This window comes from Dermacentor silvarum, chromosome 9 (genome assembly GCF_013339745.2).
Source record: "Dermacentor silvarum isolate Dsil-2018 chromosome 9, BIME_Dsil_1.4, whole genome shotgun sequence".
Lineage (NCBI taxonomy): Eukaryota > Metazoa > Arthropoda > Arachnida > Ixodida > Ixodidae > Dermacentor > Dermacentor silvarum.
Window position 1 is genome coordinate 29612262 of NC_051162.1, and position 72089 is coordinate 29684350.

A 72089-nucleotide genomic window follows, 5' to 3' on the forward strand; every position below is an offset into this window, starting at 1 on the left:
AGGGATATGGTACCCGTGGTGTGGCAAACTTGTTGTTTCGATCTTATCTGTCTAGGTGGACGCAGTGCGTCGCTATCGAAAAAAACTGCTCTTCGTATAGGGAAATTAAATCAGGGATGCCACATGGTAGCGTTCTGGGCCCGATTTTGTTTTATATCTATGTCAATGATATTGCTGAAATAGTAAGTGATGCGTCCATTGTGCAATACGCTGACGATACGAGCCTGTTTGTCTCTGGCCATGATCTTGATGATCGGTTACTGAGATGTCGCAGTATTTGTGCAGTTTGTCGGCTTGGTCTCGTAATAACGCTCTAACAAATAATTGCTCCAAATGAAAGACCATCTTATTCAGGGCAAGAGGCAGGCAGTCTTATTTAAATCAATAATTATTCTTGGACGGCGCGCCCATTGAAACGTTGAGCAAATACAAAGTATTGGGCGTAACACTTTCAGAAGATATGAACTGGACATGTCACACGGAACTAGTTATGAAATCACTGTCATCTGCCGCAGGTGTATTATCCCGTTGCCGTCATTTTTTTCAGAGAAAGTGAGGTTGCAAATATATCATGCTTTGTTTGAATGGCATCTGAATTATTGTGCGCTTGTGTGGGCTACCACCACGAAGCATAATCTTCGTGCACTTCTTCAACTTCAGAAACGAGCACTTCGACATGTAGCCAATCTACCTTATTTCCATTCTACTGCGCAACTTTTATTGCGATAGCAATTATATGGACACTTCAACCGGATTTCTGCCGTCGGCGTCGCCGTCGCCGTGAGGTTCCCTATAGATAAAATCTTCGCCGCGCGCCGTATGCCCGAGCGGAAGCGTGCGGGGACGCGCGCTATCACGGAGAGCGAACGCACTCATCTCCCACGCGCAAGCAAGGAAGCAGGAAGCCAGCGCCGGAGGAAGCGGGGGGGTGACGCACTTCTACTCTGCCACCAACCGCGCTCGTCGCTCGTCCGCACCGTCTCTTATCTCCACACGGCTCTGACCTTTATGCGCCGTGCATTCGCCGCTCAGTTTCTGTTGAAGCGATAGACCGCACGTACCTTCGCCCGCTGCGGCGTATGCTTGCTGCCAGCGTTTTGACAGTCGTTGTCTGCAGTCATTCAGTGTGATCTATTCGTGTTTGTTTGTGCGCGCTCACACCACGCTTGTTCATTCAGTTACTAATAGTCGGGAGACATTCTCCAACGCACGCTAGACATGCAATGCTGCCCGGATCGGCAGTGCAGCGCTACAGGTGTGTCCCTTCGCACGCGCTGCCCACGGAAGCGCTTCTCATCAACACCACCGTTTCACACGCGCCTTCTCGTGGTCATCGAGTCTCTCTTCATGTCGGTCTACTTACGCCGCAGCACACCTGCTTACTTAATCAGCTCATGTTTACTACAATTCATATTGCTACCAAAGCCGCTCACCTTACTTCGTATGAGATTGCTGTGTTGCTATCGCATTCATTCCTTCGCTCTTAGGGCGAAACTGTGACATTTTTAAATAAATATAACATAATACGAGTAACTCATCTCTATCAATACCGGCTACTGCATTCTTTTTCCTTCGGCTCCAAAAATTGTAGAACCCTTCTAAACCTTCGTCACGATTTGAACGCGAAAAAAGTGACGCGCGTACCCGCAGCCAAGAAAGGTGGTTAGTACCGTACAGGCGCACAAATTATCTCCTGCAGTCACTAAGACACACCCTACCTGCATTGTTAAATAAATTAGGGAAAGAAAATGTTATCGTAAGTACCTTGACTCGAAAACAAATTAGAGCATATTTTTGTAAACTGGACTGAATACACAATAAACAAAGCAAATGTGATTTCTTTTTTACACTCTTTACTCTATGTAATATGCGTTTGCACTGTGTTTCATAATCCAATGTATCATAATGTGGTACATCCTAGACATGTTGATTGTTGTGCTTATTTTTCAAATTTGATAAACATCATTTGGGATGTATAATACAAAATGTGTCTTAGCTTTGTTGTTCACTTAGCGTAATTCATTATTCTTTTATAAAAACTATATAACTATCTGAAAAGATTATTGTTGCATTACATGTTCCATTTTTTTCTGCTACACTGTAATTGTTTATCCTAACAAATGAGTGTTTGATATGTTGTACGTATGCCGATAGGGGACTTACTGCTGCCATGTGAGGGCCTTCAGGGACATTCAAGCTGTATGTCGCAGTTTTTCGCCTGGAGGACCCCCAACAATGTTTGTTGGAAATAAAGTTATTGTCAATTCCAATAAAATTAATTATTCAGAGCTGATAAAGCGTTACACTGAACTTCGTTGCATGTCATTCAATATGTAAAGCGCCGAACGTATCAAATGCACGAAACACGAATCTCAACATCAAAGAAGCAAGAAAGCCAAAGTGAGCGACAACAACAACAAAAAAAATCAATTTTGTAATTATGCCACCAGTACATGGCGCATTAGTCATTAGACACGGACAGGAAGTTATCATTGCCAAGCGGCCGAATGTTATTAAGAAAATTATATAAATTCTGCCATACTTTCCCATAAAACAGGCGTCTGACCAATTTACAAAGAAAGCCGTCTATTGGTCCTCTAAACATGGACTTCCCCTTTCTTTGTTGTAGTACGGGCATACGTTTTTACGGAAGCACAATTTGCCACGACTAACCGGTGTGTAGCAGTGAGTGTGCTTAACTGTATGGCGCACGAGCTGCATACTACTGGCAAGAATAAAACACCCTATCGAAAAATTTCGTATTCAATTAAGCGTGCCACGTATACATTCTGACGAGCCAGGTTTCCATTCTTACATGCCACGTATACAGTCATACGTGCCACGTATCCGTTCTTACATGCCACGTATTTCATGAATATCTGCCTCGTATGAAAGTATACGTGCCCTGCATCCATTTATATCTGCATCGTACGGGACAATACGTATCACGTATAGAACCAAATGTGGCTGGTATCCATTTATTGTGCCTTAAATGTAGATTCACGTGTACCTTGCATATGCTTCTGTGCAGCCCCCAAGTGGATGACATGCAACCAACAGGCCCCAGCAGCTGCCTTAATGCAAACATATTCGTGTCTTGTAAGAGCTTTAAGGCATATCTGCATGGTACAAATTTTTCTACACACATTGTACAATTAACTCTGCAGGATCACTTGATAGCTGTTCGCAATATATTTACACAGCCAAAATTGTTCTTTAAGCCATAAAGTAAGCTTACTGGTGACGTTAAGAGGGCACAGTAAGATGTTGTGAGAAACGTAATTCCAAATTAAGTTTCTCTCCAGTAAAAAATATACAAATGTGTATTTACATTATTCTTATTCTGCACTAGTTTTTACAAGGAGACATATTCAGTCACTATGGCATTAAGTGGATGTAGGTGTTACAGATGGGTCGCTCAGGAGTGAGCCGGATCTTGTGAGCGGCTCTTTTTAAAGAGCGAGTGAGCGGTCGTTCAGTAAAAATGAGCGGCGGTTCTTTTGGAGAAAGGGAGCTGGTTCTCTCGCGTTCAGAGAGCCGTGCCGATGCGTTCCGTCAGAGCCGGGTCTTCTGCTGGGTGCGACTTCCGCGCCGTCTATTAGCGGTACGAGAAAGCAACTGCCCTCCCGCCCTTCCTCGCAAGAGTCGACATCTATTAGCGGTACGAGAAAGCAACTGCCCTCCCGCCCTTCCTCGCAAGAGTCGACATCTATTAGCGGTACGAGAAAGCAACTGCGCTCCCGCCCTTCCTCGCAAGAGTCGCCTTCACCCCCTCGCCTTTGGCTGAAGAACGAAAGAACCGCCGCTCACTCACTGAACCACCGCTCCCTCGCTCTTCAAAAGAGCGGCTCAAAAGATCCGGCTCGCTCCTGAGCGCTGAGGAGCCAGCCGATCGTTTCGCCACGGCTCCCTCGCTCTTCAAAAGATCCGGCTCGCTCCTGAGCGCTCAGGAGCCAGCCGCTTTTTTCGCCACGGCTCCCTCGCTGTTCAAAACATCCGGCTCGCTCCTGAGCGCTCAGGAGCCAGCCGCTCTTTTCGCCACGGCTACCTCGCTCTTCAAAAGATCCGGCTCGCTCCTGAGCGCTCAGGAGCCAGCCGCTTTTTTCGCCACGGCTCCCTCGCTGTTCAAAACATCCGGCTCGCTCCTGAGCGCTCAGGAGCCAGCCGCTCTTTTCGCCACGGCTCCCTCGCTGTTCAAAACATCCGGCTCGCTCCTGAGCGCTCAGGAGCCAGCCGCTCTTTTCGCCACGGCTCCCTCGCTCTTCAAAACATCCGGCTCGCTCCTGAGCGCTCAGGAGCCAGCCGCTCTTTTCGCCACGGCTCCCTCGCTCTTCAAAAGAGCCGGCTCGCTCCTGAGCGCTCAGGAGCCAGCCGCTCTTTTCGCCACGGCTCCCTCGCTGTTCAAAACATCCGGCTCGCTCCTGAGCGCTCAGGAGCCAGCCGCTCTTTTCGCCACGGCTCCCTCGCTCTTCAAAAGAGCCGGCTCGCTCCTGAGCGCTCAGGAGCCAGCCGCTCTTTTCGCCACGGCTCCCTCGCTGTTCAAAACATCCGGCTCGCTCCTGAGCGCTCAGGAGCCAGCCGCTCTTTTCGCCACGGCTCCCTCGCTCTTCAAAAGATCCGGCTCGCTCCTGAGCGCTCAGGAGCCAGCCGCTCTTTTCGCCACGGCTCCCTCGCTGTTCAAAACATCCGGCTCGCTCCTGAGCGCTCAGGAGCCAGCCGCTCTTTTCGCCACGGCTCCCTCGCTGTTCAAAACATCCGGCTCGCTCCTGAGCGCTCAGGAGCCAGCCGCTCTTTTCGCCACGGCTCCCTCGCTCTTCAAAAGAGCCGGCTCGCTCCTGAGCGCTCAGGAGCCAGCCGCTCTTTTCGCCACGGCTCCCTCGCTGTTCAAAACATCCGGCTCGCTCCTGAGCGCTCAGGAGCCAGCCGCTCTTTTCGCCACGGCTCCCTCGCTGTTCAAAACATCCGGCTCGCTCCTGAGCGCTCAGGAGCCAGCCGCTCTTTTCGCCACGGCTCCCTCGCTCTTCAAAACATCCGGCTCGCTCCTGAGCGCTCAGGAGCCAGCCGCTCTTTTCGCCACGGCTCCCTCGCTCTTCAAAAGAGCCGGCTCGCTCCTGAGCGCTCAGGAGCCAGCCGCTCTTTTCGCCACGGCTCCCTCGCTCTTCAAACATCCGGCTCGCTCCTGAGCGCTCAGGAGCCAGCCGCTCTTTTCGCCACGGCTCCCTCGCTCTTCAAAACATCCGGCTCGCTCCTGAGCGCTCAGGAGCCAGCCGCTCTTTTCGCCACGGCTCCCTCGCTGTTCAAAACATCCGGCTCGCTCCTGAGCGCTCAGGAGCCAGCCGCTCTTTTCGCCACGGCTCCCTCGCTCTTCAAAAGAGCCGGCTCGCTCCTGAGCGCTCAGGAGCCAGCCGCTCTTTTCGCCACGGCTCCCTCGCTGTTCAAAACATCCGGCTCGCTCCTGAGCGCTCAGGAGCCAGCCGCTCTTTTCGCCACGGCTCCCTCGCTCTTCAAAACATCCGGCTCGCTCCTGAGCGCTCAGGAGCCAGCCGCTCTTTTCGCCACGGCTCCCTCGCTCTTCAAAACATCCGGCTCGCTCCTGAGCGCTCAGGAGCCAGCCGCTCTTTTCGCCACGGCTCCCTCGCTCTTCAAAAGAGCCGGCTCGCTCCTGAGCGCTCAGGAGCCAGCCGCTCTTTTCGCCACGGCTCCCTCGCTCTTCAAAACATCCGGCTCGCTCCTGAGCGCTCAGGAGCCAGCCGCTCTTTTCGCCACGGCTCCCTCACTCTTCAAAACATCCGGCTCGCTCCTGAGCGCTCAGGAGCCAGCCGCTCTTTTCGCCACGGCTCCCTCGCTCTTCAAAAGAGCCGGCTCGCTCCTGAGCGCTCAGGAGCCAGCCGCTCTTTTCGCCACGGCTCCCTCGCTCTTCAAAACATCCGGCTCGCTCCTGAGCGCTCAGGAGCCAGCCGCTCTTTTCGCCACGGCTCCCTCGCTCTTCAAAAGAGCCGGCTCGCTCCTGAGCGCTCAGGAGCCAGCCGCTCTTTTCGCCACGGCTCCCTCGCTCTTCAAAACATCCGGCTCGCTCCTGAGCGCTCAGGAGCCAGCCGCTCTTTTCGCCACGGCTCCCTCGCTCTTCAAAAGAGCCGGCTCGCTCCTGAGCGCTCAGGAGCCAGCCGCTCTTTTCGCCACGGCTCCCTCGCTCTTCAAAAGATCCGGCTCGCTCCTGAGCGCTCAGGAGCCAGCCGCTCTTTTCGCCACGGCTCCCTCACTCTTCAAAACATCCGGCTCGCTCCTGAGCGCTCAGGAGCCAGCCGCTCTTTTCGCCACGGCTCCCTCGCTCTTCAAAAGAGCCGGCTCGCTCCTGAGCGCTCAGGAGCCAGCCGCTCTTTTCGCCACGGCTCCCTCGCTCTTCAAAACATCCGGCTCGCTCCTGAGCGCTCAGGAGCCAGCCGCTCTTTTCGCCACGGCTCCCTCGCTCTTCAAAAGAGCCGGCTCGCTCCTGAGCGCTCAGGAGCCAGCCGCTCTTTTCGCCACGGCTCCCTCGCTGTTCAAAACATCCGGCTCGCTCCTGAGCGCTCAGGAGCCAGCCGCTCTTTTCGCCACGGCTCCCTCGCTCTTCAAAAGAGCCGGCTCGCTCCTGAGCGCTCAGGAGCCAGCCGCTCTTTTCGCCACGGCTCCCTCGCTGTTCAAAACATCCGGCTCGCTCCTGAGCGCTCAGGAGCCAGCCGCTCTTTTCGCCACGGCTCCCTCGCTCTTCAAAAGATCCGGCTCGCTCCTGAGCGCTCATGAGCCAGCCGCTCTTTTCGCCACGGCTCCCTCGCTCTTCAAAATATCCGGCTCGCTCCTGAGCGCTCAGGAGCCAGCCGCTCTTTTCGCCACGGCTCCCTCGCTCTTCAAAAGAGCCGGCTCGCTCCTGAGCGCTCAGGAGCCAGCCGCTCTTTTCGCCACGGCTCCCTCGCTCTTCAAAACATCCGGCTCGCTCCTGAGCACTCAGGAGCCAGCCGCTCTTTTCGCCACGGCTCCCTCACTCTTCAAAACATCCGGCTCGCTCCTGAGCGCTCAGGAGCCAGCCGCTCTTTTCGCCACGGCTCCCTCGCTCTTCAAAAGAGCCGGCTCGCTCCTGAGCGCTCAGGAGCCAGCCGCTCTTTTCGCCACGGCTCCCTCGCTCTTCAAAACATCCGGCTCGCTCCTGAGCGCTCAGGAGCCAGCCGCTCTTTTCGCCACGGCTCCCTCGCTCTTCAAAAGAGCCGGCTCGCTCCTGAGCGCTCAGGAGCCAGCCGCTCTTTTCGCCACGGCTCCCTCGCTCTTCAAAACATCCGGCTCGCTCCTGAGCGCTCAGGAGCCAGCCGCTCTTTTCGCCACGGCTCCCTCGCTCTTCAAAAGAGCCGGCTCGCTCCTGAGCGCTCAGGAGCCAGCCGCTCTTTTCGCCACGGCTCCCTCGCTCTTCAAAACATCCGGCTCGCTCCTGAGCGCTCAGGAGCCAGCCGCTCTTTTCGCCACGGCTCCCTCACTCTTCAAAACATCCGGCTCGCTCCTGAGCGCTCAGGAGCCAGCCGCTCTTTTCGCCACGGCTCCCTCGCTCTTCAAAAGAGCCGGCTCGCTCCTGAGCGCTCAGGAGCCAGCCGCTCTTTTCGCCACGGCTCCCTCGCTCTTCAAAACATCCGGCTCGCTCCTGAGCGCTCAGGAGCCAGCCGCTCTTTTCGCCACGGCTCCCTCGCTCTTCAAAAGAGCCGGCTCGCTCCTGAGCGCTCAGGAGCCAGCCGCTCTTTTCGCCACGGCTCCCTCGCTGTTCAAAACATCCGGCTCGCTCCTGAGCGCTCAGGAGCCAGCCGCTCTTTTCGCCACGGCTCCCTCGCTCTTCAAAACATCCGGCTCGCTCCTGAGCGCTCATGAGCCAGCCGCTCTTTTCGCCACGGCTCCCTCGCTCTTCAAAAGAGCCGGCTCGCTCCTGAGCGCTCATGAGCCAGCCGCTCTTTTCGCCACGGCTCCCTCGCTCTTCAAAACATCCGGCTCGCTCCTGAGCGCTCATGAGCCAGCCGCTCTTTTCGCCACGGCTCCCTCGCTCTTCAAAACATCCGGCTCGCTCCTGAGCGCTCATGAGCCAGCCGCTCTTTTCGCCACGGCTCCCTCGCTCTTCAAAACATCCGGCTCGCTCCTGAGCGCTCATGAGCCAGCCGCTCTTTTCGCCACGGCTCCCTCGCTCTTCAAAACATCCGGCTCGCTCCTGAGCGCTCATGAGCCAGCCGCTCTTTTCGCCACGGCTCCCTCGCTCTTCAAAACATCCGGCTCGCTCCTGAGCGCTCATGAGCCAGCCGCTCTTTTCGCCACGGCTCCCTCGCTCTTCAAAACATCCGGCTCGCTCCTGAGCGCTCATGAGCCAGCCGCTCTTTTCGCCACGGCTCCCTCGCTCTTCAAAAGAGCCGGCTCGCTCCTGAGCGCTCAGGAGCCAGCCGCTCTTTTCGCCACGGCTCCCTCGCTGTTCAAAACATCCGGCTCGCTCCTGAGCGCTCAGGAGCCAGCCGCTCTTTTCGCCACGGCTCCCTCGCTGTTCAAAACATCCGGCTCGCTCCTGAGCGCTCAGGAGCCAGCCGCTCTTTTCGCCACGGCTCCCTCGCTCTTCAAAAGAGCCGGCTCGCTCCTGAGCGCTCAGGAGCCAGCCGCTCTTTTCGCCACGGCTCCCTCGCTCTTCAAAACATCCGGCTCGCTCCTGAGCGCTCAGGAGCCAGCCGCTCTTTTCGCCACGGCTCCCTCGCTCTTCAAAACATCCGGCTCGCTCCTGAGCGCTCAGGAGCCAGCCGCTCTTTTCGCCACGGCTCCCTCGCTCTTCAAAAGAGCCGGCTCGCTCCTGAGCGCTCAGGAGCCAGCCGCTCTTTTCGCCACGGCTCCCTCGCTGTTCAAAACATCCGGCTCGAGCCACTCTTTTCGCCTCGGCTCCCTCGCTCTTCAAAAGACCCGGCTCGCTCCTTAGCGCCGCTCTTTTGAAGACTGAGGGAGCCGTGGTTTAGTAAGTGAGCGGCGGTTCTTTCGGAGTGAGGAAGCCGGTTCTCTCTCCTTGAATGAGCCGTGCCGAACCGTTCCGTCACAGCTCGGTCTTCTCCTGGGTTTCGATGTTTTTCTATTCCTGACCGACGAATGGCGGCCGGTGTGGGCCGACTCGCGCTACTGGTACTTGCTCGCAGTGTATGGTGTGCGCAGCAGTCCCCTTGGTTTCTTGTGCGTCTTATGGTGTGGCACGGCACCCGATACCACCGAGGTGAGAAGTAAAAAAGTCTTAATTGGCAAAGGATGGTACCGTTCGTTGCCTGCTGCTGTTCGAACGATGTCGCACGACTCTCACCGATCAAACATCGTGCGCTGATCCATAAAACTTCGAAGATGGTCTTCCGTGTCTTTAAAGGGCCCCTAAACCACCTCAGATATTTTTGAACATTTCAAGTAAACGCGCATCGAGTTCAGAATGCCGTCACGATCAACGATACCGAACTCTGCAGCGCTACGGGCCGCGAGAGCGCCATAAAAAAACAACAAAAAAAACAATGCCGTTCTCCTCCCCTCGCCTTTCCGGTATCCCCAGCGGTCATCACGATTTCAGCAGGGGGAATCTGGCGATGTCAACGGCGGAAACGATGTCCATTGGTTGAACAAGAACCTACGACTTCCGGTTAGTCTGCTAGCAGGTACGCGCGCTTTCTGCTCTTCCTCGTCGTGTTGCTCGTTTGTGCGCCCTTGCGAATCGGTAACTACAGCCCGCAACGCAAGTGCCAAATCGCTCGCGTTCCAACACAGTCGTTCTTAGCGGTCTGATTAGCTGCGCGAACAGAGTGCGACAGTGTTGGCCTTTCCCGACGTGCGCGCAACACAGGGTCTATAGCGGCACGCTTTGCATAACACGGGCCGGCACCGCAGCAACAGCGGGTAGCCGAGAAGCGCTGAGTCCACGTTACCGGCACGGTAACTCCATCGCACGCCGTTTGCCATTCGCGGGCCGCCATTCGACAGCGGTTCTTGCTAGCAAACGGATAGATTTCGTTGCCGTACGTAGAGAGGATGAGACCGGAGGCTCTATTCTGGACATTCCGCCATTTTCTTAGAAGCGTGACGTACGCGCGACGCTTACAAAATGGCGCCGATAGCCCCGATTTGCTTTCGTAACGTGACGCAAATTTGACGTTTCGCCTAAGAAACTGTAATGTAGGCATTGAACATAGCGTGGCTGATAAAGCAAAACAGTTTTCCTCCCAGGAAAAATAAAGCAGCTAGCTCAAAGCGTACGATTATTCCATCAAAATCGTTTCTCGCTTCCGTCGTCTGCATGCGCTCAGGCTGTCGTCTGCTTCATTAGGTAAGATGCGTGTCCTCGGGAAACGGAATGAGTCATCGTATATTGGCGCCCACGCGCTTGCTTTCTACCTTGAGACAACATACGCGACCTGTCAGTGATGATCAGCGCACGCTCTAGGCCACGTTATCGCTATGTCGTGATCCGCAAGTGACTCAGCCCGACTCGTCTGGCTGAGAAGCGGCCGAATATCATCGATAGCGTTGCGCGCGTCACAGGTATCCGCGTGCGCGACGCAAGCGCCGGCACTGCCATCTCTTGTTCACTTCGCTGCTTACTCGCACCGCGAGAGGAATCTTCAAGACGCCGCCTTGCGTACATTTATTTTTATAAATTAAAATGTCGCCATTGTCATAGCCTTTGATGACACGAAAAGACATTAATATTGATTACAATACAAACGCAGTGGCGAAAAGGGCAAAAAGCCGCAAGAAGTTTGCTAGTTTCAACCAATATTATTTCAAATAAACGTGTTTTTAATAAAAATGATGGTTCAAAACACAAATACCAACACCACCCGAGAGCGATGCAAATGCTATGAGCACGCGTTGTGAACAAAAGATTTTCGTGGCCCCAAATGACAGGGAAAATGCGGCGATACGCATGCCTCTCGACCGCCGTTGCATATGGCCGCTCATTACCTTAATTCGCGCGGCTCTTCGCACCACAAATTATGGCGGAAAAGCTCTGCAATGGCGGCCCAGCGCAACGTCACGCAACGTCAAATTGACGTTTACGAAACAGCCCTTCCTGTGACGCTCCTCGCGGGATATTATTTCAGCCAATTAATAAGCTGACATGCCGGCTATCTTGGAACGCCACCACATATTCGCGAAATTGTAGATGCACTGCACGGGCTTCTGCACGCTACCGTCCACTTTCTTTTTAAAGCGCTAAAGTCGCAATATAGGTGCCAAGAGCCACAAAAAAGTATTAGTCGATAAAACTTGCAGCTCCACGTCACGTTTCGTCATTCTGACGAGAACTCAAAATTGCATTTTGCAAAATTTACGTTTCCCGGCACTAATTTCAAAACACGTGACCTCTGGACAGCCAATGAGACAGCCAAGATGGTGGATAATGGCGGCCGTGCAGCCGCCATGCGTGTCCAGAATAGAGCCTCGGGACTCATTTATACGGCAGATTCACCGCCGCTGATCGCTCGACGGCGCCGATATCGTCGCTAGGGCTTTTATGGTTCCTTTCAAAGCTTAAAAGGACGCGCTTTGAAATGAAATACCGACGCTCGCAAGCCGCAATATTTTCTTATCGTTGTTATCGCTCTTCGCAATACTTGTACACAAAGAAGAAAAATACGCTGATATTAGCGGCGCCGTCGGGCTGCGATGCGAGCACAGCCGAGCCCGTCGTCTCCTGGCTGCAGCTGATTGTTTCGTTGCCGGTGGCGGAGGCGCGCAGGTTCGCGCTCGTCGATTGGGGTCATTGATGGTGCAGCGGGCGGGGCGCCGGCGGAACTGCCGTCTACTTTGGACACCTCTAGCGCGGCAGACGTTCTACGGCACTGGCGGACGTCTCCCCGTCGGTATATGTGCCGCTAGCGTGGACGTGACTGGAAGTATGCAGTGTTTTGAGAACCGCGTTGGCGATGACGTATGTCATGTGACTTTTCGAGAAGCACTCGGCGAGGAGGGGAGACCAGCCGATGAGGAGAGTAGCGAAGGAAAGAGCGAAACGAGCGAGGGCCGTTTTTTCGTCATCAAACGCGTGTAACTGCGCTATTACGGCACCATTTCGAAAAATTCCCGTCGCTACATGTTCGTTGTACACTCGTGCACAACTGCAACACCAGAACTAAATTGCGACCTCTGGGTGGTTCAGGGGCCCTTTAACGACAGGAGGTGAACGTACAGTTAACGTCTTGGTCTTCACTTGTGCTAATTAGTGTAGTCATGAAAATGTCGCCCATGACATCCACTTCAGTGCATTTTCTGAGCGTGTATCATTAGCACGTCAATAAAACGAGGCCAATGATCTGTTTTATTGTAATGGAACTTCATTTCTTTTTTTTTTCTTTTTTGTCCTGGTGTATGATGGCATGATCGCCAGTATCGCGCGTGCACTCAAGAGAAAAAAAAACGAAATGTACGTGCGGCAGTCTTGTGTATCTTTCGTATCATTTTTGTACTGTACTTCAAGAAATGATTTCTACATTCATTTTGCATGGCGTTACAGCTTACTCATATTATAGTGAACGTACGTATGTGAATAAATGAATAAAGTTGAAACATAATGTACAATCATCAGGGGGCACGACACCGTTTCGGACATGGAGTGTTCACCTGTGCTCACGTTTCAGGTGTCCCTTCTTCTGGCTATGCCTGCGGCCCCGTGCGCAACAGACCCGTTTATCTGGAAGCAGCCACCGGACCGTTTCACGAATTGGATGCAACTGCCGGCCTTGGATGGTACTCACTTCCTCGGTTGGCAACCGGGATCATCAACTGGTTCGACTGACGACATTGGATACGCCGCATTTAAGCGGCCATCCGCATCGGCCGCGCAGGGGCACGACACCGTTTCGGACGTGGAGTGTTCACCTGTGCTCACGTTTCAGGTGTCCCTTCTTCTGGCTATGCCTGCGGCCCCGTGCGCAACAGACCCGTTTATCTGGAAGCAGCCACCGGACCGTTTCACGAATTGGATGCAACTGCCGGCCTTGGATGGTACTCACTTCCTCGGTTGGCAACCGGGATCATCAACTGGTTCGACTGATGACATTGGATACGCCGCATTTAAGCGACCATCCGCACCGGCCGCGCCGGGGCACGACACCGTTTCGGACATTGTTCACCTGTGCTCACGTTTCAGGTGTCCCTTCTTCTGGCTATGCCTGCGGCCCCGTGCGCAACAGACCCGTTTATCTGGAAGCAGCCACCGGACCGTTTCACGAATTGGATGCAACTGCCGGCCTTGGATGGTACTCACTTCCTCGGTTGGCAAACGGGATCATCAACTGGTTCGACTGATGACATTGGATACGCCGCATTTAAGCGACCATCCGCACCGGCCGCGCCGGGGCACGACACCGTTTCGGACATTGTTCACCTGTGCTCACGTTTCAGGTGTCCCTTCTTCTGGCTATGCCTGCGGCCCCGTGCGCAACAGACCCGTTTATCTGGAAGCAGCCACCGGACCGTTTCACGAATTGGATGCAACTGCCGGCCTTGGATGGTACTCACTTCCTCGGTTGGCAAACGGGATCATCAACTGGTTCGACTGATGACATTGGATACGCCGCATTTAAGCGGCCATCCGCATCGGCCGCGCAGGGGCACGACACCGTTTCGGACGTGGAGTGTTCACCTGTGCTCACGTTTCAGGTGTCCCTTCTTCTGGCTATGCCTGCGGCCCCGTGCGCAACAGACCCGTTTATCTGGAAGCAGCCACCGGACCGTTTCACGAATTGGATGCAACTGCCGGCCTTGGATGGTACTCACTTCCTCGGTTGGCAAACGGGATCATCAACTGGTTCGACTGATGACATTGGATACGCCGCATTTAAGCGACCATCCGCACCGGCCGCGCCGGGGCACGACACCGTTTCGGACATGGAGTGTTCACCTGTGCTCACGTTTCAGGTGTCCCTTCTTCTGGCTATGCCTGCGGCCCCGTGCGCAACAGACCCGTTTATCTGGAAGCAGCCACCGGACCGTTTCACGAATTGGATGCAACTGCCGGCCTTGGATGGTACTCACTTCCTCGGTTGGCAAACGGGATCATCAACTGGTTCGACTGATGACATTGGATACGCCGCATTTAAGCGGCCATCCGCATCGGCCGCGCAGGGGCACGACACCGTTTCGGACGTGGAGTGTTCACCTGTGCTCACGTTTCAGGTGTCCCTTCTTCTGGCTATGCCTGCGGCCCCGTGCGCAACAGACCCGTTTATCTGGAAGCAGCCACCGGACCGTTTCACGAATTGGATGCAACTGCCGGCCTTGGATGGTACTCACTTCCTCGGTTGGCAACCGGGATCATCAACTGGTTCGACTGATGACATTGGATACGCCGCATTTAAGCGACCATCCGCACCGGCCGCGCCGGGGCACGACACCGTTTCGGACATTGTTCACCTGTGCTCACGTTTCAGGTGTCCCTTCTTCTGGCTATGCCTGCGGCCCCGTGCGCAACAGACCCGTTTATCTGGAAGCAGCCACCGGACCGTTTCACGAATTGGATGCAACTGCCGGCCTTGGATGGTACTCACTTCCTCGGTTGGCAAACGGGATCATCAACTGGTTCGACTGATGACATTGGATACGCCGCATTTAAGCGACCATCCGCACCGGCCGCGCCGGGGCACGACACCGTTTCGGACATGGAGTGTTCACCTGTGCTCACGTTTCAGGTGTCCCTTCTTCTGGCTATGCCTGCGGCCCCGTGCGCAACAGACCCGTTTATCTGGAAGCAGCCACCGGACCGTTTCACGAATTGGATGCAACTGCCGGCCTTGGATGGTACTCACTTCCTCGGTTGACAACCGGGATCATCAACTTTTTCGACTGATGACATTGGATACGCCGCATTTAAGCGACCATCCGCACCGGCCGCGCCGGGGCACGACACCGTTTCGGACATGGAGTGTTCACCTGTGCTCACGTTTCAGGTGTCCCTTCTTCTGGCTATGCCTGCGGCCCCGTGCGCAACAGACACGTTTATCTGGAAGCAGCCACCGGACCGTTTCACGAATTGGATGCAACTGCCGGCCTTGGATGGTACTCACTTCCTCGGTTGGCAACCGGGATCATCAACTGGTTCCTCTGACGACATTGGATACGCCGCATTTAAGCGACCATCCGCATCGGCCGCGCCGGGGCACGACACCGTTTCGGACATGGAGTGCTCACCTATGCTCACGTTTCAGGTTGGTTACTTGAATCGCTGTTCTTGTCTGAAAAGTAGCAACCGCTGTATTATTACGGTGTCGTGCCCCAGTGAGCTACTGCCGTTACTGAAGCGTTGGAAAAACTTGTCTTCTTTATGCCTATGTCGGTTGCGCCTACTTCTACCCGTGATGTCGAATCAAACCCCGGGCCGGATGTGCTGGATAACGTTCTCGCAACTTTGCAACGTATTGAATCCGGCCAGGACGATATTCGAAATGACCTGCGAGCACTAAAGAATTGGCAGGCGTCAGTTGATGTCGAGCTGAACCAGTTGTCGAGTAGGCTCCGTGCTGTAGAAGTCGATATTGTGTCAATGAAAAGTTCCGTGACCAATACATCGCCCGAATCACTGACGATAGCTAACGGCATTTCCACACAGCTAAAGACAATAGAATCGCGCTGTGAAGACACAGAAAATAGACTTCGCCGCTGAAACTTGCTATTCTTTGGAATCACAGATGACAAAAGCGAATCATGGTCATCATCAGAATCAAAAGTCATTGACATATGTAACCAACACCTTGGTATCACTATCGATCCAACTCAAATAGACCGCGCGCATCGCCTTGGCCAATACAACGGTGAGAAGAATAGACCAGTCATTGTCAAGTTTGCATTTTTCAAGGATAAGCAGCGCGTAATAGAAAAAGGCTACAAGTTCAAGAACACTAATTTTGCTGTTCGTGAGGACTTTTCTTTGCAAACCCGTATCGCTCGACGCAAACTGATTGAATTCGCAAGAATCAAAAACGCGCAATTTAAGCTAACCCTCGATAAACTAAGAATCGATAACAATGTGTACACATACGATGCAGCATCCGCCACTGTAGTTCCCCTACCCCGATAGCAAAGAACTAGCCTGGGAACACGTGCATCTAAGAAAAAACCCAATTCACCACATGAGCCTATCGCGCCCTCACACCTATCGATATCATTAACTAACATTCGTAGCATTCTTCCTAAACGCAACGAAATTTCGTCATACTTAGATGACTGTGAATGCGACATATTGGCACTTACGGAAACTTGGCTCAGCTCTGAAATTACGGATGGTGAAGTCCTACCCGATTCTAACGATTACATTATCTATCGCAGAGATAGGGACGACAGAAGAGGTGGTGGGGTGCTGCTCGCCATAAAAAAAACATATCACGTCATTTCTTGTACCGATGTCTTCGAGTCTAGAAATTCTGTGGGTCTGCGTATCATTTCCCCATTCGAATGCACTTTATGGTATATGCTACAGACCACCCGATAGCTCCTACAATTTCATTTCCGAATTACACGATAACATTACCTCTATTCGATCCAAATATAACAAAGCTGACATGTTTCTTCTTGGTGACTAACTTTCCAGACATTGACTGGCAGAACTTGCGAGGCCAATCACGTGCATCTTGTGAGTTCGTTCAACTAACACTTGATTTTTCACTTGTGCAATTAACCGACCAACAAACTCGTATCAATAACATCTTAGATCTTGTTCTATCGTCCGCGCCCGAGAGGGTAAACACTATCACTTTTGCGGATGGGTTCAGTGACCACCGGTTATTACAATTCAGAGTTCATACACCTTCATGCTCACGTCACCTGAAAACTAAACAAGTATTTGATTACAAAAGAGCAAACGTCAGCGCTATTAACAATGGTCTGGAAAGCTTCACGTCGTCTTTCTTGGCAACTTTTTCTGACCGGACAGTGAACTAGAATTGGTGCCTGTACAAAGATAAGTTAATAGAATTAGCACATGCGCATATACCAAAGGTTTCATTTCGCGTAAACTCATCGAAACCATGGTTCAGTAAAGCTCTTCGTACTCTGAAAAATAAAAAGAAGCGTCTCTACAGGACTGCCAAACGTGTGGACACACCTGTATCTTGGAGCAAACATACGTCTTGTGATGCAGCCTACTGCAATGCCCTGCGTCAAGCTAAGCAAAAGTATTTCTCTTGCGATCTGCAATCACTGCTTCAAAACAACCCCAAAAAATTTTGGAAAACGATCTCTCCCGCTAAAGACTCCGACATTTCACAACTACTTGATGGTTCTGGCTTTCCGATTGCACGAGAGCTTTCAGCATCTATCTTTAACAATTACTTCACGACCGTATTTACAAAGGAAGACTATTCGAAAATACCAACACCCATCGAACTCGAATATCCATACATGACCCCTATCAATATAACAACCACTGGCGTCGCTGAGCTGATCAACAACCTTAAGATTTCAACTTCTTCCGGCATGGACGGTATAAACTCAAAAATCTTGAAATATACAGTAGTACACTCTAGCACCGTCCTTTCTCGCTTGTTTCAACAGTCCCTCTCAACAGGGGAAGTTCCGTATGACTGGAAGGTCGGTAAAGTTATACCTTTTTTTAAGTCTGGCGATAAGAGCACTGTTAACAATTACCGGCCAATATCACTAACAAGCGTTCCCGGTAAGCTATTAGAACACATAATTTTTTCAAACGTAGCAAATCACTTGGAAACTAATAAGTTCTTCTTTAAACATCAACATGGTTTTAGAAAAGGACTATCATGTGAAACACAACTAATCGAATTGACTACAGATATTTTCCTTAACATGGATGCCGGCCCACAGACAGATTCATTTTTTAGGATTTCGCTAAGGCTTTCGATCGCGTTGCTCATTGCCGTCTCATAGCTAAACTTTCATGCTTAAACATCGATTCCCTAACAGTATCTTGGATAAGAAATTTCTTGTCATTCCGTAAGCAGTACACCGTCGTCGATAACTATACTTCCAGTATCAGCGATGTAACATCTGGCGTACCGCAAGGAAGCGTGCTCGGACCATTATTTTTTCTTATCTATATTAACGACCTGCCATCCGAAATAACGTCATCCATTCGCTTGTTCGCAGATGATTGTGTGATCTATCGTGAAATCTGCTCAGCTTCCGATCACGTGGCTCTTCAACGAGATCTTGACCGTATTACTAACTGGTGCTCTTCTTGGCAAATGACCCTAAACACTGATAAATTCAAACTAATAACATTCACCCGCAAAAAGATATTTTCCGCTTTCGATTACTCACTGGATAAGAACCCCGTTACTCGCACCAACTCGTACAAGAACCACGGCATTCTCCTTGCACCTAACCTGTCTTGGTCTGCGCACATCGAAAAAGTAACTGCTAAAGCCTCACGTACGCTCGGTTATCTTAAACGTAACCTGCGCGATGCTCCGGCCATCAGCAGACAAATCGCCTATCGGACATTCGTAAGGCCACAACTGGAATTCGCAGCCCCTGTCTGGTCACCTCATCAAGCTTACCTAATCGCGACTCTCGAGTCAGTCCAAAACCGCGCCGCCCGCTTCATTGTCAGAGATTATCACCGCGACTCTAGCGTGACTAGCATTAAGTCATCTTTATCTCTCTCATCTTTTGCATCGCGAAGAACCATAGCATTGCTTTGTATGTTTCACAAAATTGTCCATAGCACGCGCCCGTCCACCCTGCCGCTCACACGTCTATCTTGTACATCTCGGCGTCTGCATAATCATCTCAGTTTCCAGCGTATCTTTGGCCGAACTAATGCTTTCAATTCATCCGCGTTACCACGTGCCATTCAGCATTGGAATAACCTACCAAACGAAATAGTTGACATTCTTGACCCTGATTCCTTCAAAGCACGCTTATGCATATTATTTCCATAATTCATCACAAGTAACCTTATTGCGCACCTAAGTAATTGCCTATAGCGCAGTTTTATAGTTTTTTTTTTGTATTGCGTTAACATTGTTCTTTCATCTTCACCTGCTACCAATTGTATAATTTCTTGGTACTCCTTTTTTGCTGCTTCACACAGTCATTTGGTTTCATTTATCGCGTTATTTATATTGTTAGATATTTGTTCTTTCATGTTTACCCGCTAACAATGTATAATTTCTTTGCACTCCTTTTTTCCTTTTTGCTAATTTCCTGTACCCTCCCCTCACGCAATACTCCTTCGGGAGCCTGTGAGGTAACTGAATAAACAAATAAATAACTTTTGTGTTTTTATTTTGACAAAAGTTGATTTTAAAGTACCACAAAAACGCACAAGCTACTGTAATGACGATGAAGTTCCATATTTTTTTCTGAAAAAAGTACGTCGCATTCTGCCTGTCACCGTATCATAAGCATTTTATTCCCAATATCAGAAAAGAAAGCTTCATTGCAACTAAGAATTCACGCTTTTAATATATGTAAAAATACTCTCTAAACATAGCTAAAACACCAATTTATTTATTTATTTTATTTATTTACAAATACTGCAGCCCTGGAGGGCTATTGCAGGAGTGGGTGAATACAATGTGACAAATACAAATCACAAAAAGAAGCATATATGAAAACATGGTTAAAGGGAGTTCTCAATAGCATCTCCAAATTCTTTATGTGGTAAACAACGGATAGAACCAGGCAGATCATTCCAGAGTTCAATAGTCCTAGGAAAGAAACTGTATTTAAAAGTGTTGGTGCGAGCAAGAAAGACTGATAAGTTTAATTTATTGCTGTTTCTCGTATTCAGGGGCTTTGCACGGGTCAGACATGCATAGAGACATTTTGCTTATTAGCTCCAATAAGACGGTTATTAAATTATGCATATATCGCTTCTTTTTTTCAAAACCACATAACTATATAATATGCATAACACAGGTTACACGTTTAAGTGAACCGGTGAGCCGTTCATATGAACCGGTTCATTTCAGTGAGCTGAGCCGTTCCGAGCCACTCACTGAAGTGAGCCGTTTTGCCCATCTCTAGTAGGTGTAGCAGCTGTAATGAAGCTGCTGAGTAATAAATAGATATATAAAGTTTATTAGAAAGACAATCAGAGTCTTGTCTTGCCCCGAAGGGGCACCGCTAATGGTGTGGGGGCCCCTAGTCCGGGGAGAAGTAATCAGGGCTTAGAAAAACTTCAATGATTCAATGTGGTGACCGGAAGAGTGGCAAGCTGAATATTTCAAAGATGGGAACCATTACAATAGAAACAATTACCAGAGAGCTGTGCCTGCACCTTAAGACAGAAAACGTGAGCTGAATTAAGACATCGTGTAAAATAACACAAAAGTTTCAATGACCACGAAGGTATGCATTTGCTTGCCAAATTGCTGGATACATGACAAAGCTCCTTTATAAAATGATGATACATAGTGTACATACATATATGAATGTATTTCCAAGTTGTTTCAAATACAACTAACATTTATTGATTAAATTCCCTACTATTAAACTTTTATGACAAGAACGGAAACATTCATGGTTAATATTTTCGTTGGCACACGCAGAAGGCTCTCAACACTGAGGACATGCTGTAATATTGACACATCATAGTAAGATTCACGTACTGTAACAAGTTTAGACATTTTGCTTATTAGCTCAATGTCCAGAGCTGGATTGATATATGATCTTGTAAAATTACCACTCACGCCAATTTCAAGGAATAGAAATCTGGATTATTTCAGCCCCCTTACAGGCCATTTTACTATCATGCTAGAGCATCAGAACATATTCAAAAGGACACTTATTGAAGGGGAACAAACCACAAAATTTTAGTCACAATGTAACGTCATGCAAACACGTTGTGGGTTTTATCGCAGGTGCAGGTAAATCACAAAGATAATGAAGAACCACTAAAGAAAACTGCGCGTAAGCGGCAGCGTCTATTCGCAGGAATGCTTTGCAGCACTTGGCTACGAACACATCGTACACCACCGCACATTTATGGCACTCACCACATAGAACACATGCACGCTGCAGAGACATGCGGTGGAGGAATCTTCGTGAGCCGCACGACAAACACAGGCACGGGCGACAGGAGCGCAACCCGCGCACATTCAACACACCCACACGAGAGCAAATGCGGACGGCACGGGTGTACCCTACGCAACACGAGAGATGAACCCTGGTAGAGTTTATGCTTTTCGACTAACACCGTCCCAACGCGCACTGAAACATCGCATACTGCACATGTGAAACTCTGAGAACGTGTCAGCAATTTCTGAGGCTCCAGTTGATGTTGATGACAGCAGGAATGTATTTAAAACGAAGTGATGGCGCAGGTAGCACGGCGCGGCTTCGCCGGCTTCGTGACAGCTGCACGAAGCGGAAGGAAGCCCAAATCGTTTTATTCATGCCCTAGGGACGGCTTCCGAAGGATAGTATAAACAGATCTCGCAGGCTATGCCTTTTGCTGGCTGCAGATGACACAGGCGATTCAATATTGAAAACACGTCATAGAATTTTTTATGTGCAAAACTATAGCGTAAAATGGAGATTGTTTCATGGCTGCTTTTGTCTCGCAACATCTATACGTAGTTTGGCGCAACCCGGCACAAAATGTTAGGGCAGTAGATAAGTATTCTAGGCATCACAGAGACCAGAACAACCTCACCAACCGTCGCTTCAACACCAGTAACAACCATCGCTTCAACACCAGTAACTTGGAGAGCGCTGCGCGACCGCTTCGTACCATTCAAAAGGTAAGAATCGTGCTTGCTAACTACAGGCGTGCTGTGCGTCCTTCTTGTGCGTGCACAGAGTGCCTTGCGAACACAGGGAGTGGAACTCGGTCGACAACAGTGAAACCTGTTCAGATGCTTGCTGGGCGCTGGTTCTCAGAACTTAGTTCCGCAAATTTATTGCCTCAATTCGAAATTGAAAATCTTTTTAAGCGTTTTTGTGTTCCCTATGAGGAATGTTACGCTGGGAAATAACCGTGTACATCGTGTGCGCCTGTGCGTGAGCTCCCGCTTTTCTGGTGAACTAGCCGAATAACGACTGATCTGCCTCTTACACAATTCTTACTGCAATGGCGTTTCTTCGTTTATAAATGCTTCGGCGTTGTAAATAATCTCTCCTTACGAGGTTTTCGGTTTTCGAGCTGCTTTAGGGGGGGGGGGGGGCGTAAGCACTCACAGCTTGCTACTGTACAGCTTACTTCTTAAGGCAAGGTGTGTAGACATAACTTTGACGTAACTGATTATGAAGGGGACAGTTGTTAAACTAAGTCATGAAAAAAAAATTGTGCAAACACAGGTTTCGTTGTAATGTGCTTTTGTGCGTGTTGAAGGGGCTGTTACTGAGGGGTCCCTATTATCATGACATTCATCAGTGAACTTGACCTTTTGCTCTGTTGCCACCCTGCACTAGTTCAAAGGTCGTTTAGATGCACCTAGCATGTGTTCACAATGTGACAGCTTTAATGTGGCATTGCTATAAGTTAGCACAAAACTTATTCTTTAGTGGCCAGGCCGTGAGCCACAACGGTGTCCACATCACGGATGAGCCCCTGAAATGCAGGGATCCCGTGTCTATGGCTGCAGCAGCACGGAGTGTAATCAGGATGGTCGGGTCAGGTATGTATAAAGTGTATGTGTTCGAAAAACTTGAAACTCGATATCATTTGTGTATTGGTTTATCGACATATCACTTACCATAGCTCACTAAATAGGCTAAATATTTGTTCAACTTACTGCTTATTTGTGTTCGTAGACGTTATGCACAAATTATCGTGCTCGACATAAAACCAAACCTAACATGTCCTCATGTTTAGTATTTTTCTTGCATAAATCACCTGGCTGCAAGTTACATTTCATTTTTGCTTAGCATACAGTACATATATAACTTTTTACGTTGATTTTATTGTTTTGAAATTGTTTCCTATGGTGTAGCTTTTATTTCCGCATTTGTGTGTTCATGCTACATGCTCGTGCAGTTTCTGCGCATGTGGGGCATCAAAGTGTAGTGGGCCAAATACGTCACAGGTATAAGCATGCAGCCATGCTTACCATAGTTTACATTGATATTCACAAATATTTTTGTCTTATTCCCATAATAACTGCTACTGGTAAATACATTTGATAAGCTTGACTTTCTTGGAACGATATATGAAGGCCAGAATTCACTGCGCTGCAGTTACTGCAGTAGTGAGATCTTTTCTAGTAAGCTTTCTTTTCTCTGACCCATTTTTTCGTACCTTTTTGTGTTTTTTTTCGCCGCAAGCTTTCCTTATTCATGCAAGTAGGCATTGTAGCAGTTGCATGTCTGTGTCAAGTTACATTATTTGTCACTTTACGCCACTACAGCAGAGACCACCTAGTTAGCTGGTAGATGGTTCAGTGTACTGATGCTCTATCATTAATGAAGCTCGCAATTTCACTCACACGACTCGTATATTGCTAAGCCATCTTCTTGCTCTTGCTATGGCATTTGCTGGTTATTGCAGTGTTGCTCATCAAATGAATTTCATTTCAACAGCACCACACAGAATATTGATATTGGCACTAGTGTAACATTAATAGTGCTAATCAACCAACAAGCCCTAATTCTACAGCTGTCTATAGCTATTTCTAATACATTGGTTTCCTTTGCAGCAGCCTATATTTTCACTGCTGAAGTCAAATTTATTGCTGATGTGCCTGCTTGTTTTTGTTGTGCACTCATACTTTCTACTGTGAGTGTTTTAAGCACCTTGTAGCCGTGTGACAGCTGAAGAATTGCAGCAGTGTCGAATCTGGCTTGCACCCACTATTGCTACAATATGCGCTGTATTTCCTCATATTCTGAGAACTAGCCGCGTCCGCCAGGTGTAATTTGTAGTCTCATTTTGGGTTTTCCGGGCAGTTCATGTAACTTTTCAGGACAAAGTTTACACAGGGAGGAAAGAGAGACCACGCATGTCCGCTGCTAACATCTGTTTATTTTGATGGAAGGTATAAACATAATAACACTGGATGTGTGCTCATTTGTGCACAAGTTATTTGAGAGGGAAGGCGTAAGTTGTAATACAAAGGCATAAAAGCACGATAAACGGAATTTGTGTAAAAAAAGAGAATAGGCACAGACTAAGTTCTATCCCTTGCAGTAAAGCACGTTGTGGGGCTAGTTGGTGCATAGCTTTTAAAATATGAAGCTCCAATAGTGATTGCACACTAAGAAGGAACACAGACAGAACAAGGACGCTTCCTGTCTGTGTTCCTGCCTCTGGATGTACCGACCCCGTGCCCGCAAATAATTGTTGCCGTATGAGTCTACAGGCTCCAAGATTGATAGACGTGGATTGCCACAATGCGCCTCGAATCCGCGCTTAAAGAATCGTGTTGTCATAAGGCACATGAAAGCTTTGACGAACAGATCTTGATGTTGAGGAAGGCTGGATTTCCTTGTCTGGTTTTAAGCGCAGTTTCGAAGCCGTTATTGAAAAAGGTGAAAAAAGAAAGAAAAAGAAGCTGTGAAGGAGGACAAACATTCTGAAGAAAGTTAAACCAGTGGATGATTCCCTATTCTTACAAAGTGGCGCACAATCTTAAGCGCATCGCCGTGAAATACAAATTTCCTGTTTTTTTTTTCGCGCTCCGAAAACTTGGTACTCTGTGCCACCTGATTGGTTCTGATGACTAAGAAAGTAGGGTGTTCTTATAAAACTACAAACACTTTTGTGAAGTGTGAAGAAGTGTGAACCGCATACCGTTGAAGTGTGGGAAAGAATACGTCGGCCAAACGGGCCGATGTATTAATGAACGCCTGCGGGATCATAAGCTTTCATTGAAATATTGTTATGTTTCAAATTTGCCTCTTCATTGCGAGGCCTGCGTGAATGAGAATGAACAAGTATGTGAAGCAAGGCTTCACGATACAACAATCATGTTTCAAAGTAAAGATTCTGTGGCGCGTGAATTGTTGGAGGCCAATCCAAACAAGGAAAAGGGGGGGGGGGGGGCGCCTGCGTCAGCACCCCGTCTTTGAATATCTACACAAATGCAGGCACGTTTTTAGATAAGTTCTAGTTTCGTAATTCCCTTATATATTGTCACGTAGTAGTGACACTGAACAAAATAGTCGTAACACTGTGTATGACGAAACTGGTTGTTTATTGGGCGAACCTGTGCCCACAAAAGCGAGCTATACTCAAAGCACAACGATAGCGGCGAACACAGTCGGCGATCGTCGAAATCTGATCAGCGGCGAAACGCGTCGGCTTTTATACCTGAGTCATCGAAGGTTCCAGATTAATCCCTGATGTCCGCGTGTCTTCCAGAAAGTTCTAGACAATTCGCGTCGCTCATACAATCAGATTACATGAGCGTCTGTGACCGCAGACGAAGGATAGAAGCATCGATAACGTTCGAGAAGCTTCCGATGCATGCGCGTCCTGCGCCGAGCGATAACGTTTAACACTTGTTAGCCGGTGGAATGCGGCCAGCGGTGAAAGATAAACATGTATACGTGTCAATAACCTCCCCTTAAAAAGCATCGTCCCGATGCTAGAAACACGAAAGCGAAAACAAAACCACGCGTAATAAAAAAAAACAATAACAAAGTAACAAAGTACTTAACGTCGTCAGCGGGCGCAGAAAGGCTTAAGACGCACCACATGTATGACTTCAGGTCGTGCCCGGCGCCATTGTGATTGCGAAATGCCGTCTGGCACGACCTCATAGTCCAGTGCGCCAATACGTTGGATTATCTTATATGGTTCGAAATAGTGACGCAACAGTTTCTCGCTAAGTCCTCGTCGGCGTATTGGAGTCCAGACCCAAACACGGTCGCCGGGCTGGTACTCGACGCAGCGTCGTCTAAGATTGTAGTGTAGACTGTCGGTCCTCTGCTGGTTCTTCATGCGCAGGCGGGCGAGCTGTCGACCTTCTTCGGCACGCTGCAAATAAGTGGCAACGTCGAGATTTTCTTCGTCGGAGAGATCCGGTAGCATGGCGTCAAGCGTAGTTGCCGGTTTCTTTCCGTAGACCAGGTTGAACGGTGCCATGTGCGTCGTTTCTTGCATGGCCGTGTTGTATGCGAAGGTCACGTACGGAAGGATGGCATCCCGCGTCTTGTGTTCGACGTCGACGTACATTGCCAGCATGTCGGCGAAGGTCTTATTTAGGCGCTCGGTGAGGCCATTCGTCTGCGGGTGGTAGGCGGTGGTCCGGCGATGACTTGTCTGGCTGTAGCGCAGGATGGCTTGAGTTAGTTCAGCCGTGAAGGCCGTACCTCTGTCAGTTATGAGGACTTCTGGGGCACCGTGACGCAGGAGGATGTTCTCAACGAAGAATCGGGCTACCTCGGCAGCACTGCCTGTGGGCGAGGCTTTTGTTTCGGCGTAGCGGGTGAGGTAGTCCGTAGCTACGACGATCCATTTATTCCCGGACGTCGACGTCGGAAAAGGCCCAAGTAAGTCCATCCCGATCTGCTGGAACGGTCGCCGAGGTGGCTCGATCGGCTGTAGAAGTCCGGCTGGCCTTGTAGCCGGTGTTTTGCGTCACTGACAGTCTCGGCATGTCCTTACTTAATGGGCGACGTCGGCAGAGAGGCGAGGACAGTAGTATTTTTCTTGTATCCTCGCGAGCGTGCGGGAAAAACCGAGGTGTTCAGCCGTTCGGTCGTCATGGAGAGCTTGCAGAACCTCTGGACGCAATGCTGAGGGTACCACGAGGAGGTAGTTGGCTCGGAAAGGCGAGAAGCTCTTCTTTAGAAGAATGCCGTTTTGCAAGAAAAACGACGCCAATCCTCGCCTGAACACCTTCGGCACAATGACGGTCTTGCCTCCCAGGTAGTCTACAAGGCTCCCTAGTTCCGGGTCGGCTCGCCGTTGTTCGGCGAATTCGTCGGCACTGATGGGTCCCAAGAAAGTGTCGTCATCCTGGTCGTCTTGTGGTGGCGGTTCGACGGGGGCGCGAGACAAGCAGTCGACGTCAGAGTGCTTTCGCCCGGACTCGTAAACGACGGTGATGTCGAATGCTTGAAGTCTCAGGCTCCATCATGCGAGGCGACCTGAAGGATCCTTCAAGTTAGCTAGCCAACACAAGGCGTGGTGGTCGCTCACAACTTTAAAGGGCCTGCCATAGAGGTAGGGGCGCAACTTTGATGTAGCCCAGATGATGGCGAGGCACTCCTTTTCTGTTGTGGAATAATTTGCTTCCGCCTTCGATAGTGACCGGCTAGCGTAACTTACAACCCTTTCGAGTCCGTCCGTCCTCTGAACAAGCACGGCGCCGAGTCCTATGCTGCTTGCGTCGGTGTGGACTTCGGTATCGGCGTTGTCGTCGAAATGCGCAAGTATGGGCGGCGATTGCAGGCGTCGCTTCAGTTCTTCGAATGCTTTGACTTGCGGCGTCTCCCACTTGAACTCGACGTCGGCCTTCGTGAGATACGTCAGTGGCTCAGCGATCCGTGAAATATACTTGACGAAGCGCCAGTAATAGGCGCACAGTCCAAGAAATCTACGCACTGCCTTCTTGTCAGCGGGTGGAGGAAAGTAAGAGATGGCCACAGTTTTTTGAGGATCGGGGCGCACTCCAGACTTGTTGATGAAGTGGCCCAAAAACAAGACCTCCTCATATGCGAAGCGGCACTTTTCGGGCTTTAACGTGCGTCCGGAGGTTTTGATTGCTTGAAGAACTGTTTCAAGGCGCCGCAGGTGTTCTTCGAAGCTTGAGGCAAACACAACGACGTCGTGCAAATAGACGAGGCAAGTCTGCCACTTCAAGCCTGCCAGTACTGTATCCATGACGCGTTGGAAAGTCGCAGGTGCCGAAGAAAGACCAAACGGCATGACCTTGAACTCGAACAGTCCGTCTCGTGTTAAAAAGGCAGTCTTCTCCCGGTCCTTCTCGTCGACTTCGATTTGCCAGTAGCCGGTTTTGAGGTCCATCGACGAAAAATACTTTGCGTTGTAGAGTCGATCCAAGGCGCCATCAATCCGTGGGAGGGGGTATACGTCCTTCTTCGTGATCTTGTTGAGGCGACGATAATCGACGCATAAACGTAGGGTTCCATCCTTCTTCTTCACTAACACCAAGGGGGACGCCCACGGACTCTTGGACGGCTGGATGATGTCGTAGCGTAGCATTTCGTCGACTTGTTGCCTTATGGCCACGCTTTCGCGCGCCGAAACTCGGTAGGGGCTCTGACGGAGTGGGCGGACATTTTCGTCGGTTATGATGCGGTGCTTGGCGACAGGGGTTTGTCGAACTTTTGACGACGACGAGAAGCAGTCCTTGTATTGCAGGAGCAGAAAGCGTCCCAGTTGAAGAAAAATTCGTCCTGGTCCGGGACGAATTTTTCTTCAACTGCGAGGCTTTCTTTCGAGGAACCCGGTTGGGTTTCCATTGTAGCAATTTGCTACATTTGGGTGGATGTCTCAGTTTTCCTTTAAATACATATCTCCACCTAGCGGATTTCCGCTGAACTATTACGTCATACACTTGCCTTTGCTTCGAGTTGTCGACAAATTTGACTTCGCCCTGCTATCTGCTAGCCGCCTGGTTAGCTCAGATGGTAGAGCGGCTGCCCCGGAAAGGCGGTAGTCCCGGGTTCGAGTCCCGGACCAGGACGAATTTTTCTTCAACTGCGAGGCTTTCTTTCGAGGAACCCGGTTGGGTTTCCATTGTAGCAAATTGCTACATTTGGGTGGATGTCTCAGTTCTCCTTTAAATACTTATCTCCACCTAGCGGATTTCCGCTGAACTATTACGTCATGCCTTTGTTAATGTGCTTGTATTCGGGGCTGAAGTTCGTGAGCATCGCCCTTGCTTTCCCTGCACGTAGCTCAGCTATGCCTGTAGCGACGCATATTTCACGGTCGAGCAGTAAGTGATGATCGCCCTCGATGACGCCCTCCATGTCTGCAGGCACTTCGGTACCGATGGAAATCATTACGCTGGAGCGAGGCGGAACGCTGACTTGTTCTTCAAGCACATTCAAGGCATGGTAACTTATGCTTGTATCCTGTGGTATCGCGTTGTGCGTTGAAAGCGTTATCGACTTGGCCCTTAAGTCGATGACTGCACGGTGTTGATTTAGAAAGTCCATGCCTAGGATGGCATCCCTGGAGCAGGGCTGCAGGATTACGAAGCTCGCCGGGTAAGTGCGGTTGTTTACCGTGACTCGAGCTGTGCAGATTCCAGTCGGCGTTATTAGGTGGCCTCCCGCTGTCTGGATATCGGGTCCTTGCCAGGCTGTTTTCACCTTCTTCAACTTGGCGGCGAACGGGCCACTGAAAACGGAATAGTCGGCTCCAGTGTCGATGAGAGCGGTGACGTTATAACCATCGATTAGCACGTCTAATTCGGTAGACCGTCCGTCTGGCGTTGCGGTTGAGTCGTGGCGTCGGATCACGGCTGCGTCGGCTTGTTCCGCTGCTGCTACGTCGCGGCGGCAGGTCTTCTTTCGGCGGCGAAGTGTTGTCGTCAAGGCTCTTGCCAGGCGGCGTGTTGATAATTCGTCGTGATGATTCGCGAATCTTCTTCGTCGGCGGCGGAGGATCTTGGGAGTTGCGTCGTACAGCAACCGCACCTCCATCGGTTGCTGCCTTTAGTTTCCCGGATAGGGGCTCACGGACCGGCCCCGGGCTGGGCCAGTGTATGGTCGGCGCAGCGGCCACAGGTAACGTCCTGGTGACGGCGAGCGTGAGGGTCGTCGTGGTTGCCACTTGGCTCCGGCGAGGTAGTCAGCGATGTGGCGTGGTCGCTCGCCAAGCTGTGGACGTGGCGCGTTCACGGCGAACCCTCGTAGGCCCATCTCGCGGTATGGGCATCGGCGGTAGACATGGCCGGCTTCCCCGCAGTGATAGCAGAGCGGGCGGTGGTCGGGGGTGCGCCAAATGTCCGTGTTCCTCTGGTAGCTGCGCTGGGTGACGGGCGGGCGTGCTGGCGGAGGCGGCGGTGGACGACGGAACTGCGGCGTTACGGGGCCCTGGCACGAGCGCGGAGGGGGGCCTTGACGACGGGCGACGGCGGCATAGGTCAGCGCTTCCGGCTGGGGTTGCGGCGATTGTGGCTGCACATCGGGAACTCCAAGTGAGCGCTGAACTTCGTCTTTGACGACGTCGGCGATAGATGCCACGTGAGGCTGCGACCTGGGAAAGAGCTTATGCAGCTCCTCGCGAACGACCGCTCTGATGGTCTCGCGCAGGTCGTCGGGGCGTAGCGCTTGAGCATCGGCGTAGTTGGTCAGGGAATGGCGGTTGTATTGCCTGACGCGCATTTCAAGCGTCTTCTCGATCGTTGTAGCCTCGGAAAGAAATTCGGCGACAGTCTTGGGCGGGTTGCCCATCAATCCGGCGAATAGTTGCTCTTTGACACCCCGCATCAAGAACCGAACTTTCTTTTCTTCAGACATGTCGGGGTCGGCGTGGCGGAAGAGGCGAGACATCCCCTCCGTGAAGATCGCGATGCTCTCCTTAGGCAATTGCACTCTGGTTTCTAAGAGAACCTCTGCCCTTTCCTTTCGTACGACGCTCGTGAAGGTCCTCACGAAGTTCTCACGAAAAAGGTCCCACGTAACCAGGTGGTCTCTCTGTTCTCAAACATGGTCCGAGCAGCGTCATCCAATGAAAAATAAACATGGCGCAGCTTGTCGTCGTCGCTCCATTTGTTGAACGTCGCGGTCCTCTCATATGTCCCCAGCCAGGTTTCAGGTCTTCAGCCGATGATCCACGAAAGGTCGGTGGCTCCCGAGGTTCTTGCAGCAGGATGGGGGACGCTGGTGCTGCCATTCTGGTCGATGACTTGGCCTTGATTGCAGTGGTCTTTTCGGGAAGAAGATCCGCACAGCTCCGGCAGAAGTTCCTTACTTGCCTACTGCCTAGCTCGCCTGGCCGCTTGGCGACGTTGGTCTCTGTCCTCCGTTTTCGGGCTTGGGTCGCGGCTTTGTAGGGGGCGTTCGGTGCATGAACGAGCTTAGCAGCTCACCAAATGTCACGTACGCATTCTCGGGCCTGTGCGACGAAAGTTCTGTACGCACAAACGGATCAAACGTGTTAGGGACAAGAACTTCGTTGTGATGGCATGCTGCTGCGCCTTAAGTTGCCGCAACCGACAAGGCGAGGGCAAAAGGCTTTTTTTGTTTACCATCCGGCGTGCGCAAACGCTTGCTGCACATTTGATATTTGCGCCGTCTCGCATCGTCGCGTTGCTACTTCCAAAACGGCATTATTAAGACCAGTTACTGACTGACGAAGCAAAATCGCGCCTCAAAAACGTCTCCGCAGGGCGCGATCGAAGTTTTCCTCGGATTTCCTCTGGTAGCGCGTTAGCTGTCGTCTGCCACGGCAGGCCCGACGCAGGCGACGCCACTGTCGATATCTCGCCTCGATCGCGCTGGTCGCGCCGAGCGCGATAGTGGAACGGAGGAGGAGAGAAGTGGATGGCGCTACTTTTATAAATATAGGGGCTTTAGCATGAACGAGCTAGCAGCTCCACCAGATGTCAGGTAGTAGTGACACTGAACAAAATAGTCGTAAGACTGTGTATGAGGAAACTGGTTGTTTATTGGGCGAACCTGTGCCCACAAAAGCAAGCTACACTCAAAGCACAACGATAGCGGCGAACACAGTCGGCGATCGTCTAAATCTGATCAGCGGCGAAACGCGTCGGCTTTTATACCTGAGTCATCGAAGGTTCCAGATTATTCCCTGATGCCCGCGTGTCTTTCAGAAAGCTCTAGACAATTCGCGTCGCTCATACAATCAGATTACATGAGCGTCTGTAACCACAGACGAAGGATAGAAGCATCGATAACGTTCGAGAAGCTTCCGATGCAGGCGCGTCCTGCGCCGAGCGATAACGTTTAGCACTTGTTAGCCGGTGGAATGCGGCCACCGGTGAAAGATAAACATGTATACGTGTCAATATCTTCAGTGTTCTAGCGCGTGCACATTCACATAATGAGTGTTCCTCTTTTTTCGCCGCTCTCCCTATGGCTATATAATCACGCACCTTTGACTTCAATAAATAGTTGCAAATAAAAAAAAACCGCATATCCACGGGGTGAATGATGATGAGTGGGCGAAGCTCCGGAGGGAATCATCGGTAAACCGTGAATCTTCCGTGTAATTCGCCCAATCTCGCCGCACTAAATCGAACGATTGACTTCCACCAATGACACGCGCCATATGTGACGTCATTCCTATTTTATAACAGCGCCCTTTATTATAATTGCACCATCTCCCGCTTAAGGGGACGCTAGCACAAACGCGTTAGAAACGTGCAGTACTCTCTAGTAAGGGGGAGAGGCCACAGCGTCTTACGCAGCCGTTTACACATGCCGGAACGTGCACCGCGTTTGCCGACGCCATCACATGACTGCTGAGAGAGTATAACCCCCGTGTTCATAAACGCTCCTCGACTTGAACTTGACTTGCCACCGCCTTCAACGCGTTTCGAACGCGCTGCCCAAGGCGGTGGCAAGTCAAGTTCAAGTCGAGGAGCGTTTATGAATACGGGTGTAAGGCGGAGAGGCCACAGCGTCTTACACCAGCTTCTTACACGGGCCGTAACGCGCAGTCTTTCGTTAATGTTGGGTATGTATTGTCATCGTGGTGCGTGTGTCCATGTGCGCTTCGTGGCGTAGTGGCTAGCGCCGCGCGTTGAGAAGCGAGGGGTCCCTGGTTCGATTCCGCGCTACGGACACAACTTTCGGAATTTCTTTTAAAGTAGACTTGGCTACCTACTACTACGACGACGACTACTACGACTACTACTACTACATACTACAGAGGAGGGACAGACCCCCACACCCTAAGGAGCTTCGCCCCTAAAAAGCACCCAACACAGTCCTGTCAGTGTTCCTTCTTAGTGTGCCTTTACTTTTGGCGATTCATCTTTTGAATTCTATCCCTTGTCATCGAGAAAAGGTGCTTTTATCCTTTATATTGATTGATTGTGGGGTTTTATGTGCCAAAACCAGGTCTGATTATGAGGCACGCCGTAGTGGAGGGCTCCGGATTAATTTTGACCACCTGGGGTTCTTTAACGTGCACTACAACGCAAGCACACGGGCGTTTTTGCATTTCGCCTCCATCGAAATGCGGCCGCCGCGGCCGGGATTCGATCCCGCGATCTCGTGCTCAGTTTATCCATTATATGGACACTCCAAAGCGGATTTCTGCCGTCGGCATCGCCGTCGCCGTGAGGTTCCGCATGACGTCAACGGCGATGAAATCGTCGCCGCGCTCCGAACGCTGTATGTGTGAGAGAAAGGGCGCGAGGGACGCGCGATTTCACGGGGAGCGAACGCACGTCGGAGAGCAAACGCGCGTTCCGTGCCGTGCTCCCTAAAGGGCTCCAGAATTAAGCGTCTCTTTTCTCCTTTACAGTCACCAAATATAGAGGGCAAACGCGACTTTTCCGACGCACGAGAGGCCGTGGGGGGACGGGAGGGAGGGAGCGGAGGCAACGTTTAGCTGCCGCACCAAATGCGTGTTCATATAAAAAAGTTCTCGCAGTTTCACCTGAAAGGCGAAGCATCAATTGCGATAGCAAATTTGTTGAGAGCTATACGGAGTAATGATAGTAGGCTTTATCAGCTGTATAAACTTGGACATGCAGCAGCACCGGCAGCACGCAGAACTGTTGTCGACGCCGTCGGCGTTTTGCCCGCGTTCGCACAAGATGCGTGCGGCGTTGGTGAGTGTTGCCGGAGCCTCTGATATAAATTGGCACTTGGTGCCGCAGCTAAACGTCGCCTCCCTTCCCTCCCCCTCCCCCCCCCCCACGGCCTTTCGTGCGTCAGAAGAAGGCGCGTTTGCTCTACATATATGGTGATTGTAAGAGGAAAGAGACGCCTACTTCTGCAGCCCTTAAGCGAGCACGGCGCAGAACGCGCGTTTGTTCTCCGCCGTGCGTTCACTCCCCGTGAAAGCGCGCGTCCCTCGCGCCCTTTCACTCGCACATACAGCGTTCGGCGGCGCGCGCCGACGATTTCATCTCCATTGACGTCATACGGAACCTCACGGCGACGGCGACGCCGACGGCAGAAATCTGCTTTGGAGTGTCCATATAATTGCTATCGCAATAAAACCTTGCGAGGCGAGAAGGTGGGTAATATTTCCGATGCAGCTCGAGGACTGTCATTCTGATCTCGTCGAAAACCTCTGAGCAGCTCCCAGAGGCACCGGCAACAGTCACCAATATCGCGCGCGTTCTGTGCGAACGTGGGCAAAACGCCGATGGCGTCGACAACAGTTCTGCCCGTTGCTAGTGCTGCTGCATGTCAAAGCTCATACAGCTGATAAAACTACTATCCTTATTCCGTATAGCTCTCTACTAATTTGCTATCGCAATTGATGCTTCGCCTTTCGGGTGAAACCGCGACACCTTTTTTTCATGCATTGATAATAGGGGCTGGCTCACGCATGTCTTATTTATGTGGTGTGCCTCACTGATAAATTTTCTCTAGTCAATTTTTCACTATCGATCAAAACAGATGAACAATCTTAATCTGGCCTGAAGCCCTATCGCGGCAATGCACGGCCAAATCGAACTAGCATACTGGTCTTTTGAGTGAAATGTGGTAATTTATTTGGCACGTATTTAGCTGCCGGCCAGTCTGTCAGTTGTACATTTGACCACATGTGAAAGGACTGCAGTACACTGCCTCTGAAACACACTAGACAAATTATATGGTATCTTTAACCAAACAAACCTCGCTTGCCTACTCGCCTTTCTCTATTCACTTGTGGACTGTCGTGCATATCCTTCCTACTTTATTTTCGCTGAATATACGTGTGTAGAGCAGTCCACAAGCGGATTGAGAAAGGCAACCAGACAAGGGAGGCTTGATACCAGATTCATCGTGTGTTCGTCAAGGGTAGCGTTGTCTATTTCTTTGATCATGTGTATATTTGGTCGAACATACATGGGGCAGGATCGCTGGTGCCTCAACACGCCCTCAAGAGAGCACCATAATTCACTCAAGGGACAAGTATGCTTATCTCACTTGACGATGCATTGACACGGCTGATGATGCGTGCCACATTTACGTTTTTCATCTGTTTTGTTCACCTACGGCAACCAATTGACCAACAATATCACTGAGGAATACGACATAAAAAATGGGACAACTTGTGTCAACTAGCACTCATTATGATTGCATTAAAAGGGGGAATACTGTCTAAATGGCATGAAATAGCAATCACTCCATGCTTATTTACTCTATTGTTTTATGCAACTACTGTTTATCATGCTTTTGTCCATTTGTATGGCAACTTGTGCACTCTTTCTGAAAGGAATATTGCGCTGTACAAGTGCACATGCAGTGCAAGTATTTTTAAAATCCTTTCATCAAAATTAATCCTGAGTTCATAGCTTTTTTGTTCTGTGGTGTCCATCGTGGCCCTTGTTGTCTCGCACTCAATGATTAAACATGAGCCCACACCAAGTTTTTCAGTTACTTGTAAGTCAGTGTTGATAAACTGAAAATGTTGTTTTGAGCCAGAACATTGCTGTTTATATCACTTCTGATCAGTATAGTACTACTCCTCTGGCTTCTAATAATCATGTTAATACGTAATACGTAATAATCATGGTAATACTATCAACTCAACAAAATATTCTTGAGTTGATAGCTTTTGTGTTCTGAGGTGTCCCTCTTGGATCTTGTTGTATCGCACTCAATCATTAAACATTAGCCCGCACTAAGTTTCTCATTTACTTGTCAGACAGTGTTGATAAACTGAAAATGTTGTTTTGAGCCAGAACATTGCTATTTATATCACTTCTGATCAGTATAGTACTACTCCTCTGGCTTCTAATAATCATGTTAATACGTAATACGTAATAATCATGGTAATACTATCAACTCAACAAAATATTCTTGAGTTGATAGCTTTTGTGTTCTGAGGTGTCCCTCTTGGATCTTGTTGTATCGCACTCAATCATTAAACATTAGCCCGCACTAAGTTTCTCATTTACTTGTCAGACAGTGTTGATAAACTAAAAATGTTGTTTTGAGTCAGAACGTAGCTATTTATGTGACTTCTGATCAGTATAGTACTACTCCTCTGGCTTCTCATAAAGCATGCTAATATATGCTTCTGCACGTATGGTTTATGTAATAATAGCCTCGTATCGCAAGCTGTATTTTGTTTATCACTATTTACTCAAAGCGTGATCAGAGGCGGATACTAGAAAAGCTCTTCTTCTGGTTGGCTGGAACAAGCTGTGCCTCTTTCTGCAGTTCACAAAGCCGAACTACTTTACTTTGGCTCACTGAAACTGCTTATGTGTTGCTTCTATAGTCTCTTTAAAAATTTGTTTCAAATTAAGGTAAGCCATACAATTTTGTGTGCAGCTCATACATTAATGGCACTGAATGTACCTGCTCTTTCCAGTTACATTTATCGCTCAATTACAGGCTTTTTTTGCTACCGATACTTAATGACATAAAACTGGTAATGGGGTAACATTTTTACGTAAAAACAAATCTTTATTGATGACGCGAAGAAAAAAAAAAGTTTCCATTGATGTCACGAATTATTTGTATTTTTTAGGCTGTGGTGTATCTCTGGGTAGCATCGATTGGCTGTGACCTGGTTGTGGCTTCCACAAGACTTCCCAGTTTCATTATAAGGTTCTTCTAGGCATCAGTCTTGATATGGCGTTTATTCAAAAATAAAGAGGTAAGCAGCTCATACTTATCATTTTGCATTGACAAATTATTTAGTTGTTTAGCGCATGCGAGGAAATTGGGCGCACTTAGGTTAATTTATGCTCTAATTTTCTTAGCAAAATCTATTTTATTTATTGTACTGAATAAACAAATATTTGCACGGCTCTTCAGCCTCCCATATTGCAGCAACTTGGCATCTACAGAATAAACGTAAACCAATTGGTTATCATAGTGAATGTGAATACTGCAGCATAAAACTAGGGTATTGTGATCCATGCATTGTTAATATTGTTACGCGAATGACGAGTCAGATAAACGAGAAACTACAATATTTACAGATTATATTTACAGCTGCAGTTGCAACGCTGACCGGTTGGGTTGACAGCGCGAGCCCAGTTCGTATTTAGTCCTCTTCGCTCGAGTGATCACGTCCGCGCGCCTCGTTCAAATGACCAAATACAACACGGGTGTAGCATTATCCCCCGGTGGCAGAAGTGACATCTCGGAGCGTGTAAATGTCATCATTGGGAGGGTGATACTCCTTCAGTCGTGTAACGTGCACGAAATCACTAGACGGAGAAGCAGTTGGGACATCAGAGGTGATTTTATAGGTGACGGGAGTCACGGCACGAAGTACTCGGTATGGGCCTGTGTAGCGAGAGAGCAGGTTATCTTACAGGCCGACCTAACGCGACGGAAACAACAGAAGCACCAAATAACCAGGCGGGAAGTACACGTCTCGGTGTCGCCGGTCGTACAAATGCCTTTGACTCTCTTGGGAGTACAGAAGACCATAGTAAACATCCAAAAGTCAACAGCTTGTCATTGTTATAACCGATATATTGTTAAAAGCGGCATCGTTATAAATGGGTTAGACTATTTGCTCGCTGACTGCATGAATTGTTACTTTGTGCTTTGTGTGAGCTGCCTTGGCACCTATGCCTCCTTTTTTGTTTTTTTTATTTATTCAATACTGCAGGCAAAATTGGGGGAGCCCAAGCAGGAGGGGCAGAATACATAAATAATTACATATACAAGTATATATATAGACATAAACACGTGAAAAATAAATACAAACGCAACCCAACATATGCAATGATCAGAAAAAAATTAAAGCGACGGCCAAATAAGATTAATAGAAGGTACACTGAAGGAATACAACTTGACAAATATTAAATCAGTACCACACGGAGTTTTACATCATCAGGAATAAAAGTAATACGCGTATCTAAACACTTGCAACCATTCCCGCGATAGGGAAAAAAACTAAATCTACAAGTACCAGAAGTTGATGAACGAGCGACCATTGCAAAATACTGAAAATAATAGAACCACACTGTCACTTTCCTTACAGTGCCTAGCTGTGCATGGAGTGCAAGACTACCTTTTACTGGTAGTCTGGCAGATGGCCTGCCTTTTTTTAAGCGATGCTTCATAGGATAACATGTGTCGGCGGTGGTGGTGGCGGGGTGGTGTCCTACTGAATAGTGGGCCGATCCTGGCGATAGTGCAGAAAAATTCCAAGCTCAATGGCACATACCAGAGACAAAAAAGAGAGAAAGCGTAAGAGAAAGAAGGAAAGGAAGTGAGAGAAAGGAAGTGAGAGAGAAAGAAAGAGAAAGGGAAAGATAGATAGTGAGAGAGAAAGAGAAAGAACGAAAGTCACCACGAAGGTCAGAGAAAGAAAGATAGAGAAAGAGAGAATGAAAAAAAGAGAAATAAAGAGAGAAAGAACGAGATAGAAAGAGATCGGGAAAGAAAGAAAGAGAAAGAAATATATACAAAGAGAGAGAGAGAGAGATAAGAAAGAAAGAGAGTGTGAAAGATAGATAGAACGAAAGAAAATCACCACGAAGGTCAGATACACACATGACAAGCTTCGCTTACCCCATTTTCTCGACAGGGGAAGGGCTGGTGATTTTTTTTGTGATAGGGTGTACCTTGTTGAGGTGGGGACTTCTGCTGGCTTCTTTAGTTTCAAGGAATTAACGCTCTTTCGTTGACACAGTTTCACGAGGCAGCACACGTTTGCTGTGGCCTATAAAAAGCATGCAGTATATGCTCTCAAGATTACTATGCACGACACAATGCACAACGCCAAGCAGAGACTTGAATATGCTTATTGCACCCGCGTAGTTGGGCAACATATCAAGGCATGCACATGAATACGTTAGGACCATAATTTATGCTGTGGCTGCTTAACCACCACAATGCGTGTCTCATTGTTCATAATGTGAATTACAAAAGACTGAAAATGTTTTGCGGTAAGCTCCTATAAAATAGTGAATGTACTGAGTGTTATACATACGATCAACTACTGCGTAAGCGATCAACCCGTACATGTAAGCTGTATGAACACTAGGTTGAAGATTTGTGCACGTGTTGATAGTTGCGGTTACAACTTGCTTTAGTAGGTTTATATTAGTGATATTCTACTGTAATCTACTGGTTCATTCAGAAGTATTTCTAAAATTGATGTAAAGTCGAATTGTATTGCATGCATTATTTTTACATGGAAAGCAGGGCATGAATCTACAGCAAAGGTTCTGAAATGAAAGTCGACAATAGCTTTTTTTTTCAAGCACTATGTCTCCGCAAGAGGACTCTCTGATGTTAAGCCACTTAAAGAATTCGGGTATGGCTCTCCCAGAAAACGAGGGAGCTGCCGCGAACACGGCTGGCCACAGCAAAACAACAATAAATCCAATGTATGGTCTCCAAACCTGCTAATCATGACATCATAGTTGGCAATGCGATACTGGTGCCGATGCGTATGAAATCAAAGTAGATTACACCTTATCGCACGAGGACCCGAAACACAAGGAGTTGTCAGACTAGTTCACACCAGGAAACACCAGAGCGGCTCACACCAGGTCACACTAGACCGGCCGAGTTACACCAGACACGGCAGACCGGCCAGGTTACATAAGACACGCCAGACGGGCAAGGTTACACCAGACACACCAGAACCCATGTCTGAAATACCGCTGTGGCGTAAACACCAGACACAGATTGGTGGATTTTTCGACTGGGTACCATATGCACTTCAAGACAATTTTATTCTTCTGTAAATTTCCTTCTCATGATCAGGGACCAGTGTGAGTATTTGACCTAGATAAACGTACTCTGTTACAGACTCTAGAGGGTGACTGGCGATCCTTAATTCTTGTTCCGTTGCGAGGCATTTGAACATTGTCTTTGCTTCTGCATATTAATCTTGAACCCCACTCTTACGCTTTCTCGGTTAAGGCCCTCAGACATCTGTTTTAATTTGTCCCCATTGTTGCTGAATAGGACAATTTCATCTGCAAACTGAAGGTTGCTGAGATATTAACGATTGATCCTCACTCCTAAGCCTTCCCAGTCTAAGAGTTTGAATACTTCTAAGCATGCAGTGAATAGCATTGGGGAGATCGTCTCCTTGACTGACTCCTTTCTTGATAGGTAGCTATCTAGTTTTGTTGTGGATAACCAAGGTAGCTGTGGCATCATTGTAGATATTTGCCAAGATATTCACGTATGCCTCCTGTACTCCTTGACAACGCAATGCCTCCATGACTGCTGGTATCTCTACCGAATCAAATGACTTTTCATAACCTATGAAAGTCATATAGAGAGAGTGATTGTACTCCGCAGATTTCTCGATTACCTGATTGATGACATGGATGTGATCCATTGTAGAATATCTCTTCCTGAAGCCAGCCTGTTCTCTTGGTTGACTGAAGTCAAGTGTTCTCTGATTCTATTGAAAATTATCTGGGTGAATATTGTATACAATACTGAAAGCAATCCAATGGGTCTATAAATGTTCAATTTTTTAACGTCTCCCGTCTTATGGATTAGTATAATGTTGGCGTTCTTCCAGCTCTCTGGTACACTTGAAGTCGCGAGGCATTGCGTATAAAGGGCCGCAAGTTTTTCAAGCATGATATCTCCTCCATCTTTGATTAAATCGACTGGTATTCCATCTTCTCTAGCAGCTTCTCCCCTGGTCATGTCTTGCAATGTCCTTCTAACTTCATGGCTACTTATAGAAGGAGCCTCTGTATCCTGTTCATCACTACTTCGAATGAAGGTAGCTCCGCCGCTCTGGGAACCGTACAGGTCAGTATAGAATTATTCGGCTGCTTTTACAATGATATCGAAATTGCTGATGATATTACCCTGGTTATACTGCAGAGCATACATCTTACCATGTTTTATGCCAGAATTTCTACTCACGGATTTCATGCTGCGTCCATATTTTACGGCTCCCCCCCATCTTTTGCATGTTGTAATTTCGAATATCGCGAGTATTTATGTACCTATTGGCAGCTAGATAAGCATGAGAGCTGTCAGACACCTCATTCGATGCATGCATACAACTCCGCGAAAGCTGCCAGCCAAAGATCGCAGCTTCGCGTTGTACACCACCAGCACCAGCAATTTATGTCGCGATCCTCGCGATGCATTCCTCTTTTGACGATGACGGCCTGTTGCCCTCGTCTTGCTAACATGCGAAGCATTAAGAACAGAGTTAGAGTTCTTTTACTGCCAAGCTACTTTACTATGTTGTAATGCATCCTGCGATCACGTACTATCGGCCAAAAAAGTTTACTGAACACGAGATCTCAGAAAACGCTAAATATCCGAGCAGACTTTAAAAGTAGCCAGTGGAACCATACATCACAATGTTGTTCACCTATAGCAGTTGAGGTTGGAAATGGAAATAGCAGGCTGCGTTTTGGAGTTGCGGAGATATTCAGCTTTTTGTCAGATCCCTTGGTCCGTAAACTTTTTTGGTCGATAGTACGTGTAGTATCCGCAACTAGTTATGCTGCCTGCACAATTTCAGTATTTATCTACCCTTACAAAAATTTTAATGTGTTTTTTTAGAAAGTCTTTTGAACTTGTTCGATAGAATTCTATTGTGTTTATTTTGACTGCTTATAGAATTTTCCTATGGAGTTCCAACAGTTATTTGGCCACCGCATTCTTATAGGAACTCTGAAGACACAATTCTATAGAACATTCCTACCGAGTTCCTTTTAATATCTTAAAGACACAATTCTAAAGAACATTCCTATGGAGTTCCTTTTAAGATCCTAAAGACAAATTTCTATAGAACATTTCTATGGAGTTCCTTTTAAGATTGTAAAGACAAATTTCTATAAAATATCTCGACGGAGTTCCTTTTAAGATCCTAAACACAAATTTCTATAGAACATTTCTATTGGGTTCCTTTTAAGATTGTAAAAACAAATTTCTACAAAACGTTTCTACGGAGTTATTTTAAAGATCCTAAAGACAAATTTCTATAGAACATTTCGATTGAGTTCCTTTTAACATTGTAAAGAGAAATTTCTTTAAAACATCTCTGCAGTTGCTTTACAGACCCAAAAGACAAATCTCTATAAAACCTATGTCGATGTTTGTAATGTGCTTGTACTTTGCCGAGGTTCTAGAGAACTGTACTGCAGACATTAACGACTGCAGTAAATGCAGTGGCAAAAATAATTGGCACTGCAACCACAAAGTGATCTGTTTTAAACGTTTATTGCACTTCAGAATAGATACATGCATCATACATACTACATACACACTTCAGAACAGTCTGCATACATGCTTTAGCCTAGAACTTGCAACACACAAACTGTAGCTGCCAATGCGTTTCACGGATCAAGCTGGTGGTGCTAACATACGAAACGGGAAAACATTTGTGGCAGACTCGACTGGAGTTGACATCTGAAAAAAGCAGGCTTGTCTAAGACAAGAAAGGTTCGCATTAAAACTGCAGAAGGACCTGCTGTTCCAGCCGTGCACATTAAATGGTTCAATACTAAAGCCTGAAAGTAGATTCATATCAATGTGCACAAATATATGTGCACTGCAATGTTATGCGACAACTCCACAAAACCACACTAAACTTATAAAACACAGCATTCTGGCCTATGTTGAAGTGTAAAAAGAACACTGGCAGTCCATGTAAAAATGCAGCAAACAGTGGTACTCCTAGAGAAGTGCATCATATATTGTACAAAGCTTAATAAGCTTCAATGTTGTTATAAGGCAAATTTTGAGATCAGGCTCAATATTCCAAAATTATGCTGGGAAATACAAACATGACTGAGGCACACAATACCTAAGAAAATGATTTAGCTCAGGAGCTCCTATGCATGTGAATAGTGAAATCGCTTTTCTCGGCAACCACGGGACTGAACTTGATGCTTGTTATTTAAAACATTTTTAATTTAATTTTTAATTAATTAATAATTTTAATTAATTTTTAATAATGGTTGAAAATTGCACAATTTAAAAAAAATCGTATCATGTTTGGAACTATAAATCACAAAAAAAACTAGCAAGCACAATTCTGTTCTGCAAATCGGAATTGGCCCTCGAGCTTTAGCTAAGGACCAACTCCGATGTCCGTCCTTAAATACGTGTGAAATTCCTAAATGGTTCTGAGACAACCACAGGGCTATTTTGCATTAAATTTGTAGTATTTGAGAAAGTTAAGGTCTAGCGGTTGCTGGAAGAATTTCAATTCAGAGCCTAAAGTAAAAATTATTGAAAATAGGCAGGTTTAAAGAAAAGTAACAGCACGAAGTTTAACAATCCCCAACTCTGCAATAAAAACACATATCACAGTTCTGCAGACTGGATCAGCTATGTCTTAAGTCAAGGAATATGATATATGAATTTACCGCTTGTGTGAAATGTTCCAATGTTTATAAGCATTTTGCACGTCCTACTCACAAATTAATGATTGTATTTTAGAGCAGTGTATGATACGTCAATTTCGCCAACTTTAGTTATCGATTAGGTGCAACTAATAGAACTGTGATATCACTGTTTTTTAGTAAGAATTGTTAACTTAATAGCTTCGTTTCTTGGAATTTTCGTGGATTTGTATAAAACGTCACCTGAATAAAAAATGTTACATCATGCTTGTGCTATGCAAATGATGCTTTTTTGAATAACGTGTTTACTTTGATGTAATAATGCTTTCCCATTTTACCCAATTCCTTCCTGGAGGCATGTAAGGCTTTAGTGAGGTATAAACAAATAAATGGGAATAATTTCATACTTCAATAAATAATGTGGTTTTTCTCAGCATTCCAGTTTTTACCACCAGCATGACCTGTATGAAGCTTTGGCTACTGCTCACATGTTGCAAGTTCATTCTTACATGATCGCCCACTACTTCACTACCTGGTAAAGCAGCGAGGAAACGCTAGCTTTTAACCTCGTTGGTTCCGCCTGGTACTCTGCCATGGTGAAGCCTGCAAAATACAATTGAAAATCATTTTAAAAAGGTGTAATGAACATTTAGCCATAATGTATAGGCAGGCGCAAACATGTCACAAATATATATATCTACAAATGTGGTATAAATATTTATATGCATATAGTTGTAGCACTACGCTGTTTCATTTAGGTATTTCAGAAAAAAAATTATAACAAGAAAGTAGCAGAAGTATCTCCGTGAAGAGGGACAGTTCTCAGGTAAACACTTTTGAGAATATTTTCACTTTGCCAAGATTTTGTGACACTAGAACTAGGCCAATGCACAGACACTAGAAAGCCATTGCTAGTGACAAAAATAAAGTGTCTCCAAAAGACAGCGGCCCAGTCACACATTAATGTCATCTTGTAATGACAACACATTCCAATTTTAACATATGTAAGCAAGTAGGAACACCCATGAACTAAGGCTCCTATATAGACATCGCGCTACGCATAGCAAACAAATTTTTGGAAGAAAAAGAGAATGATCTGCTGGCTTCTATTGTTCAGTGGGTGAAAAAATATTACATCTGCTGGTCGCCATAGTTCGTATGTGCTATGCGTAATATGGCAGTATTCAATTTCTCACCTGGAGCTTGAGATTTTGAGCAATCATAACAATGCATTTAACTATCTGTTGCATGGGAACCAATCAGACTTTTTTAGGGTTGTTTGCAATGAAAAGTTTGCAACGCCGAGTTTGGACTGCCGTCCTCAATTTCACATTGCTTTAACAGGCAGAGCAAAAAATTGGCTTTATCGCTCAACCCCCTGGTACGTATAATTTTCTCTCCTAGGCGCATGTTGAGCCACCGGCCAGTCTGCCCCATGTACATTTGACCAAATATGCATATGATCGCAGAAATAGACAACACTAACCCTGACAGACACAAGACAAATTTAATGTTATCTTTAATAAAGCAAGTCTCCCTGGCCAGGCTGCCTTAGGTCACTTTAGACTGCTATGCACATGTATTTCTAGCGAAAAATAAAGCAGGCAGGATATGCATGGCAGCCCGCAAGCGAATTGAGAAAGGCAAGCAGGCAAGGGAGGCTTGCGTCGGTGAGAAATACCACCAAATTTTCCCTTATGTGTCACAGGTAGTGTACTGTATTCCTTTCACATGTGGTCAAACTTACATAGAGCAAACTGGCCGGTGCCTAAACATGTGCCTAAAAGATGACCATATTTCACTCAAAAGATCAGTATGCTTGTCCAACTTGGCCATGCATTGTCACAACAGGGCATAATGTAGGATTAAGATTGTTCATCTGTGTTCACCCACACTGAAAAATTAACTAGAGAAATCAGTGAGGCAGAGCACATAAATAAGAAGACGTGTGAGCGAGCTCTCATTAATAATGCACAAAAAATATATCCTTTCGAGATGACAAGGGATCGAAATCAGTCTGCCTATTTATACTGAAGTAACTGAGCAGAGCGAAAACTGACCTTCATATTTATTTTCAGCAAATTCAAGCTAATCAAATGTGTATTTGTCAGACACAGTTGTTCAGGCAACAGGACAGAAATAACTGGGAAGATATTAATGATAAACAATGGTGTGCATGCTACGTGCTCAGACTTGTGACACATGTGGCAAACCACACTACAAATTCTTACATGCACAGGTAACTGCATGAGCTTGCAGCACAAACAGGAAACATATGGGAATAAATGCAACAGCATAGGAAACAGTTTTAAGACAATAAAACCAAACTAAAAAGCGATAAACATACTGTGTACTTAGCAAAAATAAAATTTATCTTGCAGCCAAACAATTTATGCAGGAAAAAATACTAAACATCAGGACATGTTAGGTCTACTTTTATACAGAACATGATAATGTGTGCATAATCTTTACACAGACATGTAAGTAAGTTGAATACAGTTGCATAAATATTTATCCTCTTTAGTAAACTGCATAAACTATGTGTCGCTAAACTGAACCATGAATGATACCAAGATCCAACTTTTTTGGAACATGTACACTTCATACATACCTGACATGAGCATCCAGCCATGCTGCTGCAGGCACTCGTATCGGGTCTGCATTTCTGGGGGCTCCTCCTTTTAGTGGACACTGTTGCGGGCCAAGGCCTCACCCCTACAAAATGAGTTGTGTTAGCTTATAGCAGTGGAACAATAATCTGTCATATCGTAAACACATGCAAGGAGCACCTAAAATATTCACGAAAACAATGTCTGCACTAGTACAGGATGGCAAGAGAGCAAAAGGTTGAAATTATTGAAGGTCTTGATAATTGGACCTCTTCATCAAAGTAAATTTTTGGGCACGTCGCAGCTGCACATTACAATGTATATTGAAATTTTTTTAGAGAGTCGTTTTTTTTATTACTTAGATTAAGAAACTTTCCCCTGCCATGTTTTTTATGTGAAAGATATGTCAGCACAGCTAGTAAGCAGTGGCAGCTAGTAGCTAGTGGCAGCACAGCACTAGTAAGTAGCAAGCTGTGATTGGCTTACATTTTTTTGCTGCTGCTCGTAAGCCATAAACCTCGTAAGCAGAGATTACCCACAACGTCGAAGGATTTATAAGCAAGGAAACGTCATTGAAAGAATCGGTGAAGAGGCAGGTGAATCGTTACTATGCAACTGCAGCAGAAAAACGGGAGCTCACGCACAGTTGCACAAGATGAACACGATGATTTTCGAACGTAATCTATCACAGCGGAAGAAAACGCTTATCAGGATTATCAATTCCGCATTGTGGCAACAAATTTGCGTAACTAAATTCTGACAACCAGTGCGCCGCAAGCATCAGCACAGATTTCACTGTTGTCGTGGGTGTTCTATTTCCTACGTCCGCAAGGCACTCTATGCACACGATAAGCACGCACAACACACGTGTAGTTAGCAAGTACGATTGCTTACCTTTTGAACAGTACGATGAGATCGAAAAGAGCTCTCCGCGTTGCCAGTGCTGCGTCGACGATGTTGATCCCAGCATACGTGCCGTTGCGTAATGGACGAGCTGAGGCACGCTAATAATACACATTATTTCATTGCGACGTCCGTAAATCTTTCCACGACCAGCCAAGACAAAGGGAACGTACTCCACGGCATGAAAATCGTTGGTCCGCATTTGCCTGGCGCGCCACGCATACGGCGAGTTTGCAGCGAGACGCAGGCTATCTTCCGGCACTTTCGTGCACGCGAATTACGGCAAAACTAAAAACACACGATCAAACAAACACATCGAAGCAGCGTGCACTACCGACCGGCACATTCAAGACGGAGGAATAACAACACGCCTTATCTTACCGGTGGCGTGGGACCGGCGCCGCCAGCGCTGTCTGTATACTTGTGAGGCTGTTGTTGTGGCCTCCGTGATGCCAGCAATAATAACCACTACAGAACGTTTTTGTGCCATTCTGTGCCCAATTACGTATATATATATATATATATATATAATATATATATATGTTGCGAGACAAAAAGAACCATCTACCAGTCTATATTGTACGCTACAATTTAGCGCAGGATCCCGGCCACGGCGGCCGCATTTCGATGGGGGCGAAATACGAAAACACCCGTGTACTTAGATTTAGGTGCACGTTAAAGAACCCCAGGTGGTTCAAATTTCCGGAGTCCCCCACTACGGCGTGCCTCATAATCAGAACTGGTTTTGGCACGTAAAACCCCATAATTTTTACAATTTAGCGCAGGAAGAAATTCCATAACCAATTCTTGCTTTTGCATCACTTATGCCGCAAGTAGGCAGCAAAGCATGGCCTTCGAAATCTGGTTATGCGATCCTGAGAAATCCATCGCTGGGGCGTGATTTGAACGGTTTGAACTCCGATCACCTGCCTTAAAGCGCATAAATGACATTTCCCGCAGCCGTTAGCTGTGCTACCTGCGCCGTAACTTCGTTTAAGTAGCTTCATGCTGTCTTCAACATTAAATGTAGCCCAGAAATTTTTGACACAATCTCGGAGGTACACATGGCAGTGTGCGATGTTTCCGTGCGCTTTGTAATTGTCCGTCGCAAAGCAACAAATATACGATGGTTCTTAATTTTGCTCGTGTGGCGCAGGTTATACCCATGTCGTCCGTATCTTGCTTTCGTGTCGGTGTGTTTATCGTGCGCGGATTGCACTCATGTCGTTCGTGCCTTCTCTGTGTATCGTGCGACCTACGAAGATTCCTCGAAAGAACAGCATGTCTCTGCAGCGTGCATGCGTCGCATTTTAGTGACGTAGGCCAAAATGTGCGGCGGCGTTCTGTGTGTTTGCTGCCAAGTGCTGCAGTCACTGCGTTCCAGCGGATAGACGCGGCTGCTTACGCGCAGTTTTGTTTAGTGTTCCTTGGTCATCTTTGTGATTCACCTGCATCGGCGATAGAAACCACAATGCGCTTCCTGGACGTTACGTTGTGTAATTTCGCTTTTTGTTTTGTTCGCCTTCTTGAGTGATTGTAAAGATGCTCTTGCATGATAGTAAAAACCTATGAAACGGATTTGAAATAAGCAGGCTTTTTATTCCTTGGAAATTGGCGCGAGGGGTAATTTTACAAGAGCTTAGCAACAGCTCTGTATATCGAGCTAAAAAGCAAAATATCTAAACGTGTTACAGTACGTGAATCTTTCTATTATGTGTCAATATCTCAGTACGTTCTCTGCTGAGGACCTCCCACCACGTTAAAGGCAAATGCAATTGTCTAATTCGCTCTGAACTAGCGTATATCATTTTTTTTCATAGCATTTGTTGCAAGTACAAAAATTTGCATGGATGCACTGTTGTATTTTCGAGTTAAAAAGACACTTTGAGATATTATTCAGCAGTATTCCACACCTTCTAATGAAGCGTTTATAGAGTGCAAATATAGAGCCGTTCTATAGACAGGCCGCACGGTAGCTTCTTTAAGCTTCCTATAAACGTTCCTCTATAGAATTCAGTGCATATGTGAATACACACGATAGAACGCTTATAGAGTGGGAATGGAGGGCCAGTCTATAGGCAGCCACAATAGAAGTGCTACAAACATTCCATAACATTCTTCTATAAAATTTATTACATATGATGTCAGTACACCCTCTATACACGGGGTTCCATGTAACTTGAGCCAAACTTTAAAAATATGCAAATGCCACGTAGCTGGACCGAACTAAACAAACCAAGGTAATGTTGTTAGCCGTCGCTTGGAGATACTCACCTAATTTTTTGCATTCCGCCTAATTAGATAATTAGTCTTAAATAATTAATCAACTTCTGAATTATTGCCGCGCGACTGGCCGCTCGAGGCACTTTGCGTGTATTCGCGGGATTCTTGCACACTCAGAACAACACTTTTATGCAGTACGTATTGAGCAACAGAAATATCTGTCGCGAGTATTTCATGTTGCTCTGCAATTTTCTCATTGATAATTTTCTTCTAATTATAATAGTTGAGAAGTTAAATAATTAATTAAGACTAATTATCGAATTAGGAGGAATTAATGTAAAAATAATTTGAGCATCTGAGGGCGACGGCAAACATTACCTTGGTTCTCTGGAGCTACGTTGCATTTGCATATTTTTTATGTTTGGCACAAGGTAAGTGAAACAGCCTGAAGAATGCTTAAATAGCGCGAATAGAGAGCCGCTCTATAGACAGACCACACTAGAAGTGCTAGAAATTTTCTATAAACATTCTTCTATAGAATTTAGTACATACGATGTAAATGCAACGTCTATAGAACTTTCAGAGAGGGTGAATGGAGAGCCATTCTATAGACAGGCCGCATTAGAAGTGTTAAAAACGTTCTATAAGCATTCTTCTATAGAATTTAGTACATATGATGTGGACACACCCTATATAAGAACGTGTATAGAGAGCGAATGGAGAGCCTGTATATATACAGGTCACATTAGAAGTGCAAAAAACTTTCTATAAACGTTCTTCTATAGAATTTAGTACGTAAGATATCAATACACCCTCTATAGAACATTTGTAGAGGGCTAATTGAGAGCCAGTCTATAGACAGGCCGCATTAGAAGTGCTAGAAACGCTCTGTAAACGTTCTTCTATAGAGTTTAGTACCTAAGATATCAATACAACCTCTATAGAACGTTTATAGAAAGCCGATGGAGAGCCATTCTGTAGAGAGGTCACGTTAGAAGTTCTAAAGACGTTCTTTAAAAAATACTTTATAGAATTCAGTACATATAACGTCAATACACCCTCTATTGCACTTGTATTGTGTGTGAAATGACATGTTTCTATAGACAGGTTGCTTTAGACTTCGTATAGAGATTCTATGCAGACGACTCCATTGAGCGCGAGTTCCTATAGAGTTCCTTTTGACTTCATAGGAACTCATTAGGAGTTCTAAAGGAAGTCTAAATTCATTTTCGTAAGCGATAGTTCAGAAGTGAGCAACGGACATAACGTAGACATGTCGTAAAATTTATCGCAACCCCATTACAGCACTTGTGTTTTGCACCGTTTCACTTTAAGCACAGGCCTAGCTTCTGGTAATTTTGTGCTTTGCCCTGCATTCATTCACGACACCTTTTCCAACCTCAAGCATCTCGCAAATGAACCTAATTCTTATGCGCTGCGCTCACTTTCCATTGACGAACATTGTATTGAATTTAGTATACAAGGGACTCCTTGGTGAAACAACAACTGGAAAACCGATATTTTATTTTTGTCGCCATTAAGTCACGTACATAACATTAGACCTCTCGGAAAATGCTGTCATTTCAGTTGTGCAGTCGGCAACACGAAATGTTGATGGCCCCGAAGCGTACCATAAGTCGCCATTAAAATATTCGTTCGATTCAATAGAACTTTCCTCAACATGGCGCATATATCTTTGCTTTATTAGATGAATTGTAGCACAGATCCATTGTTTGACCAGAGTGCAGTGATAGCCAGAATCAGCATTCAAACACGATAGCTACTAGAGTTGACGGAAGTAGCCGGCTTGGGTGCCACGCGTGTTGGGGCATCATCAATTGTGCTTACAGGAAAGAAGCTCACCTATCTAAGTCGTCTGCAGAGGCGAGTGCGTCAGGCTGGAATTATATTATAGATTTCAAAAATATATAAGCTAACTTAAGCGCGTATTCATCATCTACGTCTTGACTTCAAACAGTGCTGTGTTTGCGTTCAACGTTGGAATAAATTTTTACTTTCCTGGGGCAGCTGAGCCGTTCTGCACAAAATGTACATCTTTGCGCGTGCTATTATAAATTATTCGAAGGAAGTGCCCGCTAGTTCCCTGTCGCTTCAGGTGTCCTCGTCCTTTTGAATGTGCTCAAAACGCAACGGAGCTCTGAGCTTTTATGGAACGTTATAAGAGCTTGTAAAAGACAGTGGCAGAAAGGGCATCATCGAGGCAGCAAGGCAAGTCTGCCATTTATGTCTTGCCGTATAAGTGGCGGAAATGTTTCTGTCGCTCAGAGAGAATTTATTTTCCTCACTTTGAGATTGAAAACTGCGTGTTGTGATATGAAAACAGACAACTGTCAGTATTGTTCTCTCTGTCAGTAGTCGTTCTTCCGTTACAGTGACGAAATGTTTGCAGCTTTACGGAGACTACAGAGCGCATCGGCGTATCTCGCAAGGGGTAGGGGTCTTTTTGCGAAACCTGACGCTGATACTCGTCGCAGAACCCCAAGGTGCCGTATTCCTCACCAGCACGACACCCGAAAATCACGGGCTCTTCGACCGTGGCTCTTCGTCTACGTCTCCGCTATTGTGCTCTAGCGCAGTGGCGGCAGTACAGGGTCGTTAGTGACTTTTGCGACATATAGCACGCATAGGTACCGAGGTCTTACACGCAAAACCTATCTCAGTCTGAGAAAGCCCATGTGTCAAGGGAATCAGAGAATACTACGGGCAAGCTTGCTGAATGTGATGCTTTAGCTTCACTATCTGGTTATCAGGATATTATATTATTGAAACGCAATAGAGCTATTAGCATTGTCGGCATACTGAACATATTTTTATCTTTGCTTCGGCAACATGCATACCTCGTGGTACGTCTCATCGCCATGCCCTAGCTGCTGTGGTATTGCATGACATCTCGGAGTGTGCGAAAAAGCCTTGCCAATGTCGGCGACGTCTGAGATGCAACCGATTTGTATCTGTTGAGGTGCTTCCTCTTTGCGGTGAAGGTTGCTGTAAGGAGGCACGCGCGGTTTTCATAAACGTGGGCAACTCCACCGGCGACGAATACTCTGCAACATTTTCCGTGGATACAAGGCAGAAATGCAGAATTATAGGAAACACTGAATAAGCAATTGTAATGGTTTTTTTTCCTTCGGAGAGGGAGTCAGGAGGCAGCAAGCTATTGTTCTTTAAGTAAATCAACACTTTTTGGACAACGATGACAGTAGGTAAATCCAGCGGCCGTTGAAGCCTATCACACTCTTACCCGCCTTTTTTCGACTGCTTACGCTTAAGTAATTGATCATTCTGAAGCAGCCAGTTATGCTCACGACGGCTCGAGAATACGCAAAACTGTTGCCGACATGCGCACTATGTGTTGCATGGGATTATGATTTGTTCGATATCTTGACAGGAGATCCATACAGCAAGCTCAACCTTACATCAAGCATCATCCATACAGAAAGGTTGGCGTGCTTTATAGTGATAACACAATAACGGTGGAATCGTGATGAAAGCGATCAAATATTAGCACTAAAAAAAGAAAAAAAAAACACGTGCGACTGTCAGTATATATCATCGTTACTGCCCTTTGATGGCTGCCTGCCTATTTCATTTAGTAATTAGTGCCACGATACTGTTGAGATGAAGTACCAAACGTCTTCTACAACACCGACCTGTCAAGCATACCACACGCGTGAAGATATCCAAGACGTCTCCGCAATGATTCTTCTCCTACCTAGTTTCTGAGTGGTACTCTCTGAGCTAGGTCTCGCCCCTGTATTGTAGCGGAGATACTGTTGTGCAGCAGCTCCATCAAATACTATTGATATTTCGAGATTTCATTCCAAAGGGAATCTGCCGTCTTATCCTAAATTCTTCAGAGGCTAATCCTTTCGAATTCCTAAGTGTTTCTTGCATGGCTGTTTCTAACGTGCCCAAAAAGTTGCATTGGACTTGATATTACAGACGCGCTGGAAAGATCACCTTTTGAACGTGAGCGCGAAAATGGTGTCCGCAAGTGCAGCGTCTGCGGACGCATTTATTCTCCGTCTATTGCGATTACAGTACACGTGAAGCTTATTCGCCCGTTATGTTGTTGTAGCGTTTAGAAAAGATGAGACGTTGAAACTTCAGTTCACAGAAGTCCAGCGTTAGCTCGCTTTATTGCATTACTATTGTTATGCAGTACATAAAACACGGCTGAAAGAAGTAAAGTATTCATTTCTAAATACTGTGAAAGCCACTGCAGTGCGACAATTTAGTCGGTAAAAATGGCCTCACAATTCAAGGCGGCAATGGGAGCACGGGGTCATCACAGTGCAGGCACTTATGCGTAAGAACCGTGAGAGGAAGCGTTAAATTGGGGTGTCTTGAAAGTACTTTTTTGTTGTTGCGGTCGGAAGCACTGCGAGTCAATAAGGGAGTACGCGATATGCATTGGTTATGTGTAGAAGGCAAGCTGTTCACTGCGGCCTTTAATCACATAAATGAGTGACTCGTGTTATTTGGCGGTAAATAGGTTAAAATATCGAACTCCTCTCATGTAGAACTTACGGATATTTTACTCTATATTAGTGTCACGCCTAATGTGTGACGCATTCGTTTCTGGTCGTGAATGCAAGCTTTGAGAAACCAGTCTAGCCTTGATTGTGTTGCCTGCTATGTAAAAACAGGATATAGGCGAGATGTGCAGGACGGGGAATTGGATGTTTGATTTACATTCCAGTTTGCACGATGCATTTGGTGGAACACACAGAAAAAAAACGAAGAAAAGTCTGGTCGGAGTCTTGCACGAGCCTTCACGACAGGCCTTCAACAGCCTAATGCTTAGCTCAACTGGTAAGCACGAGCGAAACGACAGAAGTTCGAATGAATAAGCCTGGATATTCAATTTCAAAGGACTCAAATCACAGATTCAGATAATAGGGGGGTAGGTTCCAGCCGTTAGTGGGAAGTTTACCTTTTGGGTGAACAAAAATTTAATTAAAGGACAGAAGAAATAAAATAATGTGACGTAGTAGTGTGGCGGAAGAAAACAGTCGCAAAACTGTGAATGACAAAACTTACTTATCATTGGGCGAACCTGTGCCCACAAAAGGAAGTTACCCTCGAAACACAACAATAGCAGCGTGCATAGACGTCAATGGTCGAAATCTGATCAGCGGGTGAAGTGTGTTGGCATTTATACATGAGTCATCGAAAGTTCCAGAGTAATGGTTGGTGCCGGCGTGTTTTCCAGAAAGTACTACGGAATTAGAGTCACGCATACATGCAGTCAGACTACACAAGGTTCGGTGACAATGGACAGCGTCTTGAACTATCGATTACATTCCCGTAACTTCCGGTACATCCAGGCGCGTTCTGCACTGAGCGATAGCACTTGTTGGGCGGTGAAACGTGATCACCTGAGGAAGATACACAAGCACACATGTCAATATTCTTTTGCTCAACTCTATGTGTAGTTCGGAGAAATGTTCTCGTGTGACGGCTGGCTGCTTCTCAAGTCCGTTGGTTTTGGTTTGCTGCCAGTGGCTTGGTTCTAAAAAAGACGCACTTGAGATCTTCGTTGTAAATTTTATGTACAGACTTATTTGCAGCAAGGACATGCATACAGGACATTGATGAGCCAAACGGTTCGGATCAATAAACCGGAGCCCTCCACGACGCCATGTTTCCACGCTTACGCCTGTTTCCGCCCACATCCTGCCCCCCCCCCCCCCCCCCCTTGGTGCAAAACGAGTTTAGGGGCGCCCACCTTATGTAAACCGTCAGGCGACAGCCCATTGTGCCATTACCAAAGAATGCTCCCCACTGGAGGTGCAGAGAAAGATATTTGATATCCGCCTGCGTGGTGCATGTGTAGGTTTTGTGCTTTCTTCATCCTTTTGGGCTCTCAGGGCAATGCGGCACAACGCAGACCTTAGAATGACCGAACATCAAGCAAATCACCTAGAATTTAGCGTCGAGGGACGCCTGATTTTAGGAGGCTAGGTTTTCAGTCATGTTCATTACCTACGATCGCAAGGCCACACCCACCGTCATATAAGGTCCCACAACAAACGCACCTGGTTCCCCTTCCTCTCGTTCCACGACATTGATTCCAGCTTTCTCGTAGTGCCGACACGTGGTGCACGCCAGAAAACTGGCCTATTTGCTTCGCCTTTGGAATCCCTGGTCACGTCGCGCGCTTTTGTCGTCATAACATGTACTCGAATCTTGGCACCTTCGACAAGTTCTTGGCACCTTCAACAACACGCCGCAGAGATACGCTGCAGAGATGCTGTTGACTCGCCGCCAACACCTTCTTTCTGGGATTTTGCGTGCCCAAACCAGTTCTGAGTATGAGGCACGCCGTAGTGGAGGGCTCCGGATAAATTTTGACCACCTGGGGTTCTTTAACGTGCACTAGAACGCAAGAACACGGGCATTTTTGAATTTCGCCTCCATCAAAATGCGGCCGCCGTGGTCGGGATTCGATCCGGCGATCTCGTACTCAGCAGCGCAACGCTTTAGCTGGATCAGCCACTGTGGCGGGTGCCGCCGAGACCTGAACGGCAGTCGCCATCGTCTTTCACGTCGGCGGTCGCTGCCACCTATGCGTTATCGGCCACTTACTTCCGAGAGAAACTGATTAGCGGAGTTCCAGAGGCAAGAACTGCAAGCTCATCAAACTTTCTAATGCCTCAGTTTTCACCGCAGAATGTCATTGACGTCCATGTTAAGTTAGCATCCTCACAAGTTCTTTTAGAGACCGGGGTCGCCGTTTCCCTCATGTATAAAAATCATCGTTGCAAGCTGAAAAAAGTCACGACCCTTCTGTTACGACACTGCGCTGCTAGCGCAACGCATTCATCCTACAGCTGTATGCACCGTCCGTGTGCAAGACGTTTTGTCCATCATCGAGCTTTTTGTGTTGCCCTCCTGTTCTCCTGATCTCATCCTCTGATGGAACTTCCTGTCACGTCGTAGTGCCATCATCGATTGTTCCCGCGCGCAATTGGCGCTTTCGCCGCTATGTGACTCACCATCGGTCGGCGCCTACCTCAGTGTTCGCAAAGTCTTCGTTGATGCTGATACTGATCTAGCTACGAAGACGTTGGTGCTTGTGACCTTGTCACGTGCTGCCGTGTGAGACTAAACTGTGGCGTTTACGCCATCTGACATGCTTGCTATCCACAAGGACCTATTTCTCCCGTTCGCCGTCCTGTTAGGTCTAAATCCGCTTTGATACCCATATGTAATCCGCACCGGTATCAAGTGACCATACGGCGTCCCACTGGGACCTTTGAATTTGTGCAAGCTGGCACGTGTATTGAGGTCATTCACTTTCACGATGACGCCACCCGTTTACATCTGGACGCCACAACTTCCATCTCATGAACACCGCCTTTAGCCGTTTCCGACTACGCCATCGCCGCGGACTATTCCCCGTCTCATGGTACCCAACTTCTTACTCTACTGAACGAGTTTGTTACTTGGTGAGACTGCAACCAACCAGCCTTGGGTTGCACAAGTGTCTCTCATACCATCGACAACGGTAGCCATGCCCCCTTGCGACAGCGTGCGCATCGCGTTTCCGCAGTTGAGCGCCGAGTTATCATGGAACATGCTGGAGCACGGCTTCATTCGGCCTTGTCAAAGCCCTTGGTCGTCACCTGTTCTTCTTGTGCGCAAAAATGGCTCCATTGGTTTCATCTCGATTATCGCTGCCTAAACAGGATTACGGTAAAAGACGTTGACCCACTGCCTCGGATCGACGAGGCTCTTGATTGTATGCAAGGTGCCGAATACTTCTCGTCTTCAGATCTCCGTGCTGGCTATTGGCAGGTTCGACGGCTGAGGCTAACCGCACAAAACAGCTTTCATCACACCCGATGGCCTGCACATATTTAACGTTATGCCTTTCGGGTTCTGCAATGCTCCCGCTACCTTCGAGTGCATGATTGATACCATCCTTCGCGGACGCAAGTGGAAGACTTCTTTATGTTACGTGGACGACATACGTAGTTGTTTCCACAAAGGATTTTCAGACGCATCTCGTCCGTCAGCATGACATCCTGACCTGTCTTGCTTCAGCTGGCAGACAACTCAAGCTCGAGAAGTGCCGTTTCGCTGCCCGCAAATTAACGGTTTTGGGTTACGTTGTCACGAAAGACGGCATCCTTCCCGACAACAGCAAGCTTCGCGCAGTCGCCAAGTTCCCAAAGCCCATATCTATCAAGGCCCTGCGAAATTTCATAGGCCTATGCTCTTATTTTCGTCACTTCGACTGGAACTTCGCCTTTATCATCACACCCTAGACGAAGCTGCTTACCGCAAGCAAAGGCATTTCCGCTAGGTAATCAGCATGTGAAGAAGCCTTTGAAATGATTCGCGGGCTGCTGACTTCACTACCGATTCTTCGCCATTACGACACAATTACGCCGAAAGATGTTCACGCCGACGCCAGTGGTGTCGGCGTTGGTGTTGTCTTGGCCAAACGGAAAGGCACGAATGAAGAATACGTCGTGGCTTATGCGAGCCGTATCCTCAAAAAAGTTGAGTTGAATTACACTGTTAGAAATGAGAAAGGTGCAAACTCCGTATACAGTAGTTATGGGAGTCTTCAAAACTCAAAACTGACTGCTGACTCGCCGCCGACACCTTCTCTCTAGGATTTTGCGTGCCCAAGCCAGTTCCGATTATGAGGCACGCCGTAGTGGAGGGCTCCGGATAAATTTTGACCACCTGGGGTTCTTTAACGTGCACTACAACGCAAGCACACGGGCGTTTTTGCATTTCACCTCGATCGAAATGCTGCCGCCGCGGCCGGGATTCGATCCCGCGATCTCGTGCTCAGCAGCGCAACGCTTTAGCTGGATCAGCCACTGCGGTGGGTGCCGCCGAGACTTTTCGATGGCGACTGCCGTTCAGGCAGTCGCCGTCCTCTTTCACGTCAGCGGTCGCTGCCACCTATGCTCAAAAGTGGCAACTACGGCAACTACGGCATGGGTTCTATGGGAGAGATGTTAGCAGAATTCGCGGAAATGAATAGGCTCCGAAAAAGGAATATCTTTGTCAGAAAGCGCAGCAACAGGAAGTGGATATGGAAAAGCCCTAATAGAGAAACAAGGAATAAAATAGATTTCATACTCTCTGCAGGTCCGTTAGTGAGGTCTTGGATTTCTCTCAATTTGAAGAGAGAAAAAATAAAATAGTCAAGAAGAAACAGGCCAACCGAGACGCAGTAAGGGTCAAAGCAGACGAATTGAGGCTGGTGTTCGCAAACAAATATGCAGCTGTAGAACATGTAGATGAAGACAACATAGAGGTAATGAAGAAAACCGTAACTAGACTGATCTCAGACGCAGCATTTCAGGTGGCAGGCAAGGCACCAAGGCAACTAGTAGGTAAGCTTTCCCAAGTAACAAAAGACCTAATAAAGAAAAGGCAAAACATGAAAGTGTAAAACTCGAGAGATCAGATAGAATTCGCTGAACTGTTCAAACTGATGAAAAAGAAGAAAGTAAGGTATATCCGAAATTATAACACGGAAAAGATTGAGGAAGGAGTAAAATATGTACACATCAATAAATCAGTCGGAAGAAAACTTGGCATAGGACAAGGAAAAATGTATCCACTAAAAGATAAGCAGGGTAATATCATCAGCAATTTCGATGACATAGTAAAAGCATCGGAGGAATTCTATACTGATGTGTACAGTCCCCAGATCAACCAAGCTACTTTCATTCGAACTAGTGATGAACCGGATACAGAGGCTCCTTCTATAACTAGCGATAAAGTTAGAATGGCCTTCAAAGACATGACCAGGGGAAAAGCTGCTGGAGAAGATGGAATAACAGTGGATTTAAACAAAGATGGAGGAGATATCATGCTTGAAAAGTTCGCGGCCCTTTATACGCAATGCCTTGCGACTTCGAGTGTAGCAGAAAGCTGGAAGAACACGAAAATTATACTCATCCATAAGAAGAGAGACGCTAAAGAATTGAAGAATTATAGACCCATTAGCTTGCTCTCAGTATAGTATAAAATATTCACCAAGAGAGTTTCCAATAGAATCAGGGCAACACTTCACTTCAGCCAACCAAGAGAACAGGCTGGCTTCAAAGGGATATTCTACGATGGATCATATCCATGTCATAAATAATGTAATAGAGAAATCTGTGGAGTACAATTAACCTCTCTATGGCTTTCATAGAATATGGAAAAGCATTTGATTCAGTAGACATACCAGGAGTCACAGAGGCAACGCATATTCAAGGAGTAAAGGAGGCATATGTGAATATCTTGCAAATATCTACAAGGATTGCGCGGCAACCTTAGTTCTCCACAAGAAAAGTGGAAAGATACCTATCAAGAAAGTGGTCAGGCAAGGAGACACGATCTTTGCAATGCTATTCACTGCATTCTTAAAAGAAGTATTCAAGTTCTTGACCACTGGGAAGGCTTAGGAGTGAGGATCAACGGCGATTATCTCAACAACCTTTGGTTTGCACATGCCACTGTCCTATTCAGCAACAATGGGGACGAATTACAACAAATGAGGGAGGAACTTACCCGAGAAAGTGTAAGAGCGGAGTTGCAGAGTAATATGCATAAGACAATAATAATAGCCTGGCAAGGAAAGAAGAATTCAGGATCACATTTCAGCCTCTTGAGTCTGTGAAGGAGTACGTTTATCTAGGTCAATTACTCACAATGGACCCTGATCATGAGAAATAGATTTACGGAAGAATAAAATTGGGTTGGAGTGCATGCGGCAGGCATTATCAAATCCTGACTGGGAGCTTACCAGGGTAGTTGAAAAGAAAAGTGCACAATCATTGCATTCTACCGGTGCTAACATATGGGGCAGAAACTGGAGGTTAACAAAGAAGCTCGAGAACAAGTCCAGGACCACACAAAGACTGATGGAACGAAAAATGTTCGGCCTAACATTAAGCTACAGGAAGAGAGCGGTGTATATCAGAGAACAAACGGGGATAGCCGATATTCTAAGTTGCATTATGCTGAAAAAATGGAGCTGGGCAGGCCATGCAAGGCGTAGGATGGATAACCGGTGGACCATTAGGGTTACAGAATGGATGCCAAGAGAAGGGAAGCGCATTCGAGGACGGCAGAAAACGAGGTGGGGCGATCAAGTTAAGAAATTTGCAGGCGCAAGTTCGAATCAGCTAGCGCAAGACAGAGGTAATTGGAGATCACAGGAAGAGACCTTCGTCCTGCATTGGGCATAAATATAGGCTCATGGTGACACCATTACAGGGAGGGAATGCTTAGCCATCATTTCGGCATTGGGCAAGTTTCGGCCTAACCTCTACGGTTGTCCTTTCAGCATCATCACTGACCATCACGCCCTTGGTTGGCTCTCCTGTTTGAAAGACCCATCGGGTCTCCTCAGCCGTTGGGCGCTTCGCCTGCAGGAATGTGACAATCGTGTCGTATGCTGCTCTGGTCGAAAGCATTCCGACGCTGACGCGCTCTCCCGCTCACCGATGACACCTGTTGTGGCTTCTCATTCGGTTCCCTCTACGACCTCAGATCCGTCACTACAAACCGCTATTGACACGCCATCCGACCAACGCAGGAACCCATCGCTTGCCCTTCCGCTCGACTACCTTGCCGCTTCATCGGTCGTTCCTTCAAAGCGGAGGCTACGCCGTGACGCAGCCCGCTTTGCCGTGCGCGACAACACCCTCTAACACCGCAACTATATGCCTGACGGTCGGAAATGGCTGTTGCCTATCCCTCGTCCCATGAGCTCCAATATCTGCCCTTACTTCCATGCTGACTCTCCAATCACGCCAGCGGGCATCATAAAAAACTTCACATGGTTGCGTCAACGATATTACTGGAGTGGAATCCATCGGTTTGTCCAGCAGTACGTTCGATCATGCACCGCCTGCCAACAAAGCAAGACTCCTCCACAGCGCTCTACGGGCCCACTACTGCTGCTGCCGTGTCCTGCTCGACCGTTTGACCGCGTAGGCATCGACCTCCGTGTCCTGCTCCCATACAGCGGATATAGAAACCACTGTATTGTTGCTGGCATCGATCACCTGACGCGCAACGCCGAGGTCACGGCTCTTCCCGCCACGACCGCGCGCGACGTTGCGATGTTCATTCTCCGTAACTTCGTCCTTCGCCGTGGTACGCCTTGAGAACTACTCAGCGATAGGAGTCGTGCCTTTTTGTCAGAAGCGATACAATCCCTCCTTCGCGAGTGTAAGATCATTCACCGGAAATGGACCGCGTATCACCCCCGAACGAACGGTCTCACGGAGCGCTTCAATCGAGCACTCGGCGACATGTTCAGGACGTACGCCTTGTCCGACCACACCAATTGAGACACCGTATTGCCGTTCTTTACGTTCGCCTTTAACACCGCGACGCAAGCGACCACCGTTTTTTTCACCTTTTTCTGTTGTACGGACGTGAGCCTGCGTGTCCACTGGATACTATCCTGCCCTACCCACCCAACGCCTCCTAGTGCACTACAATTTCATGAGTCGCCCAATACGCTGATGATTTCCGCCAGCTGGCTCATTCGCTGACTAGCGAGGATCAGGGGCGACAGAAGACAAGAAGTGAAAGTCATCAGGCCACGCCTGCCTTTCCTGCCTGTCCCCTTCTTTGGTCGTTGATACCGCCTTACACACGTGGCTTTTCTTCTAAATTAGTTGCGCGGCACCACGGTCCGTACCGGATCATCGACACCTCACCTGTGAACTATATCGTTGAGCCCGTCACACCATCACCGGGCCTTCGTTGTCGGGGTCGGAAGACAGTGCATGCTAGCCGCTGAAGTCATCTTGTCGGGTCCTCGAGTCGCTAGCGTGACCCCATTTTACACCCGAGGCCAATGTAATGAAGAAGACGCGCCTCGTGTTTTGGGTAGCAGCTCGGAGATAACGACGACCACCCGTTCTGTTATTGCAAGAGACCTAGGGTAATATTCTGCAAACATTGGATCAAGGTAATCTCAATCTTCAACTTTCTCAATTTAAAAGAACGAAAGCTCACCAACACTGATGTCACAAGCAATGTGAAATCGGTAAAAATACAATAAATGCTAAAGCAACACCTGCAATGTGTACCAGTTCGTTAGTAAAGGGTAGTAGTTGGTGGTCACAGGCATAATTGTATGGAGTGAGGAAGAACAGAGAAAAAAATTATTAAGAAATAGCTATTAGGTGTTTGTAACTTACATATATTGAGAAGTTTATTGGCGGTGTCCTTCAAGGACGTTGTGAGTTCAAGGCACGGCGAGCCAGCGAGGGGCACCGTCTCCAAAGATGATGATGATGAGCCTTTATCATGGCTCGCACCCACTAAGGTTGACAGACCAAGAATCAGGTGGCAGACACCAGCGACCAGCAGCGCGAGCCGAGCGGGGCGAGCGTTGGCCATGCCGCTGGACGGAGGCGCGTCTTCTTCTTCACAATTGCCCCAGCAGAAAAAGAACCAATCAGGCGACCTAAGAGGATGGAGGCAGAGGGTCATGGTAGGGCTTGAGACGCGCCACGTGGACGAGGTCACGTCCACGCCGGCGCATGTCGTCAAATGGAAAAAGTGGCTCGGTAAGAAAATTCTCCGCGGACGTTCATTTCAAGACGAGGTAAGGTCTTTCGTATTTTGGGACGAGTTTCGAGAAAATCCCAGGAGTTTGGCAAGGAAAAGCCAGCCATACACGAGACCCTGGACTCTGGTAATTGGGAAGGTCGTTACACTGCCTAAATCTGGTAATAAAAACTGCTCAACTAATTACCGCCCTATTTCTTTAACTAGTATTTGTTGTAAACTGCTCGAGCACATAATTTTTATTAACCTAGTCATTTTTTTAGAATCTAATTCATTTTTCACGTCAGCACAGCATGGCTTCCGGAAATTTTATTCATGTGAAACACAGTTAATATCCTTTACGAATCACATCAGATTCTTGATCAATCATCGCTTGCCGACTGCATTTTCCTCGACTTTTCAAAAGCATTTGATAAGGTTTGCCATAGACCCTTACTTTACAAGATGCATCAACTAAATCTTGACAGTAGCATCTTAAAGTGGATTGCATGTTTCCTCACTAAGAGGTCACAATTTGTTGCTGCAAACGGGCATACTTCTTCTTTTCATTCTGTTCATTCCGGAGTTCCGCAAGGTTCTGTCTTAGGCCCCTGTTATTTCTCATTTATATTAATGACTTTCATCAGTTATATCATCTAACATTCATCTCTTGGCTGATGACTGTTATTTTTCGGGAAATTACTAACGATGACGACGCTAAGGTATTGCAATCTGACCTTCACGCTATATCTAACTGGTGCGCAAAATGGTTAATGGACCTAAATATTATAAAGTGCAAAGTCATGCGTGTATCTAGAACTTCCACTAGCTCTCCTCTTTATAATATTAATAACATTCCTTTGGAGTCTGTTAACTATTACAAGTACCTAGGAGTTCACATCACGACTAATCTAACTTGGTCGCTACATATTGACTACATTATTAACAATGCTAACCGCATGCTTGGCTATTTATGTCAGTAACTTTTCTACTGCTCCATGTGGCCTAAAGTTGCAGCTTTATAAGACACTAATACGCCCTAAACTTGAATGTGCTACAGTCGTGTGGGACCCAAGCTATGACAATCTAGTAACTTCCATTGAACTCGTGCAGAATAACTCCGTCCATTTTATATTATCTAATTATGACAGAACTGCGAGCATCTCCGCCATGAAAACTTCCCTAGCACTTCCTTCTTTAGCATCTCGCAGAAAAGTTTCTCGTTTAACACTGTTTCACAAGTTGTATCACCATTCTTTCCTTCATGACCAACTACTCCTTCCCCCACTGTACATTTCCCGCCGCATCGATCATCATCACAAAGTGGGTATTCCATCGTGCAACACAAAGACCGTCTTGAACTTATTTTTGCCTCGTACGTCAAAAGAGTGGAACGAACTTCCCGCTGACATTGTTAGTATTAACGATAATCACATGATCCATGATGCATTAGCTAACATTGTATAACTGCGACCTTTATTTGTACGAACTGTACTGATTGCTTTTTTTGTTCACTTATTTCTGTGTGCATTGTATAATTACGAGCTTCATTTGTATGAAAGAACTGTACTGACTGTTCTTTTTACTGTTCAACTATTTTCTTTGTATAACAACCCACTCCCCTCTGTAATGCCAATTGGCTATGAGGGAAAAATAAATGAAATACATGAAAAATGAAATACGTGGGATTTGGAAGTGAGTCGGCGCGGTCTTCCTTCTGGCACTGCTGTTCTTGTGATGTAAAGGTGCGCGCGAGCTGGCGGCACTCTCGGGTTGGTCGGGCAGCTTCGTACACAGGTGGGCACTCGGAAGCGTCAGGACGGTATGGAAGGAGAGTGTTGATGGTAATAAAGGCTCCTGGTGCATATACGAGGAGGAAAGGTGAAAATGCCGTAGTAGCTTTTATCGCGGTGTTGTATGCGAACGTTACAAAAGGAAGTACGCGGTCCCAGTTTCCATGATCAGATGTCACGTACATCTGATCAATGGAAGTTTGAATGCGATGGCGGCAATAGCAAGCGACGTGTCCTGGCGTGCAGCAGGAGTAACAAATGGGACGATTGTCAGGCGTCTGCCATGGATAGCTTACTCTCGGCCTGGCCTAAGACGCAGTAGGAGCTGCGTGTAATGCAGACTGTTGCAGGATCGAGAAAGGCGGCTGGGGAGGCCTACGCACTACGTGCGCATAGGTATGAGGCGCGGCAACAGGCTGCACTGCCTGCGCATACGTACGATGCGCGGTTACAGGCTGCGCTGCCTGCGCATACGTAAGAGGCGCGGCTACAGGCTTCACGGTCTGCGCATACGTAAGAGGCGCGGCTACAGGCTTCACGGTCTGCGCATACGTAAGAGGCGCAGCCACAGGTGGCTGGTGGTGAGCGAGGGGAACAGCTTGAGGGACCTCGTCGGTAATGACAGTGCGGAGTGTTGTAGGCAGACGACAGGACGGCTCCTGAGTGAAGGGGACCAAGGAAAGTTGACGGGCAACCTTCAAACGCACGAAGTCTTGAATCTGCAGAAGTAGTGGAGAGTGGTCGGAAACGGCAACGGGACTCGATAGCGAGTCTGCGGCCGACAGAGGCTGCCGAGTTAGGGTGTGTTGCTTCTTCAATTCTTCATAGCTCAGACATAACGTGACCACTTCAGAAACGGTGAGTGGATTCCTGGCCAAAAGCATCTGGAATGCGCCGTCGTCGAAGCTTTTGAGGATGTGCTGAAGTTTATCAGCTTCGGGCATGGCGGCGTTTTCACGATGACAAAGGTCGACGACTTCTTCAATGTAGCTCGTGAAAGTTTCACCAGTCTGCTGTGCACGGGCTCGGAAGCGCTGTCCAGAGCGTAGTTTGCGGACAGCAGTTTGGCCAAACACTTTAGTGAAAGACGTATTGAAAGTTGACCACGTCGGGATGTCGACTTCGTGGTTGTGAAACCACAGTTGGGAAACGCCAGTACGATAAAATATGACGTTGGTGAACTTCGCGGAGTCGTCCCACTTGTTATGCGCGCTCACCCGTTCATACGACGTAAACCAGTCCCCTGCGGCGGTATCATCTGCACCGCTGAAGACCTTCGGAGCACGTTGACGAGGCACGCCGGTGCAGATGACGGACTGGAGAGCTGGCGCCAGTGGGTCTGTGTTGTCTGTCATTGATGGCCGGAAGCGTTCGGGTTCGAAGCTCCCGCCAACTTACGTAAGTTGAGTGGCTTAATGGGTAGAGTATTGGACTGCTGCGCTGAGGGAACAGCGTTCAAAACCAACCCGGACAATTTAGATTATTAGTAATGTGAAACTGGGCATGTGCCACTTGTCAATCAACCTCTTTGACACCAAATTTGGTCACTGGTTATGGGCCATTCAGTATGTGCCACTTGTCAATCAACCAAATTGTGGCCAACAGTGGTTTCTGAGTATCTGCCACTGGCTTTGTGTCCCTTTTCCAACGAACCTATTCGACGCCAATTTAAGTCACTCGATATGTGCCGCTCCTCAATGAACCTCTTTGACGAAAACTTGGAGCACCGTTAATGTGCCACTGCGTATGTGCCATTCTTCAATTAACTCATTTCCGGCCACCTTAGGTAACTTGGTAGGGGCCTGTGGCAGTGGCTTCACTAGAATCAGCGGCACCTGGCGTCGCGGTGAGCAGTGACACCTCGCTCTCCGTCCCACCTTACAGGTGGTTACATCTGCAGCGAAGCACAACTTTACCCCGAATAAGTTCTTCAGTGTGGAGTTTGTTCTGTAGCTTATGGCTAATTATTTGTACTTTTCTTTAAATGTACAAAATACAAAGGGAACCGCACAACTCCCGATTCAGCAAAAGATAACATGGAAGGCAGATATTTATGTCACTGTTTTATAGACAGTCAAAAAACTGGAGTGTGCATTTTTTAGAATAAAATACGTTGAAGGCCTTGAGTGCCGAAACCTATTTTGTTCAATGTACTAGACCACTTTCCTCTCTCAAGGGTCTATTGTCGAGGCTTTCGTGCGAGGTCGCCAGCAGTTTTCATGCAACGCTGGAACGGGGACAGTCACAGAGAAGGGGCTTAATAATCTCCTCGCAGGCACATCTGTCAGAAGCAGGGCTGTCGGTCATTCCAAACGACATAAGTCGCTTCAAAGTAGAGGTAGGTATGAGGGATCGCAGTTTTCAACTTAGTTTTCGTACTGTGCGTTCACAAAGATGTTATCTCTATGAGTGCTTGCAGAAAATTTGGAAGGTTAATTAGCTAACTGTAGAATGTTTGTCTTATGGGCACAGGTACTGCTTTTTAACCTAGTATAAGAATGTGATTCGTGAAACATTAAAGCGGCAATTTAACTTTTGAGTACATCAGACAGAAAGTGGACAACAGGCAAATTTTTTTGGATACGTGATGTGGAAAAGCGCACCAGATGGCCTAATGGTTCGGCGTAAATATTTCTCGCACGTTCGTGCTTGTGAAAGCCCCAGGCACAAAGGCCGAACTCCCAGTTGTACTGAAATACTTGTTGACTATTTATTTGTACACTGAGGAACGCTTACCGGAAGCAAAGGAATTGTGGAATTAAGTGTTCAGCGGAGTTTGCATTGCCCGCAGGTGAAGAATGGCCCGTGTAAAGAGAGCAATCGTTGTCATGCTCGTGGGATCTAAAATTTTTGCGTTTCTGAGTTGCATATTACTTTAGGTAGCGGAAGCGAAGAACTAAATGCTACAGGGGCCAGCAACAATCCATTTGCCGCGTCCTCTCTGGAAACGCGCAAAAGTAAAACTTCCTTGAGAAGTTCCGGTATGTAAGGTGCGACCTCCTTTATGCCACAATCGAGAAAATTTCATTAGCAGATATTTCTCAACAAAGTGTTGCTCTTTTCGTTACTTCTAAAGAGCGCCAGGAATCCGGTGACACTCTTTTACCAATTCCTGCATTTTAGAGAAATCTAGTGCCAATTTGCGTATCCGTTTGCACATATCTGGGAACAATGCAGAAGCTACGCAAGTAGCCCGCTTATGCTGTAGAAGTCTCACTCCGCGCGTTTTGTAGTGCGGTTATCCTTGACCTACGATGTCTTCTACAACATAACTACTTCACATATTACAACGTAGACTTGTGAACGTTACGTTTCGTGCAGTCAAGTGCAGCTGTGCAGCTTAGTGCTTCCAGTATTCGACTTACGCTGTATTGGTCGCGAGTGCAGGCCTTGGGCTGTAGCTCGCATAGGCAGAAAGGTGTCAGTCCGTGCCTTCCGTGGTGAATAGTTTCACGGATACCACACCTGTGAAATAATATTTGCGTCATATTTTGTGGCATAAAAGCATGAAACAATGTCAGATCACACAAAAAATACCCGAATTTTTTCAAAATCATGTGCCATCCTAGTTTGTGGTTGTGAAAGACCGCACCCAGAGAAGTCTCGCTAGGCTGTGTAGCGTTACCCACACCGTACGAAAAATGAGCATTTCTTATTACAAACCTGAATAAACAGCGGAGCTCAGTTTGATCACATGAATTCTATGAAACTTTGTGGATGAGCACCATTCAGTATATATGCCCCTAAATTAATTTGGTTGTTAGTTTGCGCCCTTGTGGTCTATTGCTTTGTCCCGTCGTGTAGCGATCCTCAAAATGTTTCAATGTACACGCAAGCTGAATTTTAACCACTCTGCGAATTCTGAGTTTATTCACGTACAAACTTTCTTTGATCGTAATTAACTTGTATGTTCAGGTACCAAAATTGCACATCCCTCTTGAATCCTAACTTTTTTCAATGTCTTCTTCGCGATAAAGGAATGTTTTACTTATTTGCACGTAACTACAAATAATATTTCTAAGTTGCGCCAGCAAGACGAGTAGCATAGGCTTTGTATCTGCTACACGCGAGCTATCGAGATACAGCTTAGATGAGTTGCTGGCTGCAGGCAACAGCAGGATTACCGGTACTTTTGTTGCAACAAGGCGAATGTAATTTAGCGGTGGATGTATTTCGATGTATAAGGTGGATGTACATAATGTGGATTTATACGCGGATGTATAACATGGATATACGTCTTCTCTACAGAAATGGCATAAAATGTACTTAATCATTCACTTAAACGAACCTCAAAATATGTTCGCGGATGCCTTTCCTAATTATTTACTTGTAGCGCAATGTATCATATGATGGATTGCTCATACTTTGCAGCACAATGAGGGAAAGTTTGTTCTCTAAAAGTAAATACTCATGAACTGCTAAAATATTTATATTGAAGTTTTTATTTTGCAGACAAAATGCACGCGTCTACTCTGATCCGTGCATGCATGGTGGTCATGTCTGCTTTACTGCCATGTGTTTTCGAGCCGACTTCATCATGTAATACCAAGTTGCCACGTAAGGAAAACGATTCGCACAAACCACATGTTCATTATTCTCATAGAGTTTGTCCGATATTTAAGTCAGAAAACAAATAGTATGCCACAAATAAAGAAAAACTTGTGACTTCATAGTTGGCATGTGCAATCAGAGCACATACAATATATTTTTCAAAGCTCAATGTACCCGCTTCAGGATAAAAACAATACGCTGAAGGGCAGAACTTACCACCTAACTTAAAGAGATAGGTGATGTCTTTAACAATAACTCACCTCTTCTATAACCCTAGTTTGGCATTCCGACGTCAATTTTATCTTTTTTATGTTTCGTTAAACTAGGGCAGCCTTATAACGCAGGTGAGAATTTCTTCTGTCTATTCTTGCCCTTGCCTCAGATTTTGAGTGTTAATTAGGTTAGAACTTTGATGTGTGCCAACAGGGGGACATCAATGTTATGGCCACATTGATTATTTATTTCCAACGAAATATCCTTAAATGAACAAACGTAGTTATCTGGCGGCGTTACCAAATTCAATTTTTCTTCAGTGAGCGCTTACTAGATGAAGGCCACAGGAGTGCTGATTTGGATTTTGTGTTCTACTCGGGAACGAGATAAGCTCTCAGAGGGACGTAGGCCATCTAAACATATTCTGCGTCGGTTAACGTTTTCCTTGTAATCTTTCTCTCTTCACATCTCTTGAAATATTTCTTAAATTTATTTTGGCGTAGGGTAGTAAGGCAGACTTTTTTTGTGGTTAACCTCCCTGACTTTCTTTTGCCTCATTTTAGAACATACGTATTATTTTAATGTCATTAAAAGCTCACTCTGCTCAACGTTCAAATTCACAGTCAGGAATTTTACATGCAGCTCCGGGACCACGTTTAATGCACGCAAAAGCTTTTTTTGGTGCAGCAATGCGGGAGTGCAACAAGGAAATACTCGAATACGCAAAAATTATACCGCCTCACCTTGTGCACAAGGCAAGTACGTTGGAGTTTCTAAACCAAGGACTTTTATTGTTCTATCATTTTAAGCTTTTCACCATGGTGTAATCAAAAGGCTCGAAATAATGGGTTATTTTGTGGTGGAAAAGAGGCAGTCTGAGAATTAGCAGACCAAGAGCATCAGGCCATATATATAATGCGTATATGATCATTGAAAGCACGCACATATTCCATACTAGGCGCACTATATGTCGCTCTGTGCCATTCTAATTGCACGTAATGTGGCCTCGCAATGGATTCTTGAAATGCACTAATGCAACATTTGTGTGCCGCGAGGATTCAAGCACATTGTGATATTTGTTACAGTAACGTTTACTATCGCAGAATAGCAGTATACGGAACACATGATAACAACAACATGGCACATAATTGATAAAATAAACTTCAGCTGCGATGTCATTTGAAAACGGCATGCGGGAGCCAAATGTCTCATAATCTACCGGCTGAAACAGCGCTTGATCTGAAGGTTGATGTTAGGCTCATTACATTTATCACAAATTTTCTACTTAAGTGTCTAAAACCTCAGCCCCTGTTCATCATTTCTTATGATTACGACGGGCAATAATGGCGAATAGGTAGAGAATGGCATACAACTTTTCTCATTTCAGTGATAATTTTAAGCAACAATATATTTAAAAAGCAAAGACTTGAAGCTCCTATATTCCTCTCACTCACTTGCCTCGAATGCCAGAATAAATACCGTCATTTGAGTTTCCGACTGCTTTTCTTTTGTTGTGAATTCAATATTCATAATATTTATTCACCAAACAATGCAAAGCATTTTGTGCCACGCCTTATTGCAGGGTGTCCTATTATTTTGACTATGACAGGCTCTTCAAGTCTGTTCAAAGCCTGCTACGTGAAAGTAATTGTACAATTTGCGCATTTATTTCCTAGGGCATTTCGCACATTCAACTCCGTATCAGGCACTGAGGGCCCAATGACTGCATGTCGAAATAGCTTTGAGGAATGCCCCCAAATATTCGCTAATTAGGGCCTCTCTTGCAGCGTCCGTCTCACAGTTTGTATTTGCTTCAACTGAGGCGTTCTCACAGTCTTTTCAGGTTCTGAACAGTTTGCTTGTTCCCAAGCACGTTCTTCGAAATGTGTTCATCGGACGTGATGCGCAGTAACAGGGCTTGCGAAGTGCCCTTGTGCCAAAATTGTATGCTTGAAGGCACGCGAAAAGTGATCGTTGAACTCCGTACTTCGTGACGCATTGTTCTTTGTTTGTTCAGCGCACTAGGTCGTTTTCAATTTGTCTTGCGTTGTAAAGGGAATCCCACCTTCCGGTAGCCTCCCATTCACAAAAGAATGACGAGAAAATGCGACGACGGACAAGTTCAGTTAATTTGCGAGACAGGTCACATTCTCTACATCACGCAATAACAAAACCTTCTTTTTGAATAAGTTGGGAGTCGTCAAAACCCTGGATTTAGAAAGCGCGCCAGCGGCGGCGAGCGAATTGACCTTCGCGCAGGCTCTCGTTTCAATATAAACAAAACGTCGAAAGCACATCGCATACGAAGGTACCGGCACTCGGGGCATGTACTTTGTCTCCATCGCAGATCGCTTTGAAGGTGAGGAACCTTCGGGCGCACACTTCGGCCACAACGCAGATCGCTTTCAAGATACGGCGCCCACGCGGCAGCTCCGTGAGCCGCAGCCGCAAGAACATGAAGGCACCCCCCCAGCCCCACCCTCTCCGTCGCCTCCTCCCCGTTCCTCGTGCGTGAATGAAGACCGCGCGCTCCCGGCCGCCTTCCTCTCTCGCGTGCGTGCGATTAAGGTGCGATTGCCGGCTCGCCCTCGCAAGCTTTCACTCGCCCACACAGCCTACGGCCGCGTGGAGACGATTTTATCGCCGTTGGACTTTAAACGGAACCTCACGGTGACGACGACGGTGATGGCAGAAATGTGCTTCAAGTGTCCATATAATTGCTATCGCAATAAAAACGCATGGAACGGAATTATACGACCGGAGCCGTTACAGGCAAAGGTAGCGATGCAAGATTGAGAAGGTTTTAGGAAGGAAAACAGAAATATTGATATATATATATATATATATATATATATATATATATACAAAAATCCTAGAGCGAAAAACGAGCACAGCATACCTGATTAAATCTAGCAGGCTAGGTCTTTATTTGTCACCGCCCT